This window comes from Brachyhypopomus gauderio, chromosome 13, assembly GCF_052324685.1.
Source record: "Brachyhypopomus gauderio isolate BG-103 chromosome 13, BGAUD_0.2, whole genome shotgun sequence".
In the NCBI taxonomy this organism is placed as follows: Eukaryota; Metazoa; Chordata; class Actinopteri; order Gymnotiformes; family Hypopomidae; genus Brachyhypopomus; species Brachyhypopomus gauderio.
The window spans coordinates 19,749,295-19,819,564 of record NC_135223.1 but is presented as its reverse complement, the minus strand read 5'-3'; the positions used below and the strand labels follow the sequence as shown (position 1 = coordinate 19,819,564).

General features: G+C 41.7%; 6 protein-coding genes across 16 annotated transcripts; 2 read left to right on the top strand and 4 right to left on the bottom strand.

Moving 5' to 3' along the window:
- Positions 1-17,190: 17,190 nt before the first annotated feature.
- tdp2a (tyrosyl-DNA phosphodiesterase 2a) lies at positions 17,191-21,095 on the bottom strand. 2 transcript variants are annotated; one of them, XM_076971568.1, is made up of 6 exons: positions 20,748-21,095; positions 19,884-20,396; positions 19,666-19,757; positions 19,473-19,567; positions 18,714-18,884; positions 17,191-18,561 (listed from the first exon to the last, which is right to left on the bottom strand). In XM_076971568.1, exons 1-6 carry the CDS (start codon positions 20,774-20,776, stop codon positions 18,271-18,273), a joined length of 1,191 nt encoding a protein of 396 aa, XP_076827683.1. In that variant the 5' UTR covers positions 20,777-21,095; the 3' UTR covers positions 17,191-18,270. The 2 variants fall into 2 exon arrangements, with proteins under 2 accessions (XP_076827683.1, XP_076827682.1); XM_076971567.1 differs by having other exon boundaries at positions 17,192-18,561; positions 19,473-19,591.
- A 43-nt stretch (positions 21,096-21,138) lies between these two features.
- On the top strand, positions 21,139-38,196 carry kiaa0319 (KIAA0319 ortholog). Of its 5 annotated transcripts, none has more exons than XM_076971557.1 (21): positions 21,139-21,233; positions 30,306-30,423; positions 30,993-31,714; positions 32,149-32,308; positions 32,643-32,741; positions 32,949-33,046; positions 33,141-33,228; positions 33,334-33,429; positions 33,606-33,738; positions 34,079-34,304; positions 34,586-34,709; positions 34,944-35,073; positions 35,324-35,472; positions 35,618-35,769; positions 35,916-36,054; positions 36,333-36,492; positions 36,653-36,789; positions 37,071-37,193; positions 37,352-37,433; positions 37,566-37,657; positions 37,736-38,196. In XM_076971557.1, exons 2-21 carry the CDS (start codon positions 30,372-30,374, stop codon positions 37,906-37,908), a joined length of 3,135 nt encoding a protein of 1,044 aa, XP_076827672.1. In that variant the 5' UTR covers positions 21,139-21,233; positions 30,306-30,371; the 3' UTR covers positions 37,909-38,196. The 5 variants fall into 5 exon arrangements, with proteins under 5 accessions (XP_076827672.1, XP_076827673.1, XP_076827669.1 ...); XM_076971558.1 differs by lacking the exon at positions 21,139-21,233 and adding an exon at positions 29,296-29,502 and having other exon boundaries at positions 37,707-37,912; XM_076971554.1 differs by lacking the exon at positions 21,139-21,233 and adding an exon at positions 29,297-29,502.
- Positions 38,197-38,537: 341 nt separating this feature from the next.
- On the bottom strand, positions 38,538-43,576 carry aldh5a1 (aldehyde dehydrogenase 5 family, member A1 (succinate-semialdehyde dehydrogenase)). The gene is made up of 10 exons (XM_076971559.1): positions 43,116-43,576; positions 42,785-42,868; positions 42,323-42,493; positions 42,112-42,228; positions 41,834-41,977; positions 41,079-41,222; positions 40,816-40,974; positions 40,173-40,336; positions 39,885-39,943; positions 38,538-39,744 (listed from the first exon to the last, which is right to left on the bottom strand). Exons 1-10 carry the CDS (start codon positions 43,401-43,403, stop codon positions 39,533-39,535), a joined length of 1,542 nt encoding a protein of 513 aa, XP_076827674.1. The 5' UTR covers positions 43,404-43,576; the 3' UTR covers positions 38,538-39,532.
- A 480-nt stretch (positions 43,577-44,056) lies between these two features.
- On the bottom strand, positions 44,057-50,047 carry dek (DEK proto-oncogene). 5 transcript variants are annotated; one of them, XM_076971566.1, is made up of 11 exons: positions 49,897-50,047; positions 48,949-49,089; positions 48,635-48,846; positions 48,419-48,513; positions 48,137-48,257; positions 47,720-47,998; positions 46,565-46,696; positions 46,326-46,431; positions 45,756-45,910; positions 45,562-45,630; positions 44,057-44,976 (listed from the first exon to the last, which is right to left on the bottom strand). In XM_076971566.1, the coding sequence occupies exons 2-11, from the start codon at positions 49,049-49,051 to the stop codon at positions 44,965-44,967; spliced, it is 1,284 nt and encodes a 427-aa protein (XP_076827681.1). In that variant the 5' UTR covers positions 49,052-49,089; positions 49,897-50,047; the 3' UTR covers positions 44,057-44,964. The 5 variants fall into 5 exon arrangements, with proteins under 5 accessions (XP_076827681.1, XP_076827678.1, XP_076827679.1 ...); XM_076971563.1 differs by lacking the exon at positions 44,057-44,976 and adding an exon at positions 45,006-45,207 and having other exon boundaries at positions 49,904-49,990; XM_076971564.1 differs by lacking the exons at positions 44,057-44,976; positions 49,897-50,047 and adding exons at positions 45,006-45,207; positions 49,364-49,487.
- Positions 49,446-58,791, top strand: kcnv1 (potassium voltage-gated channel modifier subfamily V member 1). Of its 2 annotated transcripts, none has more exons than XM_076971561.1 (3): positions 49,446-49,574; positions 52,719-53,687; positions 57,828-58,791. In XM_076971561.1, exons 2-3 carry the CDS (start codon positions 52,745-52,747, stop codon positions 58,340-58,342), a joined length of 1,458 nt encoding a protein of 485 aa, XP_076827676.1. In that variant the 5' UTR covers positions 49,446-49,574; positions 52,719-52,744; the 3' UTR covers positions 58,343-58,791. The 2 variants fall into 2 exon arrangements, with proteins under 2 accessions (XP_076827676.1, XP_076827675.1); XM_076971560.1 differs by lacking the exon at positions 49,446-49,574 and adding an exon at positions 51,259-51,467.
- Positions 58,792-67,956: 9,165 nt separating this feature from the next.
- On the bottom strand, positions 67,957-69,394 carry gbp (glycogen synthase kinase binding protein). Its single transcript, XM_076971569.1, has one exon. It carries the CDS (start codon positions 69,254-69,256, stop codon positions 68,786-68,788), a length of 471 nt encoding a protein of 156 aa, XP_076827684.1. The 5' UTR covers positions 69,257-69,394; the 3' UTR covers positions 67,957-68,785.
- Positions 69,395-70,270: the final 876 nt, after the last annotated feature.

Below are 70,270 nucleotides of genomic sequence, written 5' to 3'. Positions count from 1 at the left end.
CGCTTCTACATTTAAAACCCACGTCCTTTGGCTTGTCCTTGGAATATCACTGCAGAGTTGTGAGGAAAGCTTTCTGTTCAACATGTCATTTATTCTGCAGGAAGGGATGTTGCATCAAGCAAGACGTATACCTTGACTAGTCATGCTGTGTGATGAGGGGGGAAGAGAGCAGCTGGCACCTCAGATCATCCAAAATGAGACCACGACACCATGTACCAACATCTGAAATGAAGCTGTGTTAGGCAGGAAATTAATATTATTTTGTTTTTTAATCACCATTTATCTACAACAATTGCATGCAAAAACACAAGGAGAATTTTAAAATTGTGGACTATTACAAATGGCTGATTTGCTCCATGCTACTGTATCACCCTAAGGGTAAGAGAAGCTGAATTACTGAGGGGAGCAAACGGAGACCCCCTGCAGGCACCTATGTAAGGAGTCCAGCAGTCAGTGGCTCACCCTACAGAGAGCAGCACACGATGCTTCAGGGGGTTAATTAGAGTAGAAAGCGGTGTCCAACTGCGTCCTGCTGAATTCTATTACTCATCATTGTGGTTTGTGAGGCGTTCCTGTGGAGAAAGGTCAAAAACAACCACATGGACGATCTGTGAGAACATTTAGCTTGCTGGAGATGAATTTATTTGAGCTTGAAAAGCCATCACACAATCATCTTGAGCTATCAGCTGGAAGATGTATAATAGGAGATCACTCATTACTATGTCATGTCAACCTGAATACAGCATGCTCTGACCTCAAATGATATGAAGAGCAACGGTCACTTGCTTAGTTGCTGGTGATTACCAATGTGAATAATTGTGCTAGATTTCAAAGCTGGGATGCACCACGTGTGTTTATTGAGAAAGATTGAGAGAGTATGTTTTCAACATTAGCTAAAATGTTAGCAAGCTACCTAATTTGTTTGTTTAGCACTTGGACAACTAAAATGAGCCACATGTGCTTCATATATACAGTATATCACCCAACCTGCGCCTCCCAGCAACATCAGTGGAGAAGCTGGTATCAGTTGGGACGAGGCGGTCGCTTTCCCTGTCAACCAGCCCTCAGGTCCAAAGTAGACTCTCCTAAAAGAAGTGCAACACTCCCCCACTAGCTGTGACACCAACCACCATCCGTAAAGCAGATCGGCACCAACAGGACCCAGACCAACCATCTGCTGTACTGCAAGACCACACCTTCAACACCTTCAGACAACGCACTTTCACATAGACTGCCATATTGATACTCTTCAGGTTCCTGCTGCTACAGTAATGTTGTTAGCAGTACTTGAACCCAAGCTTGAACCCACCATGCCTGTAATCTCTCACATTCCAGTGATGATCAGAAACAGAGGAGATGATTTTGTTATTACCCATATGTTTAATTAAAAAAACTGAAAGATAGTTAAATGAATATACTGCCACAACTATATTATCTGAGTCAGCACTACCAAACCTTTTCATAAATGTATCTTAATCCAGTCATAAAGGTGTTTCCTTCCAAAACAAGCAGTACTCATTTGGTTACTTTACATCCTTTTGAGTACGGTATCTATTGCAGTCTATAGGCTATCAAAGTACAATGCAGAATTCATTTATGAATCTACAGATATGCTTCATTTGCTTCATTCATCTTAATTTGTACTGATTTCAACCATTTTGTAATTGCTGGAGATTTTAACATACACATTAACAATCCCAAGGACAGTTATGCCAAGGACCTTTGTGCACGTGGCTGGGAGTACACTGTAAAAGGCACACTTTGAATTTGGTTATTTCAAAGATCTCAACATAGCCTCTGTTAAGCATGTAGCTTTGTCAGATCATTATGTGCTCTTTGATATGAGGGCCTCACTAGAGTTTTATAAATGGGAGCACTGAGCATCACACCACACAAACCATCCAAGTCTGTGGATGCCATGCTGAACAGCTTCAGCTCAAAGGTTGTTAGTGTTATGCATGAGACTCTTACAATTATTGCTACAATTATTTCAGGTAAACACTGAGGACCATAGAGAAATGCTATTGCAGTTAAAAGTCAAAAGATAGAATGCAGGAAGGTGCAATTGTGTAAAACGATTTTCAGATTCACAAATTAATCTACATATGCTGCATGTTTATAATATAATTATATGCAAAGCTTTTCTCTAGCATTATCATTAATGGTGATGGGTATTGTTAATTTTGTTATTAATAATGTTAACTCTTTGTAATGGTTGATAAATTAACAAATTTGAACATACAAATGTTCCCTGTTTTAACATCAAATTAATGATCTACAAAATCTAATAAAATGTCTCTATCCACCAATGTAGCAGTGAACTGACCATCACCACAAAGATTATCATGAAAATCATCCAATTTAGTGCCATTAACAATGAAATCTTAATCGATACATTGAGGCACCTTAAAATATCTACATGCAACCATGACTCCCTACCAACTACTATCTTAAAGAATGTTTTAAACTCCTCAGACTTATCAGGTGTATTCCCTAACACACTTAAAACCACACTGGTGAAGATTCCTTTTAAAAAAGGAAAACTTTATTTTTATTAGTGAATACAAGTGAATTGTATAGCTTTCAAATGTTTGATCAAATGTAACAGACATTATTTTAAAACAACCAAACTTAAAATCAAAGTCTTTTAAAGCAAGTGTAACATACAAACATGTATTTTGAAGTTTGCTTGAAATTAAGGCTAGCACCAAAACTAACACAAATGGATATAAATTATACGACAAATGGAAGCAACACAAGTTATTTAATACTTTTAATACCTTATTGTACGTTTTAAGTCTCTAGTCCAAAAATGTCACTTTTATTCTAAAAAAGCATGTTCATCTGCAGTAGCATTATAAACTTTTTAGCATTTTAAATTCACAGTACTACTGTGATCTACAGTGTTAATAGGAGCAGTGATGTGGTAGTCATGCACAAACCTGTGGATGGAACTATGCAAAAAGATCCCTCATGTATAGGGACCCCTCAGGTATAGGGACCCTTTCATGTATAAGGACCCCTCATGTATAGGGACCCTTTCATGTACCCAAAAAAAGATTTGTTAAACATCTTGTTAAAAAATATTTCAACATGCTAAATCTGACCCACATAATTATCTGACCAGTCCACAGAATTAATAAAAGTAATCCAATGCGAAATTTATTTATTGTTTGTGAACAAGTCAGTAACTATAATATCCAAGAAATGTATTAATAGTGGGTATTGTCACTGTGCATCCGCATCATTAGCAAGGGAGGGGAAGTCGAGAGAGAGGTGCACCGATAAATTTATTGACTTGGATGAACAGGTACAGACAGTGCTTTAAAGACATAAACAAAGGCAGACAGCGGAGGGCAAAACATGAAGTTAATGAGGAGAGAACAAGAGACAGGTGAAACAGCTAACAGAGGGTAAGCTAACTAGGGGGTGTGACACCACAACAACAACAAGAACCACCATGGGACCCCCCCCCCCCACCTAATAGTGGCTAACAGAACTGTGATGGCTATGGCTAAGTTAGCTGCTTAGCAACACCAGTACCTAAATGATGATACTAAACATGTTGATGTAGGCCAATGTAAATCTGTTATATTTTAGTGGATATTCTCAGCATGGAGATGGCACATTTGTGCCCCACAGTTCATTATTTTAACTGCGTTGGACATGCGTACAGCATTTTCAACTGCTCGCTTGGTTAGACGTACAGCGACGGGCCAGCCCCATGTTCACCAAACGAAGACTGCTAGGAGACTTACTGACTTGTATGGAAGATGTTTGGAATGTTTTGGTCAGCGATATCATTATCGTATGTAATAAAGGCAATATAAACAATATTACTTTTGAAGAACATGAAACGAAACGTTTGTACATGTATTGTCCAAATTGGGTTTCCAGTTCATATCGGGCAGTGACACTTCACATAATGGACTACTGAAGTTGTACTATTGAAGACTACTGAAGTAGCACGTCATCCAGGGATCTTTCGCGTCCTGGAAAAATTCATTTTGCTGCATACTGATTTGGGGCCAAATCAGTATGCGAGTAGTACGTAGTAGGCTATTTGGAACAAAGCCTCTGTCATGTTGTTCTTATAAAACTTTAGGCCTTTCATATCACAGGTAGGTGCCACAGTTCATCTCCAGTTTAAAAATAAGAAGCGGTCTGTTACTCAGCTGAAATGAGGGAGATGAGCTATGGGTTGCATGCCTTCTGATGATAACACTGGTGAGAATGACAGGGCACTGATTCGAGAGAAGATCCATGTACTTTTCCATCCTTTGTGCTATCCCCCCATCCTATCACGTCTCACTGATGAGTTCCCAGACAGACGGGAGTGTGACCAGCTCTGTTCAGAAGGAGATGATCAGATGACATCAGACAGTAGGGAATGATCTATAATTCTATAATATTTCATGGTTCATGCAAATTGTCATTCTTTAGACACAAATATGCAGACAGACATGGGATTCTGTTCTATAATGCCCAATATAGCTGTTAGCTATACGGAAACATGACCTAGGTGATGGTTAAAAACAAGGCATTTGTGAATCATATGGTGTTGGCATTTGACAGACAGAAAAAATGCCTCTAGGCTCTATTCCAATCAGATTACTAACCAAGATCACCCTACTAGTCACCAGTTCAGTACATTTGAACATAATATGTAAACCGTAATATGTTTACTGTTGAGGGTGCAGATTTGTATCTTTAAAAAAATAACAAATCCTAGGCTTTATGACCTATTTAAAGGAAAAATTGTGTTTAAGGGAGATTTTTTTTTATATCTTGTGCCTCGTGCACTCATTCATTTCTGCCAATTAGCATTTCTGTGAAGGTTTTTTAAAAAGTAATGAGATGATATTTAAAATCAGCATGATATTAAATGAAACATTTGCCAGATGAAGGTAAGTGCTCTTTATCAAGCTTCATCATAGGTTTAGTGAGAAATTTTGCATGCTTCAGTCCCATGTAATCCACTTCATTATTCTGCCTACGTGGCATATTTATTAATGGTGCTATTGTTAATGCGTGGTGGGGAATTCTAAATAACAATACAATTGCTTCAGCTCTCCCCTCCATTTGGGTAACCGGTGTCATGACCACCAATTTGTTGGGGCAAAGCCTCAGAGTGTAGCTTTAAAGGATTCTGATTCATTGAGTATGCCTTGCTATTTAATTAAGCCTTGTTATTCATAGTGTCTGCACTGACTTTCTCTTCTCTGCAAAGGTCCGATACCCCATGAAGCATACGACACTACTTTTGCTAATTTCAGAACAGCTTCAATTTGACAAATGTAACATAGTTTTGCCATCTATCTTCATGAACGTGCATGGCACAGACTGAGGACGTGCATGATTTCTAACATGCTCACTACCCATGAGTCTTAGAAAGCAAACGAGATGAGCCTCTCGGCTCATGGCTGACAAGCCAGGAAAGGTTAATGGTTGTGTATTTCCGGAATGTATTTCATTTGGATCCATCTTATCTGAGTGTGCGCTGCACATGGCTTTGCATATCTTAGAATTCATTAGCGCTCATTACTGACATGCCGTGTTGGAGGCAGAAGCACCGCTCCATTTAGGACACGTGGGCCTTTTGTGTCTCAAATGCCAAACACTTAACACGGTGGCACAACAGCGCAGGCTTTGGCAGGCTCAGGTCAGACCACGGATGAAGGAAAAGTGAGACGGGAGTCCGATGCTTGTGGATAGGAGGGATGACAGAATATCATTCAGTAAATATGTACAGCCTGTCTGCTACATTCTTCTTTGGCCTTGCTCCAAAACATTAGCTGGGGATTCTGAAGGAGAAAATATTTTTAGCCAGAAGTAACCTTAAAATGTAACTAACCATGTGAGCATAAAATGAGCTCAATAGGTATTTCATCACTGGGGATCGGACAGATTCAGTCTATTTGACGATATTTAATGGTGGGAGAAACTGTGAGCTTTGTACTTTTGTATGTGTGGCTGATATGAGTTGTTCTGCTGTCACTAGACCACAGTGTCATGCTAAGCTGTGCCGAAGATTGATATGGCGTCGGTGATGCTGACTTTACATTTCTAGGGTTATTGTGAAAGTTCTTTGTTCTCTGCATAAGAACCGAGTGCTGAGTCAGATGCCACAGGCTTCCCATATTTTCTTCCCATTATGCTACAGTATCTGCACTGCTGGAAAAAGCCTTTCAGACTGCAGGCCTCAACTTATATGAAAGTCATTCCATATGAGCCCAGTGTATCTGGTCACTGTTATGCCTTTCTAAGTGACTGATAGAAACAATTTAATTTAAGGTTTTGTACAGACATCCATAGTGGAGCCTTTTGGCTGACAGAATAAGTTAAATCAAATATCAATACATAAACGACACACACCACTGGACAGCATGTTCATTTAGTCACGTTCCATAATCAGAGGCGGTCTTTGCATAGAGGCGTGGCTAGGCAACTGCCTTGGGCCCCTCCCACTGCAGCCCACTGTAGGGGCCCCCTGACTAGCTAACTTATTTCTCGCATATTAATGTTGATGGGCCCCCTAGCTAATTTCGCCTTGAGCCCCCAAATTGCTAAGTCCGCCACTGTCCATAATCACATGCTTATATGCACAACCATCCCTTTCTTTGTTGATTCAGTAATGTTATGGACTAGGGAATAAAATATATTATACTTCTTCCTCCTACAGTTTTGAACCTTAAAATGTTTTCTTGATGGCAGTAACTGCAATACATGAGATGAGGCCCAGGCAGTTTCTTTTAGCCAATCTAACAGTCTTATTTTTACAGCTTTGAAGAAATGAGCATTCCTTGGATTCAACTTCAGAGCAGATGCCCAGGGGCTGTAATGTCCTATCCTCAAACTGGGTTGTAAGGCCACTGAACAACTCAATATTCAACACTGAACTTCAATATATCAAAATGCTTCAGACGGTTTAGCAGAAGAAAAAGGTAAAGATTTCCTTTTTGGCTTCAAAGGATTTTAACCACCTTAAACACCTTTTTCATCTTTGAATTTTAGTCAATGTAGTCACTGGCCAAAAAAAAAAAACATATCCCCTAGGGATTGGCTTCATAAGAAGTAAGACAATGGGTCTGTCCCAAATCCCAGTGAGATGTCTAAGTAAGCATTGTTTTTGTAGTCAGTAGGCAACATTCTAACCATCTATACTCAAAAAGCAGATCATTGAGACGCTCTAGTTAGAGAGCAGTTTCATCACATCTTGTTCTTGCCCAGTGTAAGCTATGTGACCGGTGTTTCTAATGTTGTCTCTGCATTTCAGCACAATGGATTCTGTTCTTTCCTTTTTTAATTTTATGTAATTTTAATTCTCGTGCTAGATAAGTAACATGTTGTGCTAAGTTTGTTAGCTGGCAATCCACAGTAGTTTGAGGCTTCAAAATCTACTAGCATAAATGCTAAAACTGTGCATAAATCTGTTTAAAACTTAGTTTGGTCACAAACTAACCTAAATGGTAAAATAAATACCATGTGTTTTTATATTAAGAAAATATTTTTAATGTTTCTTTAATATCCTAGAAACAGCAGAGAGAATTAGAATAACGTACATTTGAAAATGACTTCTCCAGAAACAAAAGTTGTGCTTGCGTTGAATTGTGGGATTGGCTTAGCGGCCGAGGAACCATTCGATGCTGACTTAAAATTTGGCCAGTTTAAGATATCTCAGTAGACAGCATATTTAACTAGAACATCTCAGTAATCTGCCTTATGAGGATAGATGACTGTTGGAATGCTGCCTACATAAACAGCTGCCTACTTAATCAATTGAATGCTCAGACAGCTCGGTTTTGGGACAGACTCAATGGAGACTGTTGGTGCTATGAGAAATGTGACTGGCATGCCACATAATTACTGTAGAAATTCTTTAAAGAAAATGACCTGGCCTTTGCAAATGAACTCATGTTGCGCCCAAGACGTATTTGGGGTTCTGCATTGCTTTGGTTAAGTCCATGGATGTTTTGCCACACTGGCAGTATCTGAGGCTGTCTCCTTTTGAGGTCATTTGTTGTGTGTTGGTGTCTTCTCTTTTGTCTGTTTTGTAGTAGATTGTTACCTGAAGTGATTACATAATCACAGGCTGAAACTGGCTGGTGTTTGGATGATAGTGTTTCTACTGTACTGTTGAATAAGTCGCCCCAGGCTGTTTGATGCCGGGAGATCCATGATGCATGTGCTTCATCTTTAGCTGATGAGATTCTCTGCTCATATTAGAGTTTACTGTTTGCCTAAGTGCAGCTTTGTGCAGAGCAACTTGTTTTTAGCTATACACACTTTGTGTCACATTGACACTGCAGGAGTGAGTGCCTTTGTCACATTTTTTGGTTTCTTTTTCACTCCTCTTTCAGAGAGGGCAAGTAAAATATGTGTATGTATTTTGCCATTTTTTAGGGACGTTAGCAGTTTAGGGGCCAATTTGTAGTTTTGTTTCTGTCATGAACAGACAGAAGCTTTTGAATTAACTTTACAGTTTTTAAAACGTCTAGCCAGTAAACGTCCAAAACCAGTGAGACATTCAGAAGATACAGGCGAACAAAACCAAAGAGTGGAATTCCATAACCAAATGTAGGCTACTGTTAATCCACCAGTGTATAAAACTATAGAAATTAGTTTGTTCACAAACTAACTTAAATGTAAAATTAATGCTGTGTGGTTTTATATTGACACATTAACACTGAAAAGACTTGGGTGATGTGGGGTACTGCACACTTAATTATAACAGACTTAAATTTAGAAATCACTGTAAGCTGGTATTTCAACACAGTGACTGAACAACAGCAGACTTTAAGAAAAGTTGCTTTATCTTGTATTCTGTTCATTCTGTACAGCTACAGTTTGTCTCAATGACTTAGCTAAGACTGTTTCCACTGTTACCACGTGCACGCAGGTACTTTCTCCCATGTGTGCTGCAAGCCATTTTAGAAAGGAATAGGCCTTTTGTTAGGCACCAAACAGTGTTGCTTTTCCTGTATAAGCCATTGCTCACATTATAATGCAAGTCATAAATCTTGTGAGATTGTTAAAGGGGATAATCTGCAGCTCACTCTGTATGGGACTTACAATTTACAGGCACTGGAAGGTGAATGAAAACGGTGAACACAAAGGGAAGGTGCTGGAGGGTGAAAACAAGTCTGTAATTACCTCTCCTTCCTCCCGCAGGAGAGCTCCACCCCCACCCCCACCCCACCCCACCCAGACACCACCCTCCCCCCACCTCCAGACAGCCGTTATTCTAGCTGAGCTTCGGCGTTCATTTAGTGTTTCCCGTGCTCGCCGTGTATGAGGTAGAGCAGCAGACCAAACTGCATGAGCATTATTTTGCAGCATATCTGTGCCAAGCATTAATTAAGTAAACATTTCATCTTGTGGTTTGGAGCTTGGGGTCTGTGTGACATCTTTTCTAATTTCACAACCTAACTGCAGGAAAGAAAAACTCAAATGCCTAGTGCAGATATGTCATTGGCCCAGGATTGGTTAAAGGCTTTCAGAACTGGAAACTGTAAGAACCCAGTGCAATTATGTTTAATGATTATTCTTTAAGCTTCTTAAGCATTTGCACAACTTTCTCAAAACCTAAACGGTTACATCCACAGATCCACAGGTTTACCTCATCTATAGGCTACAGTCATAGCATGGCATGGGTTTATAAAGTAAAATCTTTGGTTGCTTACTGCAGTGATTTAGGTTGGTTTTGATGATGATAGATTCTGATGTTGATTATGACTCAAATTGTATTATTTCAAAATGTGTTATTTCAAAGGTTTGGTTCGTCATTTAGGTTTAGGCATAAGGTTATTTAGGCATAAGGTTATTTAGGCATAAGGTTAGCAAGGAAAATGTATTTAAGGAAAATTTTCCCTCCTTATATTTATAAAACCAGTATATTATGAAAACATAATATAAATTACTTTGAACATGAAAGCCTAGAGATCTGTTTTTATTATGGTATCTGTCAATTGTGTTGCCAATTTATGACAGCTCTCAGCATGAAAACAACAAGAAGGTGTTTCAAAACGAGTAATATAATATGACTACTGAAAAGACTATTGTTGAAAGACTTTAATGTGCAGTGGTGTAACTCTGGAGGTCAACTGTTACACTATTTTCGCCTGTTTCATAGATCAAAGATTAAAGTTTTATGTTATCAAAATGCACTTTTGAGCCCTACCCTCTATAACAATAATGTAGACGAGTCTAATGTGCTGTTCTGGAGATGTAGATGTAAATCATATGTAAGATTGTGCTCATATTAGAAACCCTCTACTTCTGTTATCTTGCTTGTTGGCCTGTATCACAAATCCAAGCACTCCATTAGGTCTGCCCTATGTGTGGCCCATATGAACACAGATACACCCAATATTGTCTTGCACAGAAAAGCCTGTGATGCAGCATAGCTGTTGGAGAAGTTGGACTATTTCAAACCTTGCAGCATGGTTTTCATGTGGTCTCCATCGTCATCCAGAGAGCTTTCTGTTAAATGTGTATGTGCTGGTGGTCTGATCCAGGAGGAAGTCTATCTGTTTTTCTTTGTAGCTGTCCAACACTGAGTTCTTTATTTAGAAAATGAATTGCTTTGAGGGGCCAGAGCCAAAGGACACTTGGGATTTGTGTGTTGACATTAACACTGGAAAATAGAAAAGTGACACACTGTGTGTGAGGCAAAGTGAGAATGAGTAAAAGGGAGAGGCAGAGAGAAGTTAAGGAACATGACGGTCCTCTATGTGGACCTTTGTTGTACTTGTAATAATTGCACCTGTGCCTTCCCGGTTCCATTAAATTTGCTTCATTTTCAGTCATTGTGTGCAGGGATTTTCAACTCAACTCCCAAGGCCCTCGTGCCCTGCAGAGGTTTTACATTTTCTCTGGTCTAGCACACAGGACTCAATTGAAGAAGGGCTAAATAATGAGCTGGCGACTTGGCTCAGGTGTGCCAGAGCAGGGAAACTAGATCTCCCTGGAGTTGCCAACCCCTGGCTTTAGTGAATTGGCACATTATTATGTGTCCATTCTTGTGCTATGGTACAATTTGAACACAAACACCTCTAACAGTGTCAGATCGCATCATTCTGTAAATACCACAACCAAAGTGCAACCCAGAGTGTCACTACACTCAACCACACACTGTAATGCATTGCAACAGAAAAATCAAACTGCAGTGAGAGTGATTAAAAGAAGAATCCGAGCACTTTGCCGACCGCGCCAGCTGGTTTTGAGTACGCTTATGAGCAGTGACAGAAGACAATTAAACTTGTTGTTTGTTTGCATGACTCTCCCTAGCAGGAATCTTGTTGGACACCTCCGGATGTGATAATAGCAACACCACAGCTGGGTGTGTTTACGACAGCTTAAGTAGTGACTCTTGCCCACTGCAGTGTTGGACTACTCCAGCCCTCCCTTCTGGTCACTCCACATGGCCACACAGCAGTAGATCACAAGGACCCAGTACAGGAGAGCCGCCACACTCTCACGGCTTCTCACTGTCTGGAGCCTTCAAGACAAGTGAGGAGTCACCTGTATGTGGTGTTGCTGTGGATCCAGCATGGTCCAGATCAAAGCAGAGTCCGGTATAATCACCGGCCTTCTTTAGACCGATGAATACAGGGTCTAAACGCTCATGATGCAAATACACAGTCAAGTGTGACACAGACACACAACAGATGTAATGCAAAGATAGACACACACACACACACACACACACACACACACACACACACACAAAAACAAAATAATGTTTAATTATTAGTCCATATGTGCAGTTGGAGTTGTTATGTTCAAGAGTCCTTAACAACTGATTAAAGACTGATTAAAGTGCAGTCTGTTGTTACGATTGCTGAGGGGTAGGCGTGACGCAATTGCAAGTTTAGATTTAATTTTAATAAAGAAATAATGACAAAGCAAATGAGTGCAAACAGAAACGCTACACAACTAACGGAGAATGGAAAACTACAGAAACAGAGTACAGACAATACACCAAGGCTAGTAACCACATCTAAGTAAAATACAAACATAAGGCAAGCAACGGGACTTTGAACTAAGATTACAGAGACCTACAGGAAAAACAGCGAACAACAAAGAGAAAACGAACACACAAATACTTTAAGATATGACAAACGGAGGGGAAACGCTGAAGAGAAAAACACTTAACCAGGCTTGGGTAGACTAGAAGGAAGACAACGGAGAAATATGTATGAAACCGAAACTGGAGATAACAATACGCAAATCAAGTAAGAAACCGAAAATAGAGACAACATGCACATAAGAGCTTAAACAGAAACTAGGAATAAACGAACAAGAACCATAAACAAGGAGTACTTAGGAAACTATGAAGAACCAAGGGAGATGAAGAAGCACAGCAAACGACCGACGTCGGTGAATGAGACAGGGGGAACTAAATGCACAAGACGGAAGGGGAAAACAAGACACAGGTGCAAATGTTGAGGACAGGGGCGTGACAAACGGAAGGGAACTATGGAAACCGGGAAACAAGGTAGGGCTAGGGCGGACACAGGACTGGGGCGGAAGGTGGAGCTAGACGTGACTTTTTGTTTGTTTAATTGAAAAGTGAGCAAGTACTTTCACACATTCTGCATGATATATTCACTGTGGACTCCAGGTGATACAAAAAACAGACATATTGAAGCTTAACATATTTTTCATTTGTAGTGGGTTTCACATACCTGATTCTTTTTAGTGTCTCATACATGTGTTCCACATGTAAGATCTTCCAGGAAAATGAGCAATAGGACGTCATTTTTAAAAAGAAAATAATCAAATCAATGGTGTGTGCCCCTGTGGCTTGAAATCACAGCCTGCGTGACAGTTCAGCTAATTTAGAGCAGATTTAGGAGGAAGACGATGACAGCCTCTGTGGACAGATTGTGATAATGATGATTATAATAACTGGATGCATTCTACAACAAAATCACAGAGAGGCGATGAAGGCAAGAAGGATGGCCTTCGATGTTTCTCCATGCTGAACTTCACTAAACACCAAAAGAGCAGAGTGATGTTTCCTCAAGGCAATGACAAAGTCACACACAGATTAAAGATGCACCTGTTAAATTGTGACCACTTTGTAAATTGCACCAGTGACCATATAGATGTGATTCCGATTAGGATTGTATCTGTATTTATATACTGTACCCAAATCGTTTACTTTCAAATACTAATAATAATAATAATAATCTTTATTTGTATAGCACCTTTCATACATACATGTAACTCAAAGTGCTTTACAGTATAAATAAAAGAAACATTAAAAGGAGATAAGACAAAAAGACAAAAGGAAAATGTTAAAAGAAATAAAAGATAAAAATATTAAAATATTTTAGTAAGTAGACATTTAGTAAGTGTCCCTTTATTAAGGTTATTGGGAAAAGACGTTTGAAGTCCCTAAGGACTCTAAGGAAGGACAGTCCAACAGTACAAGTTCATCAGCTCTGTCCACAACTACAGTTAAGCTTGTGGTGTCAGGTTCTTGCACACTTCACCATGCACAGACAAACCTGAGCCATGAGTGTGATACAATGGCTCCCAAAAAGAGTATTATTATCAAACTTTAACTTCAGTTGACAATGACAAGAACCTGTGAGACTGCATCACCGGGAGGTTGTCTTCAGGAACACGAATCAGGCAGCTGGTGGTGTTTTGAGTTATGGCATCTGGCAACCACAGAGTGTGTGAGAGGCCAGCCGACAGCCTCCTGTCCGGAGGTCACTGCCATGCTAGACGACACAGCTACGGTGCTCATGGCAACCCTGTCGTGGCGGGAGAGGCACAACACGCCATAAATGGGATGCAGAATCAGCCATGAGACATGACGCTGGCCAATCCACTCACTCTGGCTTCCACTGTATGTTCTCTCTCTCAAGTGATTTTGCACAAAGTTCAAAACAAACCTCTCATTTTGGTGAAATGGTATTGACACTGTACAGAAAGCAAAAGAGGCAATTTTGAAACATTTTGCTCAACAGTCAGTGAAAGAATAATGAGATGTGGAGCAGCCCTCAAACATAATTACAAATGACCGAGCTGCGAAAAGAAACAAAGGGAATATATCACGCAGTCTAAACAGATCCATCAAGGCCTGGTTTGACACGTAGGCCACAGAAGCTTGTGTGTTTACCGTTTCCGGCACAGTAGAAGATTGAGGTGCCATACTTAATCAAGGGCCTTCTCAATCATCAGCCTGTTACCTGACTAATGATACATCATAAGACTTTCTTCTTCACAGGGCCTTGACTATCAGGGATGATCCCGTCAGGAAATGATTAGGAAATTAATTTGATCACCCTTGTGGAAATGTCAGCCCTCTGCCTCAATTTAATAGCAGCAGATGCTCTTGCTTAAAAAAAAAAGATGAATGTATAGTTTATAATGCTGCTGTGTGCTTGTGCAAATGTTCTAAAACTATCAGCATTTGGCACAGCTGTAGCATGATACAATTTTCCTTTACATCTCCAAATTAAAGCCTTAGAGAAAATATAGCAGCAATATAGTTAATAGAAAGCTAAGCAGAAAAATGAATGCTGTTTTACAAAGAATTTAGCTGGGGTACCTGGCAGTGCTTTCACTCGCCACTTAACAACAAGCTTTCAACAAGTCACCTTCATCTTCTCTGATCCACAAACAGGCCGTCTCCTGCAGTACTATAGCTCATCCTGGAGGAACTAGTTTTCATAGTCAACATACAACAAGAGAACACGTCATAATGCAATTACTTGATCTTTTTTCTAAAACTATTACATTTAGTTATGGACAAAAATCGCTAAATAAAAGAAAGCGTGTAACTCTGGTTTAAATATGCCACGAGAAAAGGAAAAAAAACATTGTATAAGAATTCTTGTTGTTATTATTATGTAACAATAATAGTTTGAAGCATAGTTGACCATAAATAAAAAGACAGCAGTTCACACAGGTAATTATTTGAAAATGGCTCTTTCACCACTTTTCAAAAGGGGTTTGTCAGAACTGTGTCATTGAGTGTGTGAGCACAGTACCCTCTCCCGAGCCGGCTCACTGCTCATCTTAAGAGCAATGCTAGTTCACCTCCTGCTTAGTCTCATTCACACCTCTGCCTTATCAAATCAGAAACATGGTGAGTGAACAGAAGAGGAAGCCTCTGATGAGACTGTCTTCCCTAGTAATCTGAACAGGCACCGGTTGGCCAGGTGTCATGGCTGATCCCCATGGTAACTGGCAACTGAAACCATCAGTTTGTCTGAGCAGATTGCTGGACTCTCAAGTGGTGTGTTCTGTATAGTAGAACTAAGGGAGTATTTCCTTTGTCTGTTTAAATTACCCTGCAGCATCCAAAATAGTGAAAAGGGACACTTCCAAAATATTGACTGCTGCAAAGAACCTCAGCTTCACAGGTGTCAACGTGCAACAACTGTCAGTGACTTCCTGCCAAATAAACCTGAGACTAAAACGGTCATGAACACAGCAGTGATGATTAGCTTGGGCACAGGATTACTGGAGAATTCAGGAGGGTCAAATACAAACTGGTTACGTATGCAAACGTATGTGCCAAAGCAGGCGGCCATGCCTCATCGTGACTCTGCTGATTTGGTTCAGTAGAAGAGTGGTGATGTATCTGAAACACGATCCCTTTCTCAAAAGAAGGAAGCTCTTTATCTGGGAAGTGCTGTTGACCCTTAGCTAACCAGCAGCCAAGGAGAAACATGAGGACTGGCGATTGTTATGGTAACTTGTTAAGCAGGTATAATAATCAAATGCAGAGCTGGTTTTGCTCTTTGGAAATTTTAAGTGACGTTTTTCTTCATCGCACTAAAACCTCAAGGATAACAGGACCAAAGTTTTGCTTTTTTTCTTCAGCATTTGACATATATGCATGTACACAATGACGTACATATATTGTTCACTATCGTACAATGTGTTCTCCATAGGACTCAAACCCACATCCTCTGTGTTGTTAGCACTTTACTCTCTCTGCTCCAACAGGTGAGTTATAGGAGTATAGTACAGTACTGTTACAGTATGTCCTCACATTCCAGAATCAAGATACTCAGCACAGAGGAGCCTCTGCCAGTGGGTAAGAAGATCAGGTGAGGAATTAAGTTTCAGTTCAATTTTAGCTAGAGGGGCCATCGTTATAACTGAGGTGATGGTTGATCTATGCGGCAGAATATGAGCCCAGGCAGAATTTTGGCTTTAAACCATGCACAGTAGCATCCACCTTCCCCTTCAAGAAACTAAGCCTTCGATACATTGGCTTATTTGAGATACTTAAGCCAATGAAATGGGTGACGTCACATCCCCTGCATGACTCAGTGATTCACTGTTCTCTTGTGTTCTTTGGCAGCACATTCCTCAGTAGCACATTCCCAGAGCTCTGCCTCACCTGAATACTAACATGTTTACCTTTTATCAGTATCATTATCCTCTATATAAATTCTTCCTGGTTTTCAGTATATCGCTGCAGCGTGCAAAGATACACCAAGATATGCAAAGATGTGCATTTATGAGCATTTTGTGTTGCGTCACAGATTTTGTGTTGTATAGCAATTAAAGTCTCAGCCCAACTGTCAACTTCTTGTTGTGCCTGCCTTAACTGACAAGAACCTCGTAACATTTGTATAGGATAGAGTTTTACCTGGTCTTAAACAAGAATGATAAGATCCAGGCAGAACAGCTACAGTCTGCAGTTGTCCACAACTCTCTGTGTGTGTGTGTGTGTGTGCCCCACCCCAATTAGCCTGGCCAATTAGCCCAGCACATTAGCCTGGCATAACAATTAGCAATTTTTTTGCATTGTTCTCTTAATTTCCTCTTTCATCATTGTCATACACTTTCTTTGAACATCTGATTGCAAAGACTACATGATGCATATGATGTAACGTAAAACTTACGCCATCTCGTTTCCCTCTAAGACATTAGACTGAAGGTAGGTGTACTCTAATGCCTCCACCGAGACTAAACCTTCATGACCCCAACTACATGTCACAGCCGGAGACAAACTGCTGAAACAAACACTTTCAGAACAAAGCTAGTTTGACAGAACAGTTTGGAAAACTGCAGTTAGAGTTCAAGAAGCAAAATCAATTATGCAAAAAGGAGAGGAAATGAACGAGTCAGCAATGTGTATTGAAGCAGGCAATATATGCTCTTCAACAGATGAAATCAAATTATTATTATTATTGGTTAATTTATGGCAATAATAATAGTTAATATAATTATTGTTAATAATTATATTAATAATATAGTTTCATTATGTAGGCTCACAAAAAACATTACTCTGCATTATATATGCTGGTATATTTCTGTTAATTTAATCATTCTAAATATATATACATATTCATGATTATGCTGAGCAAAAGTGCTTATCAGGGACTATTTTTTTTTTTACTCTGTCAAGCCTCATCACCTGGAAATGTAGGAAGGATATGTAAGTGCATTTCTCTTCACTAACCCAGTTCCTCCAAACTCCAATGACAATTATTTTTGTTGACAGCCTGCCATCATTCCTAATTCTCACTGGATTTTACCAGCATGTTTCAATTCTGGTTTCTTTAAGCAGCAGAGAAGATGAGCCTCAAGCCAATTTTGTACAAGAAAACATAGGGCCCTGTTTCCAAAATTCGCACCAAAGTATTATTCCCATCTATCTATGTAGACATGTTTGTTCAACATTGCCTGCAAAGTTAATCCATAAAAAACAAGCAACCCAAAAGAAAGAGCAGCTCCATTCAACTGGGAGATGGATAAACATGAAGTTAAAATCCTTCCCTAAAACCGACACGTGGCAGTGCAATGCTCCTATTACTCAACTAAAAGCACTTGACATACTTTCAAAGCAGTTACTCACGTTATAGATGTTAACTGGGATTATTTTTGTCACGGCTTGCCTGTACTTTGTTTTATATCGTAACAGGATTTTTTTCCTAATCATTTCATGATTAATCTACTTGACAAGTCATGTTGGCTTGTAAAGGCAATTGCATATAACATGAGAACTGTTAGAGTGCCCTCCAGTGGAGAATGATGGCTGAAAAGAATTGATTACTCTCGACAGCTGCTCAGGTGGGACACGCCAGCCTCCAGTTTTAGGCTGGATATTGTAATATTCCATGGTTGTGCCATAATAGTGTTTCCTTTGAAATTCCTGATTTTAAAATAATGAAATCATCAACCAGACTCCACAATGTTATCGAGGAACAGCAGTCATGAAATAACTTTAGGATTAACAGTCGAAGTTCTAACTAGGAAATTAAAATGAGAAGGTTCAGGGCATAAGCACTACTGCCCGGATGACTCAAAAGAGAACGTGCAGAGAATGCCCCAGTGATCACTCGTGAATCGGCCACATTGCAGTTTGTCCATGCCGACCAGCGTCATCCTGGCTGGTTGAGGCGGAAGGCCCTCTCTGGGTCCTCGAAAGTAAACACGGTCGAAGCGCAGTCGAACAGGAAAAGGGATTTCTTTGTTGTTGTTAGTGGTCGTGTCCCAGGTGTACATACAGTCCTCAGGCTTGCCAAGCATCTCCCACACATCAGTAATACCATCTGGTAAACCTCCCAACTTCGTTACCTAAGCCAACATAAACACAAACACACCAAACACACTGAGAGCCAAAATGATACAGGACAAAGGTCATTACAGAACGCTGTTATTCTCAAGAGACTAATGCAGTGTGATGTGAAAAGCAGGCCAGCCAAACACGGTGTCTCTCGCGCACACACCTCCCAGTCTCGAAGGTTGGTGTCACCTCCAAATATGACAGTGTGGTTGTCTGGGGCCTCCTTCATCCACTTCCACACCCTGCGTAGCTGGTTCAGGCGCTCCTGTGAGTTGGGCTTTGAGCTCTCCAAGTGGGAGGTCATGAAGCAGAGCATGTGGCCCGAGAAGCTTGCCTGGGGAAGCACACAGTGGCAGTGAAGGTGTACTTAGGTCCTCCATTGAGAACAAGAAACACAGCGCAGGTGCTTCATCAAGCAGTATGGGCAAATGTGGATAGTTACTGGGAACTCTGTAAGATGTACAAATGAAGGATTTAAAAAATGCTGCTTTAATTAGAATTTAATGAATATGAATTTAAGGGTGTCCTAAAACACCATTAGATGGAATAGCTGTTCAAATGGGTATATTGACTACGGGGTATCCAGAAATCATCATTTAGAACAGCTTTTGATAACGCTAAACAACAGTTTACCTGATCAGCCCAGACCTTGTTAAAGGCTGGACCCAGAACTAGATTTTATAATGAAAATGTCTTTCATTTTGCTTAGTTTAGTTGGTATTTATTTTCTTGTGTGGGTTTTGTTTGGTTATTTTGGGCAATGAACACTCCTGAAGATAAAACAGTTTGCATTGCATTCACTTTCACTTTTGTTCACCCTGATGCTGTTTTTTTTTGTTTTTTTTTTACCATTGTTCCTTTTTTGTTGTCATTGATCACCTAGACAAGCCTAGACAAGACATAACAAAATATGTGAGCTCACATTGGCTATTAGCAGATTTCTGCCCATTTCTGTTGTGGGAAATTTTACAATGTTGCTTTGAAGAAGTTCGACTCTGGATCTTCTGAGTAGTATTCCTGTAAAATATCCGACGTCATTACCTAGAAAAAAAAATTTTAATCAAGACCACATATACAGCACACAGATTTTGTATGTTCACCAATTCCAGTCCCACCTTGCAGAAACACATAATCTTTCATAACATCCTGCAAAATCTTCAGGTATGGTGGGATAAGCTCTTGCAACAGTACCACATCTGCTCGGTACCTTAAAAATGAGGAAAAGTCTGACATTTGTATTGTCTGAGTTCATTTATCTGAATTCACATTACACAATATGCACACTATTAAAAAAACCAATTAAGAACTTAGGTTCTACTGGGAAAACACTTACTTTCCTAAATACGACAGTAAGCTTGGGATTCGTTCCTTCAGGTCTTCAAAATCGATGCCATCTATGTTCCAGGTGAGCAGGGTAAGCTGGTTAGGTTCTTTGACAGCTGAGTGATCTGCAGATCCCTGTCCTTCATAAATTTGTGTAAGTGTGGGCTTGGATAGACGAGTCTGGGTTGATTTTGTTTCTGTAGCCTGAGTGTGAATGCACTGCATTTGAAGGGTCTGAGTTGCCAGTGTCTGGGTGGACTTATCATGGTGGGCATCTGTCTGAGTTGATTGGTCACAGGTCGTCTGTATGTATGAGTGCTGGGCGTTTGTGTGCTGCTCTGGATAACCATTGGACTGAGATGTTGGCTGTTCTGTCAGTGTCTTTGCAGAACACTCTTTCTCTGTGCTTTGCCTCTTCTTTTTTGTTTTTTTCTTCTTGCCAGGATTTACTTGAGCACGCGCCCGTCCAGTACTTTTATTGCTGTCTCTGTCGCCCCCTGCTGGAAGGGCTGTGTAGGAAAGGCTGTATATGGAAAATTTACGTTTTGGATTTACAGTTACTGCTTTTAGTAAACATCCCAGACTGACTCACAATTTTGGACAGAGGTCATTCATCAGCAGTGCAAGCAAAGTGTATATATATACCACGTTTAGGGCAATCTATCAGTAAACAAACAGTGGAACCAAAACCATAAAAGAGTAACTGGCCAATAATAACAAGGTATAACTTTTAACATGTTAGTTACACATTTAATATAAACAAACCTTACTTATAAACTGCCCTTTGTGAGTTTAACAAAGTAATCTCGTTAGATTAATACCATTTTGTGTAATGTGTTTATTTAAGGATATGAAAAATGAAAAAAACCCTTACCTTTGTTCAAAGTCTTGCTTATCCTCCATTCCAGATGTATGCGTTCAGGAAAAGTCCCCTAGATGCTGAATAAAGTCACAGCACCAACTTAAGAGCGGTCTGTTCTTCTACTTATCTACTTATTAGTTTTCGAGCAGCTATTGACCAAACTAATGACTGTGGAATTTGGTTACACCCACAACGCAAGACTGTTTAGTCATATATAGGCTACGTGAAACGAAACTTACTGTATACTAATATTTTTGTTGAATATAGTAAGTCTGATTTTAGTTCCCTTATAGAACCACCAATGATATATGGGAAGGTCTCCCTAAATTCCATTGGTCACAGGTCGTGTCTGCCAATCTGGTTTCGATTTCGCGAATCGTGACGTCTAGTTTCCGCGTCAATGTACGGTTTTCATACGGGTTTCGTTTCAAAATAAGAAAACGGACGGTATCCGATTTTGTTTCCAAACAGGAGCGTGGAAAATATTATACAGTTTGTGTGAGTTGCATGAGACATTATTATTATTTCTTGTTATTTGGCACCAACAAAGAAAGTAAAATTATTTGGACGCTAAAACAGGCCAATTATTTATTTATTTAATATGTTATTTACTTTCGAATTAATAGTTTGTATACTACATGAGGTAAATTTCGTTGGTTGTTTTGTATTTTTACTAATACATCTGTCGTAGCTCGTCTTTGTTTGACCTTTACTTTGAAATGCCACATCAGATCTTCTTGATCTTACATGAGTGACATCTCTAGGTGGTGTTCTACCATTTTGTAGTGAAATTATTCAGTGCAATCAGAAGGATTCCTTTTAATAACACTGTAAATATAAAACGGTGTAAAAGTAACAAATGTAATAATTTAAATTTACTTTCAAGTTTTTCATTTTCATAGACATTAAATACAGTTTTATTCATGATTTATTAGTTCTGAATTAAACGATTTACTTGTTTATTTATTGTTTTTTTTTTACTCATTCTGTACACCATTTAGATTTAAATGTGGAATCACAGGCAGCATCACCCATTACCGTTATGTATGGTATACGCGCAACTTCGCAATTTTTTCGGGGGCTGGCTTGACCAAGATTTTTTAAGTGAGGGCTGGCTTGACCGCAGTGTCTCATCCTATCTAAATTACGGTGGCCAAGAAAACCCATCGCGCTGCAAATACACAAAGCAACTTCAGAATGGAAATGGGCTACAAAACAACAGAAGTGTTTCTGGACAAATTATTATAAGCAACGACTCTGTAGATTTTTAACCAGGAACAAGAGTTGTGTTATATAGTATCTCATTACGTTGCATGAGACTGAATCTCTTTAAATGTAACTAGTTATATATTTAGACACAAACTAAGTTGCCTTCTGGAGTCACTCCCGTTGCCATGGTTTCAGGCTCTGGCCCCACCTCTCGATGTCAGTTTGCTGGCATTGGACGCTCTGGGGGAAAGAGCATCATGGTCTGTCATGGTCTGCCTGATTCCTCGCTCGGGTTCATCTGTGTATATATGTGTGTGTGTGTGTGTGTGCATGTGTGTGTGTGTGTGTGCGTGTGTGTGTGTGTGTGTGTTCGTGAGTGTGGTTCTGTGTGTGTCTGTTCATCTGTGTCATTCATCTCACCTGTCTCTTGCTTCGTTTGCATTTGTGTCTTGTTGATGTGAGTCCATTTAGTGTATGTCAATGTTGGCATTGCTCGTCTTTGTTTGGTTAGAGTCCCTCTGTGTCATACATTTTTGTGTTTGCTAAGTGCTAATGCGCTATTAATAACTGCTCTCACCTCTGCCTCCTGCCTCACCCTAGCAATGTTACACAGCCCTTAATGCAGCGATGTCAGAAATGGTATAAACCCCATCAACAGCTTTCAGTAGGCAATCTAGTGCTTTTCGTGGACGCTTCTGAGGTGTAGCGTAAATTGCTGTTAAACGAGGAGAGGTAGAAGAGCTTGGTATTACAAACTGTTTTTTTTACCACACTCATAACATGCTTACATAATCCAATCTCTGTGAAATAGCCCAACTTTTTGCTTTTAAATTTACACTATTTTGTTTCTGTGATTGATCAAAAATAAAAAGCATAAAACAGAACTAACCAAACGAGTGTGTGTCAAACAAACAAGCTAAGCCATGCTTGGCACCTACATGAGAAGTGCATTTATGTACACTGTGCTTAGGTGACCCACCATGACTGGAAACCTCTTTCACCCTCTCCACTGAGTCCACTGAGCTATCAGTGATGGACCTGACTTGGACACTCATCACTTACCAGCCATCAGTTGTGCTGGTCTTGGTGTGAGGAAACATCTTCACCAGGTCCAGAGTCCACAGTTGCAGAAGAAGACAGAAGAAGATACAGAGTCTTATCCTTCCTGGCTCAGGCTCATGATAACCTACTGGCACAGTGTCCTCTTACACCAGTAACAGCTTGTCTTTTGCCACTTGCCCAAAGGGTGCTTGGCACACTGTGTCATCTTGGAGCTCCTATGCTGTGTGACGTTGTGTTGTTTGCCATAGCATCCCAGTGCTGAGATTGAGTTCCTCTCTCTCTGCTTCAGCATGGCGCTTAGTTCCACTGACAGCACAAGTATCCACTCTCCTCGCAGCTCCCAGCTCTATGGAAGCAACAGTGAAATAATTAAGGCGTTCCGGAGGCAGATCTATTAACATTTGTGGTCCAGTCCCTTCTAGTGCCAAGCGCAGTTGTGCTGTGGCTGCCCTGCGCAAGTGCAATGCTGGAAGATCACTTACTCTTCGGCATAGTGAGGCTCCCAAGCCACTTGACTATAATACTGTGCAAGAAAGAGATGCAACATCTCTGCCATCAGTGCCACTTCCATGTTGAGCACTCTCATGCCAGGCCTCTTCACTGTCTGCTCCACCTAGCTGTCTGCTCCACCTAGACGTCGGGGCACTCAGCCCTCTGTACCTCCTTACTCTGCAATGCATCTCATTCACCATCTGCCCCTGAGCTCTTTGATTTTCCACTTAGTGTTTTTCAGCTTGGGAGCTGCATCTCAACTCTGGCACCAGTGTAGCATCAGCACAGAAGACTCAAGGAAAGACATCTGATCAAGGAAAACCACTTTATAGTGATGATGAAACCTGTAAAAATGCCGACACACAGCAGAACAAGCAGAAAAGGAACTGAGCACTAATGAGGAAAAATTAAAGGTAATTAAAATGGGGAAAGATAAAAGGTCCCTAAAAGGCCTGCAGGTCATGAAGACAGCTTGTTATACACTAGTCAAAATTAAAGGAAAAAGACAAGACTAACCAGATACACTCACACAAATCAACTAAGAATTAACTGTTGAGTTCAGTGTTTAGTTAGGGAATTTCTATGGTTTATCATTTTATTATTTAATTACATTATTTTATTTTATTACATTATTTTCTCATGTTTATTTTCTTCTATTTATTTAATGTCTATAAATTCTGTAAAGCACATTTGTTACGCTGGGGTGCAGGATAAGGACGAGGCATGGAGTCCTATCTTTGGCACAAACGTCACTTTTATTGAACATACAAAATAGCGCAGACAGCGCAGGTGTAACACACATCTAACGTGAAGTATGACTACAACAAAGACAAGCACAGAACACTATGCAAACACACATTAAATAGACAAAACCACATGAGCCTCGAGTGATCACGAGACGAGCCACAGGTGAGACCGATTAACACATTCAGACATATCCACACCCACGAAGATCCACAGACGCAGACGTCTAGACGTAGACGACATAAACATACGCCCAAAGGGGAGGAGTCACGGGCTGTACCGTGACAACTTTGAGTATGTATGTTGAGTATGTATGTTGGGTATGTATGCAAGGTGCTATACAAAGAAGGATTATTATTATTATTATTATTATTATTATTATTATTATTATTATTGATAATAATAATAATAATAATAATAATAATAATAAATCATATTGAAACTTTAAATAAAGTCCATATAGAGGTGTACACACAAAGCATTGAAAAAGTTAGATGACATATTAGCAAATTACCACAACTGTTACGGTGGGTCGGCCGAGTGGCCACCAGAGGGCGCGTGTACCCGCTCATGCACGGACACATCACACACCCCCTAGCACTAGGCCACTACCACGCTCACAATCACCTCATTGCTAACACCTGTGCATGGTTGGTGTGCTCCCTTTATCTTCCCACAGGGCGTGCAGTCCAGTGCTGCACATTCCTGAGGACAACGCGCTTCCTCCGCGAGTTGCACGTCGCACGAGAGGAGTCCTTCGTTTTTCCTTTTGTTTTGATGGTTCTCTGCTCTTCGTGAGCCTAAAAGCTTCTGTGTGTTATCGCTGCTGTCATGGATAATAAAGAACATGACGCACAGCCATTGCCTCTGGCCGCCTCTGTTACCCCGTCACAGAATGTGCAGCCTGGAGCGGCCGGAGGCAGCGAGACGTCGCCTCTAGAGGTACTGGCCTTTCAGGGCCAGGCCATAGGAAAGCAGCAGCAAGAACTAAACGAGCTGAGGAATGTGATGTCCTCCATAACGGGTTGTCTCCAGGCTCTCTCTACACAAGTAGAAGCAGACCGTAACACACGGGCTGCCCAGAGAGAGAGAGTGCCCATCTCCCCTCCTGAGGCATACGGAGGAGAGCCAGAGGGCTGTGAAGGCTTCCTGGTACAATGCCGGCTCTATTTCACGTATCAGCCACAAATGACGGATCAGGCCAAGGTGGCGTACGTCATTTCTCGCCTCAAGGACAAGGCGCTTACATGGGGTGCGGCGCTTATGTCAGGGGACTCGCCCCTCACCCAAAACTATGACTCGTTCATTCGAGGACTCCGTGAGGTGTTCCATCATCCGCGCCAGGGGCGTGCATGCGGGCAGAGCCTACTGCGGTTGCGACAGGGCACTCGATCTGCGGCCGAGCACGCCCTGGAGTTCCGTACCCTGGCCGCAGGGACGGGATGGAACGACGCGGCCCTCACGGACGTATTTTTGTATGGTTTGAAGCCTGAGTTAAGAGCCGAACTGTCCTGTCGTCCCGAGGAACAGTCGCTCAATGAGGTGGTGAGACTGGCGATCACCTACGACCGTCTGCTGCAGGACAGAGCCAAGACTTCCACCCCTACGCCTACGCTGCCTGTTCCGACGCGGGAGCCCACCCAGGAGAGAAACCAGGTCGAACCTATGCAAGTGGAAGAGACGACGGCCCCGGCCCGAGACCCTGGCTCTCGGGGGGGTCGCCCCCGGGTGAGTATATCCCTGACTGGTAATTTGCTTACCTGGCGTGTTCAAATCACTTACGGGGATGTCTCTCTTGGGGTTTCTGCGTTAGTGGACTCGGGATCGTCGGGGAACCTGATGCGGCGGAGCTTGGCGGAGGAGCTTGGAGTTCCCCTGAGGAGATTAGACCAGCCGAGGCGCGTGCACGCACTGGACGGCCGGCCTGTGGGCGGGGGTGTCATCTCACAGCGCACTGCACCAGTCCGTCTCAGCATTCAGGGTCGCACCGAGTACATTAGCTTCTACATCCTCCCCGTCACGCGTCACGCCATCACTCTAGGGCTTCCCTGGTTTAGATTGCACAATCCGATAATAAACTGGATCACAGGCCGTTTGATAAGGTGGGTCACGCCCCTCCGTAGGGATAGACTCCCTCCCAAGGTGCTGGCTCAATCAACCAGTATAGAGAGCCCCAACATCGCGACTCAGCAAAACATACCCTCGCAGTATTGGGATCTGAGGGAGGTGTTCAGCACGGCCAAAGCGTCACGTCTTCCTCCTCATCGCCCCTGGGACTGTTGCGTAACGCTCAAGGAAGGCACCACTCCTCCTCGCGGTAGAGTCTATCCTCTCTCCCAGGAGGAGGAACGCATAATGAGTCAGTACATTAAAGAGGCTCTAGCTCAGGGCTACATCACTCCCTCTACCTCGCCCGCCTCGGCCAGCGTCTTCTTCGTAAAGAAGAAGGACGGGGGTTTGAGGCCATGCGTAGACTATCGAGGGCTCAATTCCCTCTTAGTCAACTATTCCTACCCACTGCCTTTGGTGCCTTCGGCACTGGAGCAGTTAAGGTCAGCGAATTGGTTTACTAAACTGGATCTGCGCAGCGCCTATAACCTCATCCGCATCCGCGAGGGGGATGAGTGGAAGACGGCGTTCAGTACCACCACTGGGCACTACGAATACCGGGTCCTGCCTTATGGCTTGGCTTCTGCCCCGTCGTACTTCCAGGCGTTCATAAACGAGGCTCTAAGGGAGTACCTGAATAGATGCGTCGTCGCTTATATCGATGACATCCTCATCTATTCAAGCTCCTTTGATTGACATGTGCAGGATGTACGAGCAGTCCTGGGCACTCTCTTGCGCAATCGTCTGTATTGTAAGCTAGAGAAGTGCGAGTTCCACCTACGGGCAGTGAACTTCCTAGGCTACACCATCAGGCCAGGCTCCGTACACATGCAACCGGGCAAGGTAGAGGCGGTGGTCGGATGGGCGCAGCCTCACACACGGCGCGAGCTGCAGCGGTTCATCGGCTTTGCGAGCTTTTACAGGCGGTTCATCCGTTCGTTTAGCCAGATAGCGAAACCTCTGACTGACTTATTACGCGGGGGAGCTAAAAACCTTAACTGGACCGAAGCCGCTGCCCGAGCGTTTGACGGTATCAAACAGGCTTTCGTTAAGGCTCCCGTGTTACAGCAGCCTGATCCCAAACACCCGTTCATCGTCGAGGTTGATGCTTCTAACGTCGGAGTGGGAGCCGTGCTGTCGCAGCGCCTCAAGAAGCACGGCTCGCTACGTCCTATAGCTTTCTACTTCAAGAAGCTAACAGCGGCGGAATGCAATTACGGGGTCGGTGACAGGGAGTTACTGGCGATGCGGCTAGCCTTTGAGGAGTGGAGGCACTGGCTAGAAGGAGCCAAACACCCCTTTGCAGTAATCACCGATCACAAAAACCTGGAATACCTAAAGAGCACGAAGCGCATGAACGCACGCCAGGCGAGATGGTCTCTCTTCTTTTCGCGCTTCAAGTTTCAGGTGACGTACCGGCCCGGTCCGAAGAACACTCGAGCGGATGCCCTGTCCCGCTCGTTTCCCGGGAGTGCGGATTCCACCAGCGACGAGCCGGTTTTGTCTCCCGACTGTTTCGTGGGTGCGGTGGATTGGGAGATCGACAGAGCCATCGCCGCCGCCAACCCGCACCCCAGATGTCCACCTCACCGAAAGTATGTGCCTCCTACCCAGCGTACTGCACTGATCAGCTGGGCACACACATCTGTAGGCACGGGGCATCCGGGAACAACCAAGACTGCCCAGCTGCTGGGCGCCCGATACTGGTGGCCCGGTCTGCACCGCGACGTGCTGGCGCATGTAGCATCCTGCCCTGACTGCGCACGGAGCAAAGTGCCCCGCACTCCGCCTGCAGGTAAGCTGCTCCCTCTGCCTGTACCGGCGCAGCCCTGGACGCACATAGCCCTGGATTTTGTGACGGACCTCCCTTCTTCAGAGGGCAACACCACAATCCTGGCGGTCATAGATCGCTTCTCGAAGATGGTGCGTTTCGTGCCCCTGCCCGGCCTGCCAACCGCGTGGGAGACTCTGCAGCTTCCGGATCGGCCTGCGTATCGTGTACACCGGCTGGTTGACTCCCGTCGCAGAGGCAGGGGGCTCCAGTACTTAGTGGACTGGGTGGGCTACGGTCCTGAGGAGCGCAGTTGGGTTCCGGCCTCCCGGGTGCTGGGCCCCTCCCTCATCGCCTCCTTCCACCGGGCTCATCCTGACCGTCCTGCGCCTCGGGGTCCTGGGAGACCGAGGGTTCGTCGGCTGGAGGGGTCCTTGGGGGGGGGCTCTGTTACGGTGGGTCAGCCGAGTGGCCACCAGAGGGCGCGTGTACCCGCTCGTGCACGGACACATCACACACCCCCTAGCACTAGGCCACTACCACGCTCACAATCACCTCATTACTAACACCTGTGCATGGTTGGTGTGCTCCCTTTATCTTCCCACAGGGCGTGCAGTCCAGTGCTGCACATTCCTGAGGACAACGCGCTTCCTCCGCGAGTTGCACGTCGCACGAGAGGAGTCCTTCGTTTTTCCTTTTGTTTTGATGGTTCTCTGCTCTTCGTGAGCCTAAAAGCTTCTGTGTGTTATCGCTGCTGTCATGGATAATAAAGAACATGACGCACAGCCATTGCCTCTGTTACCCCGTCACAACAACAGCATTAATTATAACGAAAAACTTCTTTCTCAATCTTTGCTTTCTTTGATACTTTCTTAGATACTGCGCTGTTGTGCTTGAACTTTATATAGCGTATGGTTTCCCATGTTCTGGATTCAAAAACCATAACAGAAAAAATTGTGTATTATTTAGACTATATAATATATAAATGTAGAACTATATTATATGGTATTTTAGGTTATTATTAACAACATATAGTAAAGGTATATGACAATAGCAAATGTGCCTAGTGTTAACTTTCTATTCTTGTTGTTGCTTGACAATCATCGAAGTGTATATGTTGTTCAAGTGATGAAAGCGCCTAACAGAACATATACCGCATCATCATTTCCCTCCGCCCTCCCTGTTTAGTTCAACGACACTCCCTCACAGACGACGACTACACCTCATCTCAGTGTTTAGCCAAATATCACTCAAAACATCAGTATTTATTTATTGGCACAACCATGACGATGCTGTTTTAGCAGTAATATAGTCTACAGTCTGAATAGAGCGCTAAGGTACGGAAGGATGGTGGAAAATGATGCTGTCGTATCACTTGCGGTAGGGTCCATTTGGTACATCGGAGGACAGCCTTTTATCAGTTGTCTGTTTATGTATTATTTCTTGCCTGCTATTATTCGTTGCTTCCGGGTAGTTAAAACTGTTTAATAGGTTTAAGATGAATTCGCATGCGGCGGTACGTCTGAGAACAGATGGGTGGTTGTTATAAAAACGCTCGCGTCAGCAAGCATAATTAAGTTGGTACTATGTTTACTTATTCTTATTAAATGGTGTCGCTGTACGATCGGTCAATCCTGGTTAATTAAACAAAAACTATTTATGTAATCCTTCGTCCAAAACTACTCACATATGTCTATAGGGAAAACGAAGAGAGAACTATGGGGTTTTATGAGTTATGCAAATGATTGCTATTCCAGGATATTATTTTTATTATAATGTTTTATGACTTGTTCTGCATTTGACAGACAGACTTCATGTATGATTCAGTCTGCCAAGATCCTGTCCTTCCTTATCAGCTCAGCTGTGAGGGAGATGGCAAATGCATGCTTACTCTCTTTTTAAGAGGCCTTTAATTAGGTCATAACCCAGTTGGATGAAATGATTCAAAGGCAATATTTAGTGAAAGTTTAACTCAAAGCTAACACACAGATCTGCTCTTCACACTAACCTACTGTGTGTTATGGTGAAAGCAGCCTCATTCATTCCCAGAAGGTCCAAACAACCACTTATAGTCCTAGTAAGTCTGAGCTGTCTGAGCATATTCATGGTTGAGCTGCTTCAGTCTTGTCTGTGTTTTTTGTTGTTATTTATCTAACCTTTTATTTATTTATTTATTTATTTAGAAAATGACACATTGAAAAGCTGATGATCAACAAAACCAGCCTCTCTGCTGAAGCTACAACGGCATCATGATCTCTGTGCCTTCCTTTCTTCTCTCTCTGCTATTCCACAGCATAAGAGGTAAGATTATTTAATCCACATTTACACTGAGAGATGTGCCAGGATAACTGTGATATTGTGTAAATACAAGCTGCACCCTGCAGCTCCAGTGCTTGTGTCTCCCGTAGGCGTCCTTCATACCATTAATCCTTTGGTGCTTCACGCTATGAAGTCTTTTACCATACGACATGATATGGTGAAGATTTTATCTTTTGTAGAAACATGCATAGTTCGATCGGCTTTCAATAATTAATGGCAGATTTGTTTGTTAAATGGATGCAGCCATCTGGTGAATAATTTTATGAGTCATTTTGTAGCTGTCTGTTAGCGCCAGATGCTTCTGCCTTTATGTTAAAAGCCTGTGGGAAGAATGATGTTTAATCCTACAGTTTTCTTTACTTAGATTTTCTGTCATTTCTATTTTACATATTTGCATTTTTTTCTTACTGTTCATGATGCCGGTTATTTATTTATGAAATACAATAGGATTTGGTTTACAGGATTTATGGATTACTGTTTACTAGAAACTCAAGTAGTCCTTAGTCCAGGTTTGAAATGTAAACATTAATCACCCATTTCTGGTGCTGTAGATGTAGTTGCAGGGCAGTGCTGGCAGGGGGCGACATATTCTGAGACTGTCGTGTCTCCTGAGCTGAGAAGCAGCAGCATCCTGCGGGTCCCGGAGGTGATGTCTCTTGCCCAGTGTGCTGGGGCCTGCTGTGACCTTTTAGGCTGTGACCTGGCCTGGTTCTTTGAGAGACGCTGCTATGTTCTCAGTTGCCAGCACAAAGAGAACTGTCAGCCAAAAAAGAGGCCTGGCACGGACTCGCTGCTCGCCTTTCTACAGCGCGGCCCCCCACAGACTCTGGTCCTCCAGTCCCTTGTACGGGGTGAGCCGTACCCCAGCCACTGGCATCCGCTGCCCAAGCACAGAGGCTCAGAGGATCCACTGAAGGACCTGGCTTTGTTGGAGGGCATTCAGGATTTGGATAACTCGGCAGTGGACTATGCAGAGAACTACAGGACCACGAAGGACAGGGGAAGAGATGATGTCGGTGAAGACAGATCCAGAACAAATGTAGAACAGGAAGAAAGCCCAGGAGTTTCTGATTGGCCTGCTCTTCAAGAGCGAGATGGATTTAACTTATCGGAGATGGAGGGAGGAAAAAGAAAGCTCTCTCTGATGGGTGCCAAGGAGGACAGTCCGATCGCTCTGACCCCTGTTCCAGCACTGACAGACGGAAGCAGGACATCTCCCAGTCCAGCCCCGCCTTCATGGAGGCCTTCACCATCCACTGTGCCCACTATGGAGGTACGTCATACAAATAAATCATACTGATCATTTTACAAATTAATTTAAAGCAGGTTCCAAAGCCATGTTCTAAAAACAGATTTACAAATAAAATTCTTCTAATTTGTTATTTGGCACGATCAGCTGTGTTAGATTTGGCATTAAACTCTGGGGTGACTCAAGAAGACATTGTAGGTTTCTTGTCGGTGTGTGCATCTGTGCTCTTAGCTAATGTGCTGAAATAGCCACTCTGTCATTGTACTTGTCCTTTTAATGTTCTTAGTCAAAATAAGAAATGGCCAATGCTGATCCTAGGGTCAGGTGCCTAAAGTTAGACTGTGAACGATGTGATTACTCTGCAAAAATTTACATTTGCTTGCAGTAAGTCATTTGGCATTGTGTAATGTAACATCTGTAGTCTGGACGCATAGTGAAACCGTATACCTTCCTTTCAGGATGAGGAAGACCAGTTTAACATCTCCATCACAAGCGTGGAGCCAACAGCCGTTCTGCAGGGGATCAGCACAGAGACGTCCAGTCTAGACCTAGTCAGCAGCTCGCTCCCCTCTCAGCCTGATATGGAAACCACATCCCAGACCACCTCCTCACAGCCAGGTACCCTAAATCCATCCAAATGGGTTATGACCCTAAGAAAACCCTAGTCCCCATGTCCCAGTGAAGCCATTGCCGTCCGTGGCTGGGAGTCCCACGGAGTAAAATTGGTGCTGGTCCCTGGTTTTGAGGGGTTGCATTTCTCTGCCTCCTGTCAGTCATTCCAACAATAACCGATTGTGGACATCTGTGTGCTAGTGCTTGCTCATAAGGGCACTTAGTACTTTCCTCCAGTAATAATTTCTTCCTGCTGTTTTCAGGAGTGCATTGTTCCCTTTTCTTAATTATAATGTATGACTACATACTGAAAGAGACTGCATGTCTTTGTCTCTGTCAGCACAAACCCTTGTTGTGTCTGTTGGGAGCGTTGGTGAAATAACACCGCCTGAAAATGAAGTAGAACTGACTGCCTCGGTCAGTTCAGAGACTGAAATGGGTATGTTATTTTCTTTCCTCACGCCTAAGCAGAACCCAGAGCAAATGGTCAGAAGGTTGTTGGTTCAAGCCCCACCATTACCAAGTTTTATTTGTTAGGCCCTCAAGCAAGGCACTTAACCCTTGATTCCTTGAATTTAGCTTGTTCACAGTTGTAAGTCTATTTGGATAAAAGTATCTGCTAAATGCTGTAAATGTTTACTCTCAGAGAGCCCTTACACATATGAATGGAGTTTGGTGAGCTCACCAAATGGACATGAGGGAGTGATTGAAGGAAAACACAGTCAGACTGTCAAAATCTCTGAGGTAAGACCTCTCAGTAGAGATCTGCTGGCAGGATTTCAATAATATCAAATACGTAAACATTAAAAATCTTTTGTTTCTTGTGTGCCTTTGTTAGCTGTCTGCAGGTGTGTATGTTGTCAGAGTAAGGGTGACGGGAAGACAGGCTTCTGGAGAGAGTGTTGTCAACTTCACAGTGCAGCCTGGTACATTTTCCCCTTTCTGGGTAGCATACAAATTTTCTGGCAGTTTTAAATGTCTGCTGCTTAGGCCATGTTAGTTCACGTTCCAATCCTTGTCTCATTTGACAGAGATGGAGCTGAATATGCCTCCCAGATCAGTCGTCCAGCCCACACACCAGGACGTGCCTCTCTCAGCTGCCTCCGCTGCCATCATCAACGGCAGCCGTACGTTCCTCACTCTTATTTCTGCACTGGGCGAATAAAGAAAGGTCTTCACTTATAGAAATGTAAACGATTGCATTAGTCAAGACAATCGATGTAACCATGGAGAATGAACCTGTGTTATTGGGATTTTTAGTGATTGCTCTTTGTCATGGTTTTTCCTCTTCTTTCTCTCCCAGAGAGTTCGGACGATAAAGGAGTAGTCAGATACGTGTGGGAGCAGGTCAGTGGACCTCTGTGGGAAGGCGTGGCCCCTATGGATACACCTGTACTGAGACTGCAGAGCATCTCTCCGGGAGAGTACACATTCAAGTACGATCAAAGCCCCTGGTCTCATTCCCTCCTCCACACCAGGCCGGAAGCTCCAGCAGTGCAGAGTGGAATAGACAATCTGTGCTTTGGTACTCCACAAAGATACAAAGGTGTTTAAACAAAAGGAAGAAGGCAATTTCCTCAGGATTTAATCAGGCCAGTTTGTGGTGTATTGCTATGTTTTCATCCCTAGAGTGCACTCAGCTGTCTACGAGACACTTCAACACTGACTCACTCCCTGCTAGATCGTTCTCCCTTTGAGGCTGGCTTAATTTGGCCTGTCCTGATTAGCTTGTGGGTCCTTAAGTGTTCTGTCCTGATTTATGCCATCGTGGTTTAGGCTCACCGTGACTGATTCGGAAGGGCTAACAGACTCCACGACTGCCACAGTGCGAGTCAGGCCCAAAGATGATCCCCCGGTGGCCAGGGCAGGAAGCGACCAGGTCATCAGTCTGCCCCTAAACCACCTCACTCTGTGGGGCAACCAGAGCTCAGATGACCATGTCATCAGCAGCTACCTGTGGAGCCTTCACCCCAGCAGCCCTTCCAATGCCGTAACCATGCAGGTAACAAAGCATGTGTGCAGAACAGTTTTCATTTTGAAAAGAAAGACCAAAGTGCACTTCCATTTTTAGCAAACATCACCAGCAAACAATATTAGACAAAATTTGTAAGAAATTTAAACAAACATTTAAACAAAAACCAAAAAAACATGCTGCTTAAAGAACACGAATCATGGCGGCTGACGCTAGTGGGAGTATGCCATACCTCACTTCAGGTACATGAGGAAAGGTGCCTGTATACACTCATGGCTGTGTTTGTTGAGTTTGTTGTGTGTTTGTTGCAGGGGGTGAGATCTCCAGCTTTAGAGCTCTCTGATCTCCAGGAGGGACACTACTCATTCCAGCTGACTGTTACTGACTCCAGCGGCCAGCGGGACTCAGACACCGTCTCACTCAGCGTGCTCCCTGGTAAATGTACACGTACACGCTCCATACCTCTGCAGATTTACAGCTTCGAGAATGACCCAACACAAATATTTTTGAAATCATTTGAAAATATATTTTAGAATTTGTATGTATTATATTTATATTTTTTATGGCATAGACCATTAAAGGTTGAGGCAGATAGATATAAAGCAATACAGCTGAAGATTTGTTGCAAAGTTGAGCATGGCACAGAGTCAACAGGATGTGATGTCACAGAGAACAGAGCTCCCGTGGCTGTGGCAGGACCAGACCGGCAGCTCCTTCTCCCAACCAGCAGCATCACACTCAATGGCAGCGACAGCAACGATGACCACGCCATCACCAGCTACCAGTGGGAAATCCTCAGGTACGAGCCAATCAGGAACCCAGGAACACACAGCCCCACTCCCCAAGCCCAGTCTAGTTTCTTATTGGGCATTGTGAGGCATTGATCCTGGAAATCTGTGTTGCTGCAGTAGCAAAGCTGCACTTGTAGGCAGGGATATCTTACAGGGGCTTTAAAAATGCCAATTTGTGTGCATGTTCAGCTGGTGTTTTATGGATTTGGGAGAAATGCTTTGTGGTGCAATTACAGCTCTTGTGTCTGATTTATGAAGTGGCCCTCCTGGTTCAAAGATTAAGGATGCAAACAGTGCAGTTGCCCTGGTGACAGGCCTCAGAGCCGGGAGTCACAAGTTTCAGCTAACTGTGCAGGACCAGCAGGGGGCAGCAGACAGTGCCGTGCTCACGGTCACAGTTAAAGAGGGTGAGGCCACTCACACAGCTGTGCCGAATTCACACACAGCGGCAGTAGTTTCTCGTAATGGTAAATGCTGAGTCATGTAAATGTTCATTTTATACTTGACGTGTTCTTTATGTCCATACAACGTACAGTGCTTGTTTCCCCATAGCCAAAAACCTACCTCTAGTAGCCCATGCTAGCGGTAGTCACACGCTCACCTTGCCAAACAACTCTCTGGTGCTGAAGGGCTCTGTGTCCAACTTTGGCTCTGGTAACGTGTCCTTCTTGTGGCTCAGAGACAAGCAGAGTCCTGCCGCAGGGGTCAGTACACTTCTCACTTCTCTTTCAGTTCTGCATTTATTCCAACACTTAGCTCTGTGTGAGTGTGTGTGTGTGTGTGTGTGTGTGTATATGTGTGTGGTCATGTCTCTCTCTCTCTCTCTCTCTCTCTCTCTCTTTGGAAGCAGGATGTTCTATATGCATCAGATCATCAGGCCTCCCTCTACCTGGCCAACCTGGTTGAGGGCACGTACCTGTTCCACCTGCGGGCCACAGACAGCCAGGGCCGCTCCAGTACTGCAACAGCCACAGTGGAAGTGCGTCCTGGTAGGGTCTTCCTTCTGCATGTTCTAGGAGAAACCACCGTTACAAGTCTCTGCTCACAAATGTTGGAAAGCAGAGTTTTCTTAGCATTATTTTTTGTCTTTAATTAATTCTACTAATTTAACGTCAACATTTGAACTGTTTAACCAGAAAATTCAGTGGTTACTGGTCTCAAGGCTCTGAGCCTTTAACGTATGCACAACAAAACTGGTTCCTTTGCTGAGACAGGAGTTGTGGATGATGGAGAAACTGGGCGTGTGTGTGTGTGTGTGTGTGTTCAGACGTTGGTGAACGGGAGCAGGTGGAGCTGGAGCTGCAGGTGGCTGTAGCTCAGATCAGTGAGCAGCAGAAGGACACTGTGCTGAGACAGCTAGCAGCGCTGCTACACGTGCTGGATGCAGACATCGCTCTGAAGGGTTTGCGTGGGCAGTCCCATATCAGGTAGCGTGTCTCCACCTCAGAGGTAGCCTACCACCCTGCAGAGCTTGGCTTCAAGCCTAATCCAACAGCTCTGACTGGCATCTTTGATTTGAATAACTATTGTGCTATATGGAACTCCTTCTCCAAGCGCCTGAATGTATGTTTCTGTGTGTTTGGACAGCACTGTGTTCAGGTTCTCAGTACAAGGCCCTGATGGAACAGTCCCTGGTCCAAAACTAGCCCGGCTCTTGAGACTTCAGTTACTGAAGGAAAAAACAGATTTCTTGCTCTTCAAGGTCCTCAGAGTGGACACAGTCAGTGAGTAGCTTGAAGTGACCGTATTTGACCACTTCTCATATGAAAACACGACTCCCTCTATATAAAGCAGTAACACTTCTTTCTCACTCTAGTGTGCCCACAAGCACATGGGTGCACGTTTTCCCCTTTGCTGTGGTGGCAAATCTTGGCCCCACTTTCCAAGTTCAATGTGTGATCGGTGCGATCATCTAAAATGAGAGCGCCTTCAGTGTGTTCCTACCTTTACCATTTAATAAAGAGCTTTGTGTTACGATGCTTTTGGCAAATTTGGCCACATCCAGTGTGTTTGCTGAGCTGTTCTGGCCATGGCCGGTGTGACCCCATCAGTAAAAGCTGCAGCTGTGATCCTCTGTGGATGGAGAACCCCTTTCGACACTTCTTCGATGACAATGAGAGCAACTGTGGTGAGTGGCACTGTTACACATCCAAGATGCTTCCATGACAACAATGAACATGTCTTGCAAGAGGAATTTAAGAGCTTTTTAAAAAAATGTATTCAGTAATGCAGATGATTTGTCTGAGTAAATAAGTTATGGATATTCTAAGCCTCCCTCTCTTACAGACTGGAGTGCACTATATGTCGCAATCTGCTGCATAGCCGTGTTCGTGTTTCTTGTGTCTTCAAGCTGGGTATGGTGTAAAAGGTACTCATCCCTCGTCTCATGCACAAGCATACAAGAATAGTGCACTTTAATAACAATTACTTAACCCATTAGTTGCCTAGATAATTGCAGGCTCTGTTTTTGATATGACCTGTGCTGTTCTGGCATATTCAGAGGGAGAAGGACTAAAGTACGGAAGAAAACCAAGTACACAATACTGGACAATGTGGATGAACAGGAGAGAATGGAGCTGCAGCCAAAATACAGTGAGCCAATAAGTGTGCAGCTGTTTATTTAAGAAACATGCCAAAACAGTTCAAACTTGGTTTCAATGTCTCCTGCAGACATCAAACACCGGAGTACAGAACACAACTCCAGTCTGATGATGTCAGAGTCCGAGTTTGACAGTGACCAGGACACTATCTTCAGTTCCGAGAGACCGGACAGGACCAAGAACCGAGCCAACGGCACAGTACCGAGCAAGGACTCTTACAGCCTGCACCCTGTGGAAGGCTGACGCTCATCTCTTCATCTCTTCCTTGACTTGTGCCTAGAATGTGGCAATGGCTTCAGCATCAGGAGATCCAAGTTCTGCAGTCTGGTTAAATGCACTGACTGATCGGAGGTTCCTAAGGATTACAGACTTGTGGATGTAAATAACGTTATTTATTTGGCCCTTCCTACTGTTTGCTGGCTGCTCCTGTCCTTGTTTTAGATATTCCCAACAGCTAGTGGGAAAACACCATCAGCTATTTTTTAAAATGGTCAAAGAAGTATAAAAATACACTGTTGTCTATTAAGTGAACTATTTTCCAGGTTTTTTTTTTTGGTCCAAAAGCTCAATTTAATATTATATAAAATGCAAGTTAAAGTAATCTACTTTATTGCAATGCAAATGTTATGTGATGCTACATCTAAATGGAGAAGCACTGACAATCACCATTGTGAAATATATTAACAGTAACATAATAAAAGACTACACTATGCTTGTGATGAGACTTAAGCCAAGAGCACTTAAGCCATTGGATATCCTTCTAGAGAAACTTCTAGAGTACATTTAAACATACTAAATACAGATTACATATACAAGTTAAAAATATTGCATTGCATCAAAGTTCACCTGTAATAAATATAAAAACAATCGTCAATTTTTTTAATGTTATTTATTTGCAGTCGATCTGCACATATACCAATGGTCACTGTTTGAATGACACCAATTTAAAAACTTTACATGAAATGTAATTAATATCTAATCCACCCAGTAAATTATACTTTATTTTATAAAAAAATATCAAGATTCTACTTCAAAAGAGTTCAGTCATATTTACATGTTAAGTCCACAAAGGAAGAAGAGTCACATGTTTACATTATCGGGTCATTTGGCAAATACAAGGTTACAACAGTGCAATGAACTAAATATTTCTGATTTGGGTTTTTAAATGTTAACCTTTTTTTTTCATTGGAATAAAAAAAAGATGAAGTACCAGTACTTACTGTACTGAACACAATTTTAAAATGTCTTAGTCATACGACACCTACACCACATTTACATTAACAACAGTTTTAATAAAGTGCCATTCATTTTTTTATTGTGCATTTTCTGGCACATTAGAGTAAAGAAATATCCATATTAAAAGGAAGGATTACAAGTTAGATGTTAAAAACATGTATTCTGTAACCTGTTTCTAACTGGCTCTGTGAACCGATGTGATTGCTGAAGTGCTTGCCTGCCCCAGCGGTTACCCACGGAGCCACGGCATTGCCACCGTTCTCAAGTCAGTTAAGAACAACATCAGCTTTTGTGCTCTCTTACAAGACCTGACCCAAGTAAACAGGGCTAGAAAGCAATGGGCCTCCTCCAAAACCACATACTGCTTGCTACAAATTACTATCGCCATGGGGAAATTAATAATGGGATATTTTAGGAATCAACGTCATATACGAGGTATAAATTGGCTGAGGCTATAAGCACAAGTTGGTAGAAAATATGAATGGAGTACTGTTTTTACGTACTACTTTGGATGGCAGTATGTGGTTCTGGATGCTGTCCTTGCTCTTGGCCCGGCTAAGTGCGTTGAGAACAACAGAACAAACACTAGTTTGGCTGGAGATCTCCAAGGACAGGATTACGAGTGTCTGATTTAGAGTGCAAGTCCACCAATACACACATACTTCACCTCCAGATACTCATCCACACCATACTTGGACCCTTCTCTGCCCAGCCCTGACTGCTTGACTCCTCCAAAGGAGGCTTCTGCGGTGGAGATCAGACCTTCATTCACCCCCACCATTCCCACCTCCAACTGCTCCGCCACTCGCCATATCTGGCTTATATCCTGAGAGAAAAAATATCCTGTTGAAAGACAAAGCATTGATGAGCTTGTTAAGATCATTAGATACGCAGCCAAATGATACCAAAAGGAACTGCCGATTCAAATCTCAAATGTTTCCAGTAAATGGTCAAGTTATTTTGGCACATGCAGATGCACAAACCTGCTAGTCCAACTGGAGATGCATTAGCAATGGCGAGCGCCTCCTCCTCTGTTTTGAACCTGAATGTGGTGCAGGGAAGATGTGACAGCAGGGAAGATATGAGCTCAACCACATCTTTAATTATTCCTAAGCAAAACAAGCAGGCTAGCTAAAAAAAAGTAATTTACCATGAGCCGAAATCTGTAACTTCAATCTAGAGCTTGCCATATGATGCAATACAACGAATCGCAGATAAACCATATGAATGATGTGCACCGTATTATGAAAGATTCTGTGATGTTAACTCACTTCATAACTGGTACCAGGGGTCCGAAGGTCTCCTCGCGCATACAGAGCATGTCACTTGTGACGCTGGAGAGGAGTGTGGGCTGCATGAAAGAACCTTCCAGTCTCTTCCCTCCCTTCAGCAACACAGCTCCCCGAGACACAGCATCTGCAATCTGGTGCTCCACCTGAAAGACCATGAGCACTCTAAGCCTCCTGTCCCCACTCTACGGCTCTTAGCCACCACAGGCTACGCAGAAGAAACATGCACGTTCAAATGTTCTTTCTGTACTAGATCTCGGCTGTGGTGCTGATGCGTAGCCAGTCAGACTGTCTGCCTTACGGGTCTGCACACATTAAAGCCACGTTCAGATCTAATTTGACCAGACTGTAGGCAGGGAGAGAAGCATGTTGCGTTTGCTTAATTGGGATACAATTCCACATGCAGGGCTTTAGAGCAAAAAGACTCAGCCATGCTGAAATCAATCCTGCGTTAAAAGAGGACACCGGGTTTGTGATCTCTGAAAGGACTCTTGGATGTTTGATCTTTCGCACATTTGGAAGGAGTAAAAGGGGCGGATCAAACTGCCCACACAAAACCAGCATGGCCGGTCACATCCGTGGAGGGAAAGATTACGGTGCTGGCGACTGCTCGTGGACAGGGCACCTTCTCTGCAGCTCGGGCATTGATGAGGGGTCCCTGTGTGGTGGCCGGGTCGGAGCCATGGCCCAGACGCAGCTCTGCTTCCATGGCCCTGCCCAGCTTCTCCACGAACACATCATGGATCTTTTGCTGCACCAGGAACCGGTTGGAGCAAACGCAGGTCTACAACAAAGACCAGGAGTGAGTCTCAATCAAAGTGTATAAAAGCAAGAACATCAAAAACGTAGCATTCGATTCCTCGTTCATTACGTTTATTGGAATCATACTTGGCCTGAGTTTCTGAATTTGGAGGCCATGGCTCCAGCGACAGCTTTGTCCACGTCAGCACTGTCGAAGACGATGAAGGGCGCGTGTCCCCCCAGCTCCATCGACACTCTCTTCACCGTTTCTGCAGCGTGTTTCAGCAGGATCTGGGTTCAATATATATATATATATATATATATATATATATATAAAATGCCATGGTAATTTCTTCATCTCAAATAATTTATTGCCACAAAAGCCCAACAACAATGGTTGGTATACCCCAACATGTTAATGTCTCAATAACTTGTCATTTGCCCTTGAGCATCAATTACAGATTCACAAAGGACGTCTGCATCTACGCCATTCTGAGACTCTACTAGTCTCTATATCTGTTGCAACCTGCTGATGATGCTCTCTGACACTAAGCTCAGTGGTCATTTCTGTCTAAGAAGATACTGTTAAATTCTTGCAATGGTGAAGAACTGCTGATCAATTGATGTCAAAATATGAACAGCATAATTAAATTAAACCAGGAAATGTATTGGTCGACTCATGGATTAAACACCTGTTGCTGTTAAGCTTCTCATTAGAGAACTGCAAGATGTGCAAAAAGCACTGAAACGATCAAGAGTTGGACACGTGCATTAAAAAGTTTAGAGGAGGTCACATGAAGTTCACCTGTAACAGTCAAGAGTATGACACACACACATCCTTTAACTGCAACACTGCATTTGTTGCATTTAATAGCACTTCAGCTATTGAGGAGTGTCAATACCTTGCCAGTGGCAGTTGAGCCAGTGAATGAGACTTTGGCCACCAGAGGGTCTGTGCAGAGGACTTCACCCACAGCACTGGCCTTCTCCCTGGAGCAGGGCACCACGTTGACCACTCCAGCAGGGATCCCAGCCTGGGCTGCCAACTGTAGAGGTAGGGCTTTAGCTTTTCACTGTAGCCTATATCAGGTGTACTCCCCATCCTTGGTCCGATTCTTAAGGCAGCGGAAACAACTGATAAAACAGAAAGTGAGGAAAACAAAAACCTGCTGGAACCAACCTCAGCAAGCGCCAGAGCTGAGAGGGGCGTGTCCTCGGCTGGTTTCACCACCACGGTGCAGCCCACAGCCAGAGCCGCTGCCACTTTCCTAGTTATCATGGCACTGGGAAAGTTCCACTGTGAGTGGAGAAAAGACCAATGAGACGTTCAGACCTTAAGAACCGCAAACTGAACAGAAGGTAATGTTCAGGGCGCAGGAGATGCCACTCACTGGGGTGATGATGGAGGCCACACCCACTGGCTGTTTAAGCAGTAGTATTTTGCGGTCTTTGACAGCAGGACTAACAATATCACCATAGACACGGCGGGCTTCCTCTGAGAACCACTCCAGAAATGATGCAGAGTATGCAATCTCACCTAGGGACTCTTTCATGGGCTTCCCCTACAAGTGCATAAATGCAGTGCTGTTTGAGACAAATACTCGTGTCTTTCCGGTATCTTGGTTCTGTAAGCTTCCTAATGTGCATTCATGAACTGGACATAATCCATTGAATATGAACATATACGTAGAGGCATACTGATTATTGTTTATGCACACTACAAATGGTAGCCTATATCCGAGGACACTATTGTATACTAAATGCCGAATAACTTACACTAAGCATACACAGAACAGCTGTCTAATGGCAGAATGCAAGTGACTGTGTACTTCATAATAATTCATAGTACTCACACATTCTGCTGTAATGAGCTTTGCTAAATCCTCTTTGTTCTGATTGACCAGGTCAAACCATTTTCGGAGTAGAAGGCTTCTTTCCTGAACAGTGTGTGAACGCAAATATCAGACACGAATTTGACATAAACAGAAAAAATACTTATAAATAGGAATGCATTAAGGATCAGAGTCTGGCCATTCAGGTAACTTAATAAACGCTTCCACACTGCTTATGTCAAGATAAAAATTAATACAGATGTGGCAATTGCTGTCATTAGCCAGTTAGCCAACTATAATTTTATTGTAACGCGTCGAACTGTCATGCAAAAATACTCAGCAGCTCAGTTACCTTTGGAGTCTGACACTTCCACGAGTGAAAGGCTTTGTGAGCAGCAACAACCGCATCTCGGGCTTCCCGAGGACCAAAGTCAGAGACTTGTACCAGTTCCTTGCCTGTTGCTGGATCCAACACGGGAAAAGTTGAAGCAGCAGAAACCCAGCGCCCATTAATGAACCCCTGGGTCCGGAGCAGTTCTGCACAGACATCGAGCGTGTACGCACGGCGGGCCATGTTAGGCAGTCCCGGACGGATTCGGTTCAGAAAACACTTACTGCCTACAAGATACAGACTGCCCATTACAAGAGCACGTTACAATGTTGACACAAAGCGAACGCGGAGGGGTGGATTATTCACATTAGGCTATAAGACCACACTCTGCAAACTGAGAGCCCAGCGAAATGTAACCGGCTATCTGGTTCAAGTAGAAGCTGTAAGTGTAACGCGATGACGACACAAGATGGCGGTTATTAGTGTTACGTCAGGGATGCACGGCGCTCAACTGAGCCGTCAGGGGTTTGTTTTCAGGCTATAGTAGTTAGGGGCGAATGGTTTTCTACGCATTACAGGAGCAACAATTAATCTTTATAATACGTCTTCGCTTCATGAAACAGCCATTATACGGTTAGTTCCAAATTTTAGAGGACTTTTAAACGTTAATTTGATACTAGAAAAACTTTTAATTTGAAAGCCGTTGCAAGGGTCCACTGTAGATAGCGCGACTGTCAGCACGGACAAAAGATAAAGTGTACAAGCAAACACACGTATTCTAACCGTGGTATGCGTAGTTGTGGTTGTGGTTCAACACTGTACTTTAATCAACCACAAATCTAAACTAATTTCCCCATAACTTGCCCTGAAAATGTCTTTAAATAATTGTCTGCAATAGGTATGCCTGGATATAATACTTTCTAACATATGCACATGTGAGAAAGACAACAATTATTTTAAAACAATATAAATGTTTTATTTGAATTCATTCAGTTAGTTATGTGAGGTTTCTTTACAGGAGAATCCTACATGATGCTATAATGTTGCTGAATAAACTCATTCAAAAAAAAAAAATTGAAACAAAAATATATATATAAAAAACCCACATTAAGCAGGCAAAATATTAGCTTGCACTGATGATAAAATATACCTATTAAAGAATTAAAATAAAACAGACAAAATATTTACATGGCAGTGTATAATCTGACTGTATATTACACACATTCCAAGGAGTTAGACTATCCATTATAAAAGCAATCTACAGACCAAGCAAATCAATATCCACAAAAAGTAATCAAAACATACTATGAAAACAACCAAAATCAAGAAAGCATATCAAAATATGTATGTGTTCTCACAAATATGCACAATGCAAACAAGAGCTCAACCATACCCCCCTTCCACACACACACACACACACACACACACACACACACACACACACACACACACACACACACACACACACACACACAAAACCAATAAATAACTGGAAGAATGATACTTATGAACACTTCTGTGAAAATCAGCTGTATATTCAGTCAATCAAGTCAGATGCCCAACACATTGAGTTATTTTAGAATCAAAATTTAGGACAAAATCAAATTTCTTTGGGAGAGCACATGTAAAACTATATGCATGTATAAAGGTACATATATTTGTACATGTACTGTACAAAACTATACACATATTCCCAAATGTAAAACTATACAAAAAAGGATGCAAAGCTATTCAAGAATTCTGTATCAAAATAAAGATAATATAAGCAAACAGTGAGCAGTGTTTTCCTGAAGGGGAAATTGTACACACTTATGCGTTCCCCGGCATTATTACACTGGTCTTCAAAAAGTGCTCTCTCCCTCCTGTTAGTTTAAGATATTAACTGCCAAGAGAAAGAAGAGCAACCTTTGTGAGACAAAACGTTTATATCAGAAAAATGTGAGGATCTCTTACCTGCTACAAATCACATTCCTAGCTAGACAACTGGCTTATGATGATGGCAATCAATATGGATCTGCAGCTGTGCTCTTTGTAGAGCTTTCATTAATGATGCTCACTTCATAGTTTAATGTACATTGGCCACAGCTCTCATGCGTTATATGGACTTGCTTCCCTTGTAAGAGGGATTATGAGAAAGAAAATATCAAACTTGAATCTAACCACATATCTTCTGGTTTTGGCTGTTTTCTGTGATTTTAGTAACTGTCATTATGCATTTTAAACAAATATTTACTTCATCGTAAATTTAGATGTGACCACAATGTCTTTTTGGCATGCGTGCTGGGGTCTTATGACTGTCTCAAAATCCCTTGCTTTATATCTAGTTTTGGAACAGGTTTCAATGGTCCTGCCACATATTATAATTTGCTCTTAAACAGGTGGCCTGGACAAATAACAAAAATGCTAATGTATTTGAACAACTGTTAAATCTGATTTGGTTCGACATGCAATTCTTTAAAGTACTTACATTCTTCACAGTCTGTTTGATAAAGTCTTTTCTGTCTGTCAAATCAAAGTCAGGATATAGGTCATAAACCTGAAAGGAAGAATTAAAAAAATAATTAATACTTTGTGTGTGCCAACAATTCTTTCAGCTAGTTCCAAGTGTAAAGTGTATTAAGTGTATATGATTAATAAAGCGTTTTAAGTACAAGTACATACTTGTTGGCAAATCTGCTTCATTGTCACTTCTTCCAAGTTTGCATCTTTCAGGAGGTCCTTGATGGCTCCTTTCAATTGTTCATTCGTTGGTGGTTTTTTAATCATTTTAATTAGTGGCTCATCATCATCATCATCATCAGAGCTTTCACTTATCACTGAAATAAATAAAAATCTCTATTGAGCTCCTTGAGCCACACTACTTAATGATGCTAAAGCAGCAAGGTTTCTGATTGGACATGGTTGAGCTTCCATGTAAAAAGGAACACATTGACATCATTACCTAAATGTTACAAACTCCAAATCAAGTGCCTGCCTTACAGTACCAATACGTAGAAACTCTGAGTTAATCTCTGTGCAGTTTTATACAAGGCCTGTACACAACATATGCTTTCTAAGCTTAAGTTTTGTTTTTTTCTGGAAACCAACACATTGACCTGAAATGTGTTTGCCAAGAGGGCCGGAAGAAACTATATTTATCATAAAGTCTCTTCAGCTTTACTTTACTGTTTGATTCACACCGATTTCAAAGATCCAAAATAAATAAATAAACAAAGTGCATGTGCCGTTTACCTTGGCTCTTGCGGGCAGTATTTTTTTTTCTGTTGCTACTGCTGTCTGCTCTTTTGGCTTTAGGAACAGGCTTAGCTGGCACTTTCTTCGGGGCCACTTGCTTCTTCTTAGTTTTACCATATAAGGAATAAAATGGGTCAGTAAACATGGGCATACCAGAACAAATTTTAGTTAAAGGTTCGTCAGCCTTGATGAAGACACACACTAAAACCTGGTCATTGAACGTTTCTAATTTGAACCTTTTTTAAACTGGTGTCTTCAACAGAGTCATCATCTGACAGGGACTGGTCAGAAGTGTCCTCAGCTTTCTTCACCGTCTTCTTCAAGGTGGATTTCTTTTTACTGCTGTTTTTCTTAGTCTTTGAACTCTGCTGTTCAAAAACAAGTTTCTGTGTCATCTTTACATGAATTCAGACCATGCACAAGACATCACACAAAGCAAGATTGGCTATTTTGTCATTTCAGCTGCATTGCTAATGCAAGCCGTGTCCGATATAGTACAGGCTCCCACAGCATTGTGTTCTTCACAACACAGAGTTAGTTCAACAAAACAATCACACAACTCACTTAATTTTAAAAGAAATTCACCCTTTCATATACAAAAGATAGTAGATTTTCTGTTCATAACATACTGTGCCACATATTTACTAATCCTTTATTAAGCCAGTCCATCTCTAGGACCACTCGTTGTCAGATACAGTATCTAGTGGGTCATCTGGAGTAGCCACGGAACACCACGAAATAACGACAACCTAGTTTGTTTCTTGTGGGCTGTCCATGACACAAAACATGGGTTAAAACAAGCTGTTTAAATTTGGCTCCATTATACACCTGACTAAGTGTCATTATAACTCAGGGGTCTGACTGGTTCACACATATATTGGTGCATACTATGTTTTCTCCTAAGGTTTATGCTCAAGAGATGCTACATTAGCACAAAGCCAAACTCAGTCAGCACACCCCAAACACAAGGGACATGGGCGAGTAGTGGCTCGTTTAAGGGAACAGGCACTCAAATCAGCCACTGTTAGCAAGGCTGGTTGGGCAGGGTATGAAGGAGCCGTCAGGTGTTTCAATAAGACCCCAGGTCTCAGGTCTACATTTCCCTTGCTTATTACTACAGTCCTCTTAACTCGTCCTGCTGTATCTGTTGGTTAATGCAATACAATTAAAGATGTGCCACTTTTATTAATACTTCTAAATGAAGCTGCACACGTTGAATGGAGAAGTAGGACGTGTTCTCACGGCAGTCATGCACAGTTCACATGGCTTTTCTGACTCAACCATTTTGAAATTCATCATTACATTTATCTTTGTATCAGCTGCAAAGTTTGTAATTTCAACTTGCCAATTAATCTGTAATCATGACATCTAATCCCTGCATTATAATTTACCTCCTCGTCAGGACCATCATCAGAATCCATGTTTTTTTCCTCCTCTTCCTCAGAGTCACTATCATCTTTATGTTTTGGACTGCCGGTTACAGATGATTTCTCAATGTCTTCATTTTTAGTTTCACCATCATCTTCATCCTCATCACTACTAGAGTCAGTAACAATTGCTTTAGACTTTCCACTTTCTAATTGTGGTTTCTTGCTCTTGGATGCTGTTTTCTTCTCTCGCTTGGCATCCTTTGCAGTTTTCTTCTTTTTTTTCTTTTTTAAAATTACAGGCTGTGTACCAAGGAAACACAAACAACAAAATTAACTACAAATCATTAATTCAAAGGTTTGCTTACAACCATGTGCATCCTTATTCAATTTGAGAATATAGGTCTCACACCCCGAAGGAAATTAAATCAAGTCTCTCACCTTCCCCGAGTTTGTCGGGTTTATGAGGAACTGCATAATCCTATCAACCAGAACACTTTGAATTCCACTTCTTTCAAGATCAAGAATTTGACAAATGGTCTTGAGTTGTACTTTGGGGAGCCTGAAACAGACAGAATTCAAGATTGACAAATTCTACATACCAGCAGTGAATAAAATAGCAGGCTTCAAGTCCACTACTAGCATTAATTTTCAATATGCTTAGTACATGCATACATTTTATCCATGCGTTTCTTCGAAAAGCACCAAGATAAAACTATCTACCTTGTCATTTTTACCCTCTTTTTGTTGTAAGGGTCACTGTCAATGTCAAATGGGAAGCCATTAAACAATCGAATGTGTTTCCTGAGTGAAGATACCTATTAAAACACATTGAAACATTAACTTGTATAATTTTGTAAAGGAATAAAATTGCTGACATGTTGATGCGTTATGTATATGCATAGCTGTCTAAATGCTGTCACACGTAAAAATGCTTACAGCTCCTGGGCGATCATATAGAATCTTGTGAAGAGGTTTCAGCTGTGGGGCTTTGAGCTTCCCGATAGCGTGATTCACCCGAGCAATGTCTCCCAGTTTGTCCCCTTTTCCTATACTCTCAAATTTCAGTTTTTCTTTTGGTTTGCCCATCTGCAAGTCAAGTCTTTGGATCGTTTTCTTTTCTCGTTTTCCTTCAATGATTTCTCCTTGGTCTGCAACAAGGAAAGACAAAAAAAATGGCAAACTTTCTATGAATGAACGTTACATTTGACATTAGTTAAGACTTTAGTTGGTTTTAAAACACTGGAACATACGTATTCTGCTCTTGGGTTTGTGTGTCCATGGTTCATCTTGCTCCCCTTTGTTTGATGCATCATTGGCCTCTTTAGTGTGGTCCTCTTGTACTGCTGATTCCATCCTGATGTCTTGGACGAGACACCTTAGTTTCCCATGCACTGCCAGATAAACATAATGCGCTTTAAAAGGGGGCCATCATATCTAGCGAGCTATTTCTTTAAGGACTTCTTGCATTTTATTAATGTGCGAGATACTTGACGATTGCAGGGCAGTACATTGTTCAAAAGATAAACACACTCGGCTAGCACAGCACGTTAGCCGAGCTCCATAGCAACGCGTGGAGGGGCTGGCCAACTTGAGTTAGCCACCAAGCTAGCTAACCCACGCTAGCCGAGTTTATTAAAGACGTGCGAATACAACCCTCAGCATTACCGCCACTCAAACCCCAACAAGTGTGCCGTCGAAATGCGCAGCGGCCGCGGTCCACTTCAAGCAACTTTGAGGTGTTTCTAACGCGGAATGGCGGCGCAGTAGTGAGTGAGGGCGCTAGCGACGCGCTAACGGTTCAAACTCATTTGGCGCCACTAACTTGGAGCTAACCGGAGGACGCGAGCCCCTTCTGGCCGGATTCACCTGCACACTGGTCCGGAAAGTACAACAACAGCACAATATACACGTTTTACACAGTCCCTAAATCATTTTTGCAATATTCACCACCATAAATGTACCATTTAATCCTGTTTTTTATCAACGCTTTAGTGGCAAAGCGCAAACAACTAACGCTAGCACGGCTAGCTAATAAAAAGCTATCTAGCTAACGAACTGTCCCGCCCACAAATATAAGCGAAATAATTTTGTTTCATTTTGCGGTCTGCGGAAAACACCACAAAAGCAAACGCGTGGAAATAACGTTAAACTATTTATTGCCGTGAATGTATTTAGTTAATTTTAAAAAATGCACTTACAACGTACAAGTGTTCAGGCGGCGGGTGATGATGAGAGAAACTCAAGTGAGAATAATCAGCAACATGGCGCGTTTGAAAAGTGTGGGCGTGCGGTCACGTGACCTGGCCCAGCTCTTCTGTACGAGTGTCAGACTACCAGTGTGCAGCACAACAACACTAACACCAGTCTGGACCCTACATATGTTAGGGCCTTGGGCTCTTATAAGAACAGAGAATAGTTTATAACAAAATAAAATACACAATTTAAAATAATAGAGAATAGTTTATTAGTTTATTGCTTTTAATAAAATTAACCTGTACAAAAATTATAGTAAGATTTTTTTAAATGATTGCTCAAAATCACGATTAATAATCTCTGAACAATTTACATGTCAAGTACCTTTCAAGTTTCAAGTATATCTCAAGTTAAACCATAAACTGCGAAAGCATAAAAATGTAATTTCACATTTAAGGTGATAAGAGTAAAATGTGTCATCCGCAGAATATATTATACTTCATGAACATAAAAAATGCAAAACGCAAAAACAAACGATAAAAAAAACTAGGCTATTGTTAAACAAAGCATTTGCAGGCCGCGTAAATCAGCTGAAATTCCGACTTAGTTGGCGGTATCATCGGTAATTCTTCTCATCAACAGCAGAGGGCAGCATAGCAACGGTTGCTTGGGATGTGGTCATGATCAGCAGCTACTTTCCCTACTTTTATTCTAGGTCACTGCTTAAAAAAACGATACTGTTCAATATAGCTTTATTATACGAACAATATTAAATCTCAATAACGCAAATTTTGGCGCAACAACTGTGAAGTGGAGAGCCAACATCCTGCAATGCGAGGAAACTCGGTGTAACATTAAAATTCCGGTGTCACAACTCATAATGTAAAGATTTATTTAAAAAATATTTTCTGGTCACAATAACTTCATAAGAAACCCCCATATATCTTACAAGTATCTGTATTTTCATATAAATTTAATCTAATTAGCTTTACCCCTGACTGGTTGAGATGCAGAAGGCAAATAATGGTTTCAAACAACAACGCTTGGCCTATTTAACGTCTCCGTGTTGAAGGTTAATGCAAAAATATCTTATAGTACGCATTTCAGTTGTCCCGGAGAGCATGTACCTGATAGTATTTGCTAATTATAATGTAGTCTACGCGTTTAAAACACAAACGTCCATGCTGAAAGTGAAGAGTTTGTGGACTAGATCGTGTTTTAATGTGATTCAGATGCATTGTGTGTCTGGAGTTTGTTGCCTAGCAGCATGGAAGCGCTCTGATTGGCTCGTGCCTTGCCCTCGCTCCAAACCTTTTAAAACGCACGTGAAGTGCCAGCGCGCGGGGCTCTGCAGAACTGTTCCCAACTCCTGCGAAGCGACTAAAATCCACAGGCTGCTCGAGCCTCTCTTCTTTCAGAACAGATCTGGGATCCCGCCATGCACTGGATTATGCACCGCACGTTGATGAATAAGCATAGCAAAATATCCTGTCACCTGGCAATAAAAGAGGAATTGCAAAGAGGAGCATGAACTCTGATCTTAACGCCTTTCATCTGACCACCGACTTCTCATGAAGTAGGCTGGATATTAAGTTATCATGATATTACATGCTGCTTTGGTTTTGTGTTTAATTGTATTGTCTTAATATAACCTTATGTATCTACATATAACGACAGTTTACGTTTATTACTAGAAAAGTCAAGTCTGCTGTGCAATACTCTGGAGCCCTTTTAAAAGCGCTCTCCAGTGCGCAGCTACGTGAAGACTCGTATGCGTAGGCAGCCCCGTACCGATTAACTGCATATAACGCAAATGTTTTTTTAGAGTACGATACTCTGAAGCATCCGACCACTGACTCATTTAGTTCTCAATTTATTCTTTTAATTGTTTTCATTGAACACTATTTTCAAAATAAATCTTCACAAAATATTTTTACCCGACTGACTCATCTTAAGTTGCTCAATCTCGTGCTAAATTATCTCTCAATTAAGTAAAATCATTATGCTATTCGAGTTATGAAATTTTGCCGTCACGTGCTGTACATCTATAAAACCAATTACCACGCGCCTGTGAGCATACTAATAAAATCAGCATGTTGCTTGTAATTATTTGTTAGAAACTGTGAGGATGGCATCGGGCACCTAAAACCACATGGAAAGTGAGACTGCTCAATTTTGGGTGAATATAGTGGCTAAAAATCTATCGAATGATGTACCTGTTCTCCAGATATTGCCAAAGCTTTCAGTATGTCCATGTGTCTTTGCAGTGTGTGTGATTTGCTCTGGAATCTATATAATGTTAGTTCATGAGACCTGATTAAACATTCAGACCTACAAATTACCACCGTGACAATATTATAGAGAAGAACTTACCAAAGAGAATTAATGATTACAAGAATAGTAACGTTAGACCAATTAATTAGCCCGGCCAGCTAAAATATTTAAATCTCGATGAGCAGCTATAAAGAAGTAGGACACTGCCAAAGGCTTCTTCTTGCCGCCGTGCTCGGTGTGATCTATCACCACTGGTGGAAGAAGAAGCATCAAGGGTTTTGCTCAACTACTGATGGGAACATCAGAAAGGACATGTGTAATAGTAATGTAGGATTCTCTATTGTGTGTCTACCGTGTGTACATGAAAGGATGTAAACGTTCATCAGAGAGATTAACACAAACATCAGTATGTTTGCTTAAGTATACTGTAAGACACACAAATCAAGATAGTTCTATTCTATGATTATTCTATAAATATGCATACTCGTGAATACTAATTCAATTAACATATTAATTTTGTTTGTTTGTGTTTGTTGGTTTTTTCTTTGTGTAGCGACACTCTACAGTACACAGCGCACTATGTTCCGTGATGTCTCAGGTGCAGTGGAGTTCTATAAGGACAGTGCCTCAGTGTTGTCTCTGGATTCTAGTGTATTCTTCACCGAACCTCCTCCACCAGTGGACAATTCGCTGGAGTTTTTCATCATCAATGTTGGAGGGAGCCGGTACATTTTGTCCCAGGAGCTGTTGGCCTCTCACCCAGAGACACGATTGGGCAAGCTGGCGCTGTCCAGCCGAGACTCAGCCTTAGACCTGTGTGACGACGCAGACTTCCTGGAAAATGAGTTCTTCTTCGACCGCAACTCCCAGACCTTTCAGTACATAATGAACTTCTACAAAACAGGCCATCTGCATGTCAGAGAGGAGCTATGTGCCGTCTCCTTCCTGCAAGAAATTGAATACTGGGGCATTGATGAACTCCGCATAGACCACTGTTGCAGGGAGAAATATTACCGCAGGAAAGAGATGAAGGAATCTCTGGATATTTGTAGGGAGGCAGAGACAATTGAAAGTAAGGAGGAGGACTTCAACGGTGTTCTGTGTCAAGACCTCCGGCAGCGTCTTTGGGACCTCATGGAGAAGCCGGACTCCTCAAAGGCAGCGAAGATGTTTGGAACGTTGTCTGTGTTCTTTGTGGTGGTGTCCATTATGAACATGGCTCTTATCTCCCTGGACTTCACTATCCTTGGTGCCCCTATCTTGGACATCCTTGAGTACATCTGCATTGTGTGGTTCACAGGGGAGCTGGTGCTCAGGTTCATGTGTGTGAAGGACAAATGCAAATTCAGCCGGAGTGTGGTGAACATCATCGACCTGTTGGCCATCCTGCCATTTTATGTCACCCTCGCGGTGGAGAACCTGCATGGTGGATCCACCGAGCTGGAGAATGTGGGGCGTGTGGTGCAAGTCCTGCGGCTGATGAGGTCTCTCAGGATGCTGAAACTCGGACGCCATTCGACAGGTAACACAAACTGTTGAAGATAATTTGTGGCCTGAATTATGAGAAGGTCATGTTCTCATACTTTACATAATTCATCGCATCTTTTATCACATCTCTTATATCTTATCACAGTTTACATGTCTGTCACCAGCGATGGCTAAGTTACCTTGAGAAAGTAATCCGATTACTGATTACTGATTGCTCCTTTTAAAAGTAACTTAGTTACGTTACATATTACTTGATTTTAAAAGTAACTACGTTAGATTACAAGTTACTTTAGTAGTTACATTCAGCAGCAAAATAAAATTTTCCAATACTCACTTTATTGGAAGTGCATTTTTAACAGTAACAATGTATTGAAGCAGGTTCGGTAACCGATGCAGAAACTGCTTAATCCAAAAATCCCGACGAGGGAAACTTTATTGATAACGCAACCCTGGCGCGCGCAGTCGCGTGTTACTTAAGAGACTCCCCGTGAGGAGTAGTAGTCGCTACAGTATCTCCTGACATTACATTTGTGTAGCTGCGCGGTATTATTTGTAAATTTATTTGTAAACGTAATACAAGCGAACTGGGGTGGGTTTCCCGAAACGTTCGTAGCGCCAAGTACTTCGTAACCTCGTATGAAACGTACGAGGTTAAGAAGTACTTAGCGCTACGAACGTTTCGGGAAACCCACCCCTGTTCAGTCAGACAGCTTGTGAAACTAAATACCATTACAATTTCAAGTATTTTAAAGTAGGCGACGTTAGGCAAAATTCCAGTACTTTTCAAACGTGGAACACAGTGCAACATTAAAATTCTTCAGGTAAATGTTCCTTCCCCTGTTTTTGAGGGGTTTTCTTTATACTACCACACATCGTTACGGGAGGGCACTGCAAAAAATGACTTGTAAAACGGGCTCGCGCTCTCACAGGGTCGCGCGCAGCGTGCGGAGTCGAGCGCTACGGTCAGACGCAAAAGTAGAACTGAGCCAAGAAGAAAGCAAAAATATATATTTTTACTAGGGAAAATAAAAATAGTAACGCACAGCTATTTGGATAAGTAACTTTAATCTGATTACTGGACTGGAAATAGTAGCGCGTTATATTACTCGTTACCGAAAAAAGTGGTAAGATTAGAGTAACGCGTTACTAAGTAACGCGTTACTGACATCACTGTCTGTCACAAATATCAAATGAAAGGCCCTTCTAAAAAAAAGTAAAAATTAAGGTAAATCTAATTATAAGTTTCTCTTTGAAAGGTATCTTCAGAGGCAGATGTATTTACAGTTACATTTTACATTTATGGCATTTGGCAGATGCCCTTATCCAGAGCGACTTACATTTGTATTTCATTTTTATACAAGTGAGCAATTGAGGGTTAAGGGTCTTGCTCAGGGGCACCTCAGTCATGGCCTCAGGTCTGGGAATCGAACCCACGACTCTCCGGTCACAAGACCAGTTCCCTAACCACCAGGCCATGACTGCCCCATATTTGTAATAAAATATATTTATGACATACATTTTTTATTTCTGTTAGTGGTAAAATATATTCTAAATAAGATCTTGTATGTCATCTGTTTATATTTGTGCTTGCCTTTTTAGTGAAATTCTGATTAAAAGAATGCTAATAGTTTCATGTAAATCATTGTTACATTGCCTGCAGTCATGAATTCTTGACTCATCATGATATATATTAAAATATATATAAAGGAAAGTGTCAAACATGTTATTTATTAGAAAACTGACACTTAGTTTGGTAGAATAAAATAGACCCCTGTGTTCCCTGCATATGGAGATGTCATAACTCATTGACTTTAACTGTGGGGCTATATTTGGAGAGAGAGAGAGAGAGAAGAGAGAGAGAGAGAGAGAGAGAGAGAGAGAGAGTACAAAAATGTAATCATCCATTTTGACATTGAACCATAGAGAGTGGGAGAAGGAGACCTATATGTGTGAAGATAGCTATAACTAGCTTTGATCTAGTATATTATGGACAACAAGGTTTTCAGCCTCAGATGTACCAAAATCCCAAATAACAGAAGGCAATGATGTATCAGAGTCACCAGAAGGGGTTTATGTGAGGAGGGCTCACATTTATCGAGTGAACTAAGGACTAGAAGAAATAGAGGAAGAAAAATGGATGTTTGTAAGACTTCTTGCTTCCATGATGATCCAGAAATGAATTTCAAAAAATGAAAGAGCCCAAGGTTGGTTCAGCCAAAGAAATTCTGCCTTTTTTAACAGCACACCAGTTGTAATTTTGCCAAGATTTTCTTAAGCAAGTTGGCTCTCATTTCTTTCCACCTACACTGTTTTGATACTCTGAAATAATAACATAACACCCATCCTAATATTACCCCGTCTCACTTAAAACATTTATCAGAGATATTGTAAGGTTTGTTTTCTGAATGAATATTAAAATGTGTGGCTTTATTAACGAATGAGCTTAGGCTAATAATCCACAGAGGGAACGGCAGCCTGCAGCCATTCTACTGTTTTTTCCATTTTAATAATGTGCCTCTCACATCTGTACTCTGCGTCGCACTGAAGGTGTTTGTCCTTGGCAGTGGCTAATCTGATCTGGGAAACACAAAGCACACAAAAATGAATAGAGGCCGGTTAAGTCTGATGTGTCAGCCTGTGTGGCGATATCTTTCAACAGACCTCGTTGAGAGAGCTTTATTCAGACACAGCAGCGATGACTCTGTCAGATAGAATGGTGTGAGTGAGGGAATGAAAAAGAATGGATATTTGGTGGCTTCCAAGCAGACTCAGTCATGTTTATCTGAAAGTTATTTGTTATTACCACAGTGTGACTTCTCCGTGATAACTCCATGCGATAAGTCAAGTCTTCTTATGGCCAATGCGAGTGCTCTGAGGCTAACTGCTGAGATGCATGGGAAAGTCAAAGAGAAAGAAAAGCACATTAAAGTCATAAAAGAGAGTGATGGCCTCTGTTTACAGGCAACACTTACTTAATACCTGCTCCTCTAAACTAGTCACTATCATGTAATTGGTTTTCCATTTGAGAGTATTTAGTTCAATTTCAAGCTCTTTCAAGCCAAACATTTTATGCAAATGAGATACCTCAGAAAAGACACATCCAGTATTAACATCTAATATCTAATAGAGGGGGAAAGGGGGGACAAATATATCATTGAGTTCTTAAACATTACTTAGTATTTGAACCCATTAGTCATACCTTTCTGGTTACAATTGCATGTTTAAAGAGTAAACTGTATTATATAATAAAAGGACAAAAGATCTAAGTGTCTTTCAAAGAGCTAAATTTAAGTATAATGTTTGTATGATCAGCTCCTCTGTTTGATTATTTCACACACACACACACACACACACACACACACACACACACACACACACACACACACACACACACACACACACACACACACACACACACACACACTTATGCACATGCACACACACACACAGGAGACATAAACTGTTATATAAAGTTTATCCATTTAAGACATATAATGTTTTATGAACACAGTCTCAAATAGGCAAGTTGCCATTTCTGAATGCCCTACACATTGTCAATGTATTCAGTGTGGTTGACAAAGATAAATAAAGAAATGCAGTGTCGTGCCAGTGTGAAATGATAACAGCTGGTTCAGTGTAGCCTATATTTATAGACATCTCTTGGATGGTGTTAAATCTTTTTTTTCAAATAAAACCTTCACCCTAAGCTTCACACATCAATACAAGCTATTTGTGCAAGGATGAAACCAAATCCTGTTTTTAAACAGCTTTTATAAATGTCCTCCATCGAGGGATGTAAAGTAGTCCAACATATGCACACAAGTGCCTCTCTGGCTCTCCTGCAGCCCTACTGCTTTTACTGCTTAAAATCACAGTTAGCACTTGAACTTTTAATAATGAATCTGCCATCAGGATGCAGGTGTTAGTATATTTTCTATTTCGTTTATTTATTTTTTTACTCCATGTGATATTTTGGGTGAGTTCAGGATGTAAAAGCCTTTTGTCACACTTCATTCAGTATTTGAGCATTTCTTTCCTCCTCTTTTCCTTTCATGATTTGAGGAAGATGGTGTTCATTTTCAGTGATGCCTTTTATGTTTCATTTGGCTTTTGGTCTTTTTCTGACGTGCTTCATATGAGCTGTGTTTGAATACCACTATGTGTTGTTCATCAGGTCTCAAGTCTTTGGGCATGACGATTGCCCAGTGCTATGAGGAGGTGGGTTTGTTGATGCTTTTCCTCTCCGTGGGCATCTCCATTTTCGCCACACTGGAGTACGCTATCGAGCACGACGTGCCCGAGACCACCTTCACAGACGTGCCCTGTGCGTGGTGGTGGGCCACTACCTCCATGACCACCGTGGGCTACGGCGACATCCGGCCTGACACGGCCATGGGCAAGGTCATGGCCTTCATCTGCATCCTCTCGGGCATCCTCATCCTCGCCCTGCCCATTGCCATCATCAACGACCGCTTCTCAGCCTGCTACTTCATGCTGAAAATGAAGGAGGCGGCGCTACGTCACGGCGAGGCGCTGCGGCGTCTGACGCGAAGCTCCGCCTCCGACGTGACAGCGGCGGGGCTGAACTTGCGTGACGCCTACGCCAGGAGCGTCATGGAGATGCTACGTCTGCAGGGCCGCGAGAGGGCCAGCACACGTAGCAGCGCCGCCGACGACATCTGGTGGTAGTGGGACATGTCAAAGAAAACTTAACAAAGAGCAGCTGGATGATCAGAGAAAATCTGACCTTTAAATATATGTATTTCAATGTGGAGACTGTGACTCTGTATATAAGACCTTTTTTGTTTGCAGCATAGATTGGCTAGATTCGTCTTCAGTCTTCGTCTTCTGTCTTCAGTGACCATCCAGTATCTGTTCTGTTTGTGTAGTAATGTTTCCCGGGTTTTTATTATATATGTTAAAATAGTTGGGATACAGTTTCAAAATAAAGCAAATGTTTGTCCCTTACCCTTGTTTCATGGACTCCCTTTTCAAAATGTCACCGGTGCGTCAGAGGTCACAGTGACCTTGCAAGATAATTAGTCAAAGGACCTGATGAGAGCTGCAAGGTTTGGTCACGTCAGCATCACAAACACCCAAGAACCAGGCGAGGATCACCATTCCTAGCGCTCACTGCTCTAGAGAGAGACATTCATTCGTTCTAGCCTTCCAAAAAGACACAAATTCTTCATTTCGAATCATAATGTGACTGAGATATGTTTAATTAGTTATTGGGCAAAATGTGGGATTTATTTCCAGGACATTTAAAGGAAGCTGCTTTAGGCTCTCTGGAATTGAACTTCAAGCAATACAGTTGTTAAAAAGAGAGATTAAGCTTCAGAAAGTTGTGGATTAATGTTAAAAGCTGCTAAACACTAAAGAAAGATCAAAAGGCTTGAAGATTGTCATGGTCAGATTTTGTAGGTTTTCAGACCAAAAATGTATATAAATGTATATATAAATATAGCTCTGAATGTACCCTGGTTACATTTTGATGGATGTCCTAGATTTCTTGTACCCTAGTAAAAGACATACTATGCATAATGAAATACCTAAATCATGTCTGTAACACAGAACTACACCCAGTGAGTGTGTTTAGCCTCTCCTCACATTCTTTTTTGTTTTTTGTTTTCCCCTTTTACGTTTCATAAAACACAAATTCAGATAATTCATTTGAGCCCCATTCAGGCTTCACTAACAGGCTGCATGCCCTGGTTGGGCTATTTATAGCCTGGATTTGAATATGTTTGATGTAGAGGGATGGGCACCTTATCTAGTCTCCAGGTGACCAGTGCCTTTCCTAACTGTAGTCCCCACACCAGAAACACAGAAAGACTATGACCCCTATATAATTAGATGTTATCTGTGTGCGTGTGTGTGTGCGTGAGAGAGAGAGAGAGAGAGAGAGAGAGAGAGAGAGAGAGAGAGCAGGTACATACAAGGGAAAGTCAAAAGGAGAGCGATAAAAGGGAGAGATTGGGGAGGGGTTGTTAAAGTTGACCTGAAGAGAAGGGCTATTTAATGCAGGTCTTTGAAACAATGGACTTCCTCATTGTCTCCATGTCAGCATCTCCCAGTTCCTGCTTTAGGAACAGCACTAAACTGACTGCCATCCGCTTTTCCCTATTAGAAATAAAAACAGACTGGTGCATTGCATCTCTTCAGTGTAAAACACTTTGACACTGCGGACCAAATGAGAAGCACCATTCCAGGTTTTTAATGATGTGATGAGCAGAAGAAACATAAACATCTGAGTGTGTACAGTGTTTTTTTGGATGTGAGGTGGCATGCCAGACATATGAGCACTTGAAGGGTTACAGAGCCTGGGTGACTTAGCTACAGGTTTGCTTCTAATGCCAAGCTCTTCAACACACACCTTTAAATCACTGCGACACATCCTGAGGCTAGCGGCTGTGTTGACTGCATGGTGAATAATGTCAAGAAGGAAAATCCGGCGGTGTAGCCTGCCTTACCCTAAACAAAACACTGTCAAGAAACTGCACAGCAACAAACCAACAGCATAGAAGCCCACATACTTTTTAAAGGACTTAGTGTAGTATGCTAGTAACTAAACGGTACATTAAATATGAATTTGGCATTCTTGTCCATTCTTCCTGCAATGTTTGTCATTTTGGCAAACATATCCGTATCTAAAGCTCTTTTTAAAGTTTCTGAAGGAATATCCTTCTTCTGCAGATGAAGGACTTTGGCCAAGCTGTTCTCCTTTCTCCAGAGACAAGTGAGTGAATGTGAGAAATGAGTGTTCAAATGACCTATGAGACTATACAGTATCTCACAAATAGGTTAGTGCAGCAGGGAGCGGGCGACGGCGATTCCCTTAGAGACAGGGATAGCGTGATCAAAAACTGAATGTGTGAATCGAAAGTGCTTCTCAGACTTTTGGAAGAGCTCTGAATGTAACATACAGATAATAATGAGTCTGTTTCAGAGTAAAGAAATCTGACTCAGAATGTTATAAATAATGGTATTACATTGCTAATGGTATAGTCTTCAATTTCTGAATCAGATCACCATTTAGTTCATCTAACATAGTCATAATTCTACCAGCAGGTCTGTATCAAACTTGAAGATGCAGTGACAAAAAACTGATTTTGAAATCGTTTAAGGGTCTATATACATAAATTCATGCAAGTGGTCAATCTGAAAGCATGACCACTTCTTCCTAGGGTCATTTGTTATAGTGCGGTCATCTGGTTGTAGTCTTTGTTGCTCCACTGAAAGCTTTGCTGACTCTACCTAAATATTCCTTCCTTTGTCTTTTGGTTGCCATGGAAAAACTATATGCATGGCAAGTTAGTTATAGCTCTAGTCCACACATGTGTATATGTCCATGGTTAGTCTATTTTTACTCTTTTCCCTGACCTTTAATCATTGTTGAAGCAGTTTTTCAATCTGACTTCAGGTTAGCTATGGTGTTGAAAATAACAAACAAAAGCACTTAACTAACTGCAAAAAAATGCAAATGCAAATGCAAACAGATGGATGATGCAAGAGAATGACACAAGCCCATAGTAGCACACCTGGACCGGCCCCTTCACCAGGGAGGAGCAGACCAGGGGCAGGAGTAAATACCGACAGAATAAACACAGGTAGAATAAATACAGACAGAACAAATGCAGACAGAGTAAATACAGACAATAAATAAAGACAGAATAAATACAGACAGAGTAAATACACACAGAATAAATACATACAGAATAAATACAGACAGAAGAAACACACAAAAGCCACAACACACAGCAGAATATAACATCAGTATGTAGTGTTAATGTATAGTGGATAAATGTATCAATGCTCAACAGCAGTACAAGGAATAAATGTTTCAAGAAGGCACAAAAATACATTGTTCAAAGTGCCCTAATTGAGTTTTTTTTTTTGTCACGTGCGTGGAAACTGCCCCAGCTTTGTTTACCCCAGAGTGTGAAAGGGCAGTGCAGCAGGACAGTGGCAAAGTCAGGATGGAGGCCAGCTGATGGAGTTTTCAAAGATGAGAGGAACATCCACAATCCAGTGGGGGCAAACAGCTGGGAGACTTGTGAGTTATAGTGATAAAAATGATAATACCTGAACCCAGTGTTATTAAAGGTCTTCTGTTTTCTGAAATGAAAGCAGTAGAACAAATTCATGATTATAGCAGTTCCTATAAAATACATAGAAATATTAAGGATGAAATGCTGTTTGGCTGTCTAGACCCCAACACATGAAATGTTGGTGACTGTCTAGCCTCAAGCCTCACATAAACGTTTCGTTTTTGCCCAGTCACTGAAGAACTATTGAAGTTGGCCAACACATTTTTGCTAACGCTCTTAAGTATATAATTCAAGACATTTTTCTCCATGTGGATTCACCTAAACAAATTGTTAATTGTTAATATTGTTAAAAAATAAATAAGAAACAGACACATTGCAAAAGTGTTTGCTTGTTTTCAGGGTTGGGGGCTTGCTATTTAAAAAAATATATTATGTGATATTACTATTAAACAGGTTATCTGTACGCTAATGCAAATGATTATTATAAATTCCAGTAATCTACTTACAGTAAGCTATATCTATTTAATTTTGTTGTATACTGATTATGTCACATCTTTATGTGTATTGTGTTATGCTATGCAGCACTGCTTATTTTCAGGACATCTCCGCTGTTACAGTTTGTAGCTCAGCCTCTCAGCTCAGCCTCTCATATGTAATTAAACTCAGCTTGGCATGTTTAAATGAAATATAAACATTAAATGGCATGTTTAAATTTAATTGAAATACTGGCTTTCCCATGTGGCCTAGGCAAAGGCCTTCAAACATGAGGGATTAAGCAGCATCTAACCAGAAGGACAGGTTCCCTTTCTGACTGCAATTAGTTTAAGCCCTTCACTGGGATTCAATGGCACACTTTTTCAGAGAGAGTTTCAATGATCTAGGTCATTTCACATGTTTGTATGTGCTAGTTTAAGACAGAGTGTAACACTTGATAGATATCTCAACGATTTCTGGTGTGCCAAAAGCTCTTGAACTGTTACATTGGATAAGGTCACTCAGGTTTAGGATTAGGTAGAACCAGGTTACATTACGCTCACATTTGTCCTTTGCTCTTATCCAGAGTGACTTACGATTTTCAATGATGTGCCAAAGGATGTATAATATTAGGAAACTTATCCAAAAATTATTGGTATAGTTTAAAGTACTTAATCAAACCAACTGCTCAAAAAACATTACAATCCAGACCCCTGGTTTTTACTGTTTAGGCATCTGTCCCTCTTCACCCATGGGCTATTATGGTTCCCTACTACACTTAATACTTCCCTAGACCTCCATTAGCTTATATAGCCTTTTTGTAGGCATGAAAACAAGAGAAACTGTGTCCTAGTATAGGGGGAAAGAAGACTGAGAATGATTTCATGCACTGACATGTAAGTATTTGTATAGTTTTACAATGCTTTCAGTGGAAAACCCTTAAGCACAATTAAGCCTGTTTCTGCACAACCTATATATATGTGACCTGCTATATACCCGTCAAAAGGCTAAACAAATTTGGCTACATTTTTTTGACATTTAAGCAGATTCACTTCTCTAACCACAAGAGTCACTGATTGCTAGTCTTGTATAGGGTGGTAGAAAATGTCTGCCAAAACTGTTGCAATCTCTTATTCTTTGAACTTGTGAAACTGAATGGCAACAAATCACTGTACCAGCATCATAAAATTGGAGGATGTGTCGAATAAGTACTACAGCAATATCCATGGAAGTCAGACCTGTAGCACATTTCACCCGTGGGAATACCTTTTCTGGGAGCCACTTCCAGATCTACACTGAGCAACTTTGAGATTATGCTCATCCTTATTATTCAGATTACTCAGATACAGCCGCCTATAAAGCAACCCAAACTGTGACAAGGATGATTCATTAATAAGTCTGTAACATGTTGTGCAGAGCTAGAGTGCTGCTTTTCTGTTTGCAGCTGGACATTTATATGACAATGCAACATTGATGGACTCTGGGAAACACTTTATCACAATCTCTTCTGTGGACAGTTGTCCACACATGGGGCAGCGTTGTTTCTGGGTTGACCCTGGTGATGGAACTAATTAGCTTGTCTTTGAGCACCACATTGGCACACTGGATTGCACCTGTGTCTCCCTGGTGCTCACAGGTGTGCCACTGAATGGGTTCCAAGATCAGCTATCTGATCAAGGCAACAGACATCACACAATGGGCACTAATTAGACACCATGCACGGTCTGTGAGAGTGTTGTGGCTTATGCAACTAAATGCTATGCAAAAATCACATCTTTCAGATACATCAAAAATGTCTTTGGTGAATGAGTGGGATGTGAGAGGATAAAAACCAACACTGAAGTGATCTATTAGTTTGTAGTTGTTTCCACCACAATTAGTCGTACATTTCAAATTCACCATCCACCTGCTGTACATGTATTTCCTCTTTTCACTATATAAATGAAATCTTCTTATTTTGTACACAAATCAAAACATTATGCAGCAAATTACACGTCTATGCACGTCGGTTCTGAACGTGCCAAGACGGCACACTCTGTGACCACAAATCTTACGTAAGGATGAAGTACCACACAAAATGTAGGACTATCAGTTACATTCTCTCAGCCTGCATTCTGAACCCCTATTTTATCATTATTTGGCAATTTAGGTCAGAATGTAGGACAGGTTTTAAAAAATGACACTTATGTAAGGCTGATGTACAAAATTATTGTAATTTACTTGTTTGTGACATTTAAAGAAACAGAAACATCTGGCATCTGAATCTAAATTTTGTTTACTACTCCTACTCCGTCTTGACTTACAGGTTAAAAATGCTGCATGATCTTTTACTGAATCAGCACAACATCAGCTACTAAACAAGTTTGCAAATCAACTAATTACATACAAATGATAGCTAATTACTACTACTACTCTTATAAAATATTTATTTTATACTTTATAATTCCTGAATGTGTCAAATGTGTTAAATGTAACTGGCATTAAATATAACTGCTGTGAGATTTAGACCTGCCATTATATTAATCAGAATGAGAATCAGGTTTATTGGCCAAGTATGTTCACACACAAGGAATTTGATTCCAGCTGTTCACGTCTCTCACGCAATAACAGTATACAGATACTTTACATATAACTTACACACAATACGTAATATACAGAAAACAAGAGTGTACACAGTATACATAGTCTATATAAGGACATTTACAGTGTGCTTTACAGTGTTCACAGAATAACAATATAAAACAGTATACATATTAAATAGTAGTGCAACAATAGCAGTGTAAACATGTATTATTATGAATAAGGTACAATAATGCAATGATTTTAGAATAGGAGTGATATAGTTGTTTATAGTGTATGTGATCTGGGTGATGGGTGTCTGGTGATCAGCTGTTGATGAAGGTGATGGCCTGAGCATAGAAACTGTTCTTGTGTCTTAGTGGACAGAGTTCTGTAGAGTTCTGTCTGCCAGATTGGAGGAGCTGAAACATGTGGTGACTCGGGTGTGAGAAGTCTGTGATGACTTTCTCTTCCTGTATATATGTTGATCAACCATTTCCCAAAACAAAAGAAACTTAACATTCTTAATACAATCTTAGATTGAATTTTAAGTACTGTTCCACACTGCATTCCTGGGAATGCCTTCACTTCACTGCAATATTCTGATCTCTATGTGACAAATAGGGTAGTTGTCATCATCACCTCCATTCAAAGGGGCATGGAAATGGTTATTGTTATGGGTTGTTATTGAATTGTCCTTATGCCCTAACACTGGATATATTTCTCCACATGTTTGCACGAATTGTTCAAAATGTTCAAAGTATTCTGTGCAGTTACAGTAAGTCCATTAAGTGGAGCCCAATAACTAATTTAATATTGGTGGTACATTATGTACCACATGTCAGTAGTTCATATTTGGTATGTTACACTGCCCTCTTCTGGATGGCAAAAATTCCTGTCTTAATTACAAGGTTTTAAATCACAGGCAGCTAAGGCAGGGGTACTTAGCTGCAGACCTGCAGATACACCCTTCATAATTAGTTCAAGCCCAAATCTAACACACCTAAATACAGCTAACCAAGACATTTGATAGCAACTGTATACTAAAGCTAGGTGTACTGAAAAGCCCTCTATGATGATAGGTCTCTGGAGTAGTCTCTGACTGATTTCAGGACAAAGGCTTGGGTCCTTGTTTATAAAAGTGTGTTCGGAAGGATGAAAGTTCTAAAATGAAAGATGGATTTTATGGAATCGTATGTCCATCTGTATGCTGTTTCCCCTTTCTAAATAACAATCTTCTTGAAAATGTGTGCAGGTGTATCAGCCTCATATTCCGCACTGTTTTCAACCAAAAAACATCCATAAATGTGTGTTACCTCATGAAAACGTAAACATGCGTGTCATTTTCGATATTGTGTGAAATGATGGCGACAGTGGTGGAGCCAAAGCCAAAAAGGATTTTGCAGAATGTGACGTGGACGTTCTTGTGATGGGGAGCGAGCTTAGTTGTTTGAGTGGCTGGCAGCATGTAGCTACATCAGCTAATACGTGTTGGTTTCACAGGCACTGTTGCACAAAGTGGATTACATTTAAAAGCTGAAGTAATTCGCTTTGCCAAGGCAGAAATTATCGCAAACTAAACTCCGGAAAACCTTTTCTTCTCCCACCTCACATCCAGACATGTTGCAAATTGTTATATGCATCTTTAAATATGAATGCACGGACTAATTAACTGGTCAAAAAACAAAAACAACAGATAAACACTGTTTAGGATTACACGCTTTTCGTTAATAAGTAGTAATAATTAAGTAGCTGAATAAATGTAACGTGTGAAGACTGATTTTGCTATAGTTCTCTGCTTTACCTCAGGGTGTCGTCAATTACCGCTCATGTTAAATGTTGCGTATGGCTCTACGCATGGGTCAAATATTCCGTAAATATATTCCCAGATATGTCTTTATAAATCCCAGGAAGGTTGTGTACATTTCAGAACATTTTGTGTGTGTGCGAACAGTTTGAGCCCCTGGAATTGAACTACATTGTAAACACGTAATTATTTGTTTTAAATCCTTTCCGCCTGCCGTTAGGATAAATCTACACTGTCTGCTGGACAAATGAAAACCTCTCCCACCCTATTCACATATTTCATACACCCCTATTGATAACTATCGAAAAGGAAGACTAGCGTATGTTTGTCGCCAACAGTCCAGACTTCATAGGTTGTGTAAAACTACGACGGCTTTGAACGTTTAAAGCTCACCGTATGGTCTTAATAAAATTGTTACACAAGTCTTATATATTGTGAGTAAATATTAATAACATTGCATGGTAATAAGTCTCTATTTAAATGACCAATTTCTCATTTTCGATACAACACAGAAAGACAATAAGCTATCTTCAATTATCATTACTTCATGTACATTTTACTATAATTCTTAAGGTTTTGTTAGTTCTAGATTTACTAGTGTGTAGCATTTATATGTGCCACTGTAGTTTTCCACGAGAAAGCAGTTTTGCATTTCCGAACCAAGTGAACTAGCAATTAACCCTAGTACTAAGCCTAACCCCAACCCTAGATCATAAAGCTAAATTATTCTTCATGATACCATGCACCTGGATTAACCTATTTACATTTCGCAGAAACAAATATCGGATATTTAGCAGAAGAGGTCAGAAGATCTCCTACAGTCCCCCTACCCCGGATGTATTTCCACTTTTCGCCTCAGGGGGGCGCGTCAGTTATTAGGATCAAAATTACACTACACAAAACTCTTTGTTCCATACTGTTACTCAGGAGAAAATGTGCGTTTCAGAAAACAGAAGTGTTTTCACTGCTAATGGCACTTTATCTGAATGCTGTGTTCCTCACTCTATGCAATAGTATCCCATTTAAATACCCATATGCTATTTGTAAACATTCATGTTTTTATATATTTGATGTTTTACATGTGTGAATGTCTTAAAAGTTTGCACACCAAGCCTGTAAATGTAAAGCAACTGTAAAGATTCTGTTATCTTTTAAAACCCTGCACGTCGCCGCCTATAAAGTGCAAGAACAAAAATACACACACACACACACACACACACACACAGGGCTACACATGGCACTTCCTGGAAATTTGAAATGAAAACGCACAGACCAAAGTAGCACATGTAAACAATGAGCTGACTCTCACACACGTTTGTGTGGCCACCTCAATATCAAAGAACCTGGGAAGTTCACAATCTAACTGTGTAGAAGACTAAATGGATAAATGTACTATCGATGGTAAAACCATATGCAAAAAAACATTTATTACAGACACCAAACCGCCTGAAAAATCAGGACTGTTAAAAAACACTTCGTTACGAAGCATACAAACATTATACATAGCGAAAGCAGAGAAACAGACCTAGGAACTCTGTACAGGAGTCCGAAAAAGCACCAAAGTGTGTGTAGTGATAGTCGTCTCGTCTCCGCCTGCTCCCCCCCTCATCAACCGCAGACCTGTTGGAAAGAGTTGGGGGCTTCCGCTGAGAAAAAAAAACACCTTTAGTCCGTGTATTTCGAAGAAAACGTGATGGAAAGGGTCCACATGGGTGTAAATCCAAATAAAAGACAGCGTTTCACTGTTCTGGGCATGAACAGACGCGGCCTGGTTCATGTTGGCGAGGATCCGTGACTTGATGGCACCACTGTAAACAAAGCTGGTTGTCTGAGGAGGGCTTGCTGTCCCAAACACGGTGCACCATCCGTTTGGTGTACTGGTTTGCAAACAGCAATATCGCAAAAAAGACAACACAGTTAGGCAACAGAGGATGTATGAAGTGGGGGGAAAAACAACCAGCCTTCAGGTCACATTTCATTCACACCAATCATGACCTGCTAGCTAGTGTGTGTCAACGACATATCAAACAAAAACATCACCAGCTAGCCAACACTGGAAATACAACGTCCATTATCCATCATACAAAACATTTGGATTTAATAAAGCTCGTTTTTTTTTTAAACAAACTTCCAAAAAAAGAAACGTGTTGACTATTGTGTTAGCTGGTTAATTCGTTTAAAACATAGCTAATCCCCCCATGCAATCGTTTAATCCAACACAGCAGTTCATGTGATAAATCTTTAGTCCATCTGCTTGGAGAGGTCGTGCTCCGTCTCCGATGCAAACTGAAGCCGCCTGACCGCCTCCTTGATCAGGTTCCCCGACAGTATCAACTCCTGGAGGAGCTGGTGAGGGTCGTCCTCGTCGCCTGTGATGTCGAGCCCTCTTCGGCCGCACGTTTTAAAATGCTCCCATTCCTGATCACTGGACCCAGGTATATTGTACGGACTAGCACGGCTGCGTACATTTCGGCTCCGGAGACGGATGTAGCAGCCGTTGCGCCTCTGGGCACCCGCCCCTCCGCCGCCGTTGCCCCCCCCGCCGCTGCCCGGCTTGGCGTGGTGGCCGTGCCGCCGCGACACCGTCTGGTTGGCGCTGTTGTTGTGGAGCTGCAGCGCCTCGCCGATCTTTGTCACCAGCGCGTCCACTTCCTTGGAGTCCACGGTGACGGACTGCTCCAAAAATATGTAGTTCTCTTTCCTACACGGCATTTTCGATTGCTTTGTCTGCACGTTTGGGCCACTATTTTTTAATTTTATTTATTAATGTATTAATAAATGTATAAATTTCCCACAAGATGAATGAGTGCTTCTGCCGGCGACCACGTTCACCACGCTGCCCGACAGAAAAGCAAGAGTCCCTACGCTCGGTTTGTAAACAATGGATGACGCCGAGTGTAGGAATGTACCAATTGTCTAGGGGATAAGAGCACATTTTGGGGGGTTTTGAAACCATTCAGACGAATTATGCAATAGTTATAATGTAAAATTGCGCTATATTCTATGCTTTTTATTCATATTTACAAACGAAACTAGTTGCATAATGCTTTTTTCGTGCATAATTGGCAGCTATGAATATTTTAAAACCCCTAGTTTACCTCGATGATACATCCCACGTCTTCAAGCAGCGTTACATAAGAGTAAATGCACGTACAGTTAGATTGGCTTTGGAGTGTTATGTTTTCTGTATGAATAAATAAACATAATAAATTGTTCGTTGTATCATTAATACTGGCTCAAAAATCACAACATAGCAGATTTAAGAGATTTTGCTGTTGGTTGATTTATTCCGGATTTGACGAGTTTACGTTAATAGCGTTACTATAGACAAGAGGGGCATTATAGCTCATTTTAATTCATGAACTACACATCATGAATACATTTCCACTCCAATAATCTGAAAAATATTTAAAGATAGACGTTATTACAGGATTTTAAATCCTCGTTACAGTTCAGTCATGCTCTTTGCAATGGCCTTAAATGTTTACAGCTGGTCTTTAGAGGGTACAGACACAGGGTACAAGTCTCCTTAAAGCCAGAAAGCGTTAATAACCAATTATAATATATGTTCCACTCCACATTGCAATAAGCACTTTGGATAAGACATGTTTTGACTTCTAAAAGCTTGTTATCTGTTTAGTGCTCTCATTGCTAAACTTGCTGTTTTCAACACTTCCTCTTCTTGTTAGAGGAACCATGGTTCTCTTTATCAGAAACAGGACACTA

Coding starts and splice junctions, on each gene's coding strand:
- gbp (XM_076971569.1), bottom strand. CDS start 69,256: ATGCCGTGTAGGAAAGAGAACTACATATTTTTGGAGCAGTCCGTCACC.
- kcnv1 (XM_076971561.1), top strand. CDS start 52,745: ATGTTCCGTGATGTCTCAGGTGCAGTGGAGTTCTATAAGGACAGTGCC. Junction 53,688..57,827: donor ACTCGGACGCCATTCGACAG/GTAACACAAACT, acceptor GTTGTTCATCAG/GTCTCAAGTCTTTGGGCATG.
- dek (XM_076971562.1), bottom strand. CDS start 49,051: ATGGAATCAGCAGTACAAGAGGACCACACTAAAGAGGCCAATGATGCA. Junction 48,514..48,634: donor TATATGATCGCCCAGGAGCT/GTAAGCATTTTT, acceptor GTGTTTTAATAG/GTATCTTCACTCAGGAAACA. Junction 48,258..48,418: donor AAGAGGGTAAAAATGACAAG/GTAGATAGTTTT, acceptor TGTCTGTTTCAG/GCTCCCCAAAGTACAACTCA.
- aldh5a1 (XM_076971559.1), bottom strand. CDS start 43,403: ATGGGCAGTCTGTATCTTGTAGGCAGTAAGTGTTTTCTGAACCGAATC. Junction 41,223..41,833: donor GCTCAACTGCCACTGGCAAG/GTATTGACACTC, acceptor TATTGAACCCAG/ATCCTGCTGAAACACGCTGC. Junction 39,745..39,884: donor ATCTCCAGTTGGACTAGCAG/GTTTGTGCATCT, acceptor GTCTTTCAACAG/GATATTTTTTCTCTCAGGAT.
- kiaa0319 (XM_076971557.1), top strand. CDS start 30,372: ATGATCTCTGTGCCTTCCTTTCTTCTCTCTCTGCTATTCCACAGCATA. Junction 32,309..32,642: donor GACCACCTCCTCACAGCCAG/GTACCCTAAATC, acceptor TGTCTCTGTCAG/CACAAACCCTTGTTGTGTCT. Junction 36,055..36,332: donor CACAGTGGAAGTGCGTCCTG/GTAGGGTCTTCC, acceptor GTGTGTGTTCAG/ACGTTGGTGAACGGGAGCAG.
- tdp2a (XM_076971567.1), bottom strand. CDS start 20,776: ATGGAGGATAAGCAAGACTTTGAACAAAG. Junction 19,592..19,665: donor AGATTATGTGTTTCTGCAAG/GTGGGACTGGAA, acceptor TTTTTTTTCTAG/GTAATGACGTCGGATATTTT. Junction 18,562..18,713: donor CCAACCTTCGAGACTGGGAG/GTGTGTGCGCGA, acceptor ATGTTGGCTTAG/GTAACGAAGTTGGGAGGTTT.